The sequence below is a fragment of the Leucopleurus acutus genome, assembly GCF_964270905.1.
Source record: "Leucopleurus acutus genome assembly, chromosome: 17".
In the NCBI taxonomy this organism is placed as follows: Eukaryota; Metazoa; Chordata; class Mammalia; order Artiodactyla; family Delphinidae; genus Leucopleurus; species Leucopleurus acutus.
In genome coordinates, this window is record NC_139159.1 from 66,848,314 (window position 1) to 66,920,402 (window position 72,089).

Sequence of the window (72,089 nt, forward strand, 5' to 3'; positions counted from 1 at the left end):
CTGTCTAAATGGAGCTAGGGGGCACATTTTGGAAATAGTAATTTATCTGAAGCTTAAATAAAAACATTTCATGAACAAAAGCTTACCTTTTTTCCTATTATAAATGTGATATAAACTATTTGTAGAAAAATTAGATGATATAGGAAAAGTAAAAAAAGTTTTAAAATACATATTTTTCTGTTTTTTTCTATGTATTTTTTTGTTTTCTTATTTGCTTCACATAGATGAACTTGCTTATTTATTTTTAATAATATTTATTTATTTGTCATTACAAAAGCAACACATTGTAATTATAGTATTTTAGAGAATACAAAAAAAAACCCTAAGGGCAAGTAAATGTCAGCTACGTCTCCACGAGTCACCTGCAACCATGTATAAATTTATTTTTATGGAAAACCAACAAAGCTATAAAAATTAAGTAACAAATGAAAAATAATTGAGAATAACATTCTCAGTTTCATGTTTCTCTGGATCTAGCCTGTCTAAGGTACCCCTCGATGAGAAATACTTGGAACCTAATCTAAAAAGTGGCATCATACCACTTTTACCGTATTTTACTCATTAAAAGCAAATCACTAGGTTCAGCCCACATGCAAAGAGATTACACAAGACTATGAATACCAGGAAACAGGGATTAGAGGAAGTCATATCAGATGCTGTCTACAACATATGGTATGTGGTCTTTTATTCCTGAGTCCTTTTTCACTCAGCATTAATTATTTCAAGATACATCCATGTTGTTATCCTATCAATAGGGATATTTGCTTATATCCCCTCACCTCTTGATTGATTTGAATTGTTTACCATTTAGGGCTTGCTGTGGATGGAATATTTGTGTCCCCTTCCCCAAATTCCTATGTTGAAATCATAATCCTCAATGTGATGGTATTTGGAGAGAGGGCCTTTGGAAGGTAATTAGGTCATGAGGGTGAAGCCCTCATGAATGATGGAATTAGCACCTTTATACAAAGAGACAGAAAAAACTTGCCATTCTCTCTCTCTCTCTCTCTCTCTCTCTCTCTCTCTCTCTATATATATATATATATATATATATATATATATATATATATCCCCACTATGTGAAGACATAGCAAGAAGATAGCCATCTGCGAACCAGATCCTCGCCAAAACCCATCCATGCTGGCACCCTGAGCTTGGAATTCCCAGCCTCCAAAGCTGTGAGTAGATTTCTGTTGTTTAAACCACCCAGTCTACGATATTTTTGTATAGCCACCTGAACTGACTATGACTAAGCGATTATGAATAAAGCTGAAATGAACATTCATGTACAAGACTTAGTGTGGAAATATATCTTCATGTCTTTTGAGTAAATACTTAAGAGTAGTATTGCTGGGTCATATGGTAAATGTTCTTTTACTTTAAAAGAAATGTCAAAAGTTTTTCCACGGTTATTCTATCATTCAACATTCCCACCAGGTATCTTTTTGCTCTGAATTCCCATCAACACTTGCTGTTACCAGTCTTTTACATTTTAATTATTCTAAGTGTGAGTAGTATTATCTCATAATGTTTTTTGTTTGTTTTTGCGGTATGCGGGCCTCTCACTGTTGTGGCCTCGCCCGTTGCGGAGCACAGGCTCCAGACGCGCAGGCTCAGCGGCCATGGCGCACGGGCCCAGCAGCTCCACGGCATGTGGGATCTTCCCGGACCGGGGCACGAACCCGTGTCCCCTGCATCGGCAGGCGGACTCTCAACCACTGCGCCACCAGGGAAGCCCTCATAATGTTTTAATTAGCATTTCCTTGATGACTAATAATGTAGAGTTTATTTTGTGTCCTTATTGGCCATATATTTCTTTTGTGAAATGTCTATTCAAATCTTTTGTCCATTTGTTCACTGAATCTGTTTTTGTTTTTTTCATGTTATTGAGTTGTAACAGTACATTGTATATTCAGGTTAAATGTCCTTTATAAGATATAAGTATTGTGAATATTTTCTCCTAGCCAGTGCCTTAACTTTTCATTCTTAAGAGTATATTTTGGACAACAGAAAATTTTAATTTTGATGAAAATTTTATCAAATTTATCATTTTTAATTGTCTGTTCTCTTTGATGATCTAGGAAATATTTGCCTATCATCAGTTCACAAAGATGCCCTCTACTATTTTCTTCTAGAAGGCTTATAGATTTAACTTTAACATTTTTCTTTATGATTGATTTGGAACTAATTTTATATGATGTGAGGTAAGGATCATGGTTTAATTTTTCCACAGGGATATTCAGTTGTTCAAGCACCATTTGTTAAAATGTCTATTCTTTTCCTGTGGAATTACCTTGTCATTTTTGTCAACAGTCAATTGACCACATGAGTTTATATTTCTGGATTCTCTATTGTATTCCATTGATCTATTTATCTTTTCACCAATACTTTGCTACCTTGATTACTGTAGCCTTGTAATTTGTCTTGAACTCAAGTGACAAACTCATCCAACTTATTTCTTCCATTCAGCACCTTTGCATTTCCACAAAATTGAGGTATCAGTTTGTCTATTGTGGCAAAGAAAGAAAGAAAGAAAGAAGAAAGAAATAGAAAGAAAGAAAAGAAAGGAAGTAAGTTTGCTGTAATTTTTATTGGAATTGTGTTGAATTTATAGGTTAATTTGGAGAGAATTAGTGTCTTATCAATACAGAAGTTTCCAATCTATGCATATAGTGTCACTGTTTATTTTGGGCTTTTAAGATTTCTTTTAAGTGGGTCTTGCACATATTTTATTAAAATTATTCCTAAGTATTTCATGATTTCAAATTTTTCAAATTTTTCATTGCTAATATGTGTAAATACAGTTAATTTTTGTATATTGACCTTGTATTCTGGAACCTTTGCTGAATTTACTTGTTAGTTGTAGTAACAGTTTTGTAGATTCCTTAGGCTACACAATGATTTCATCTTCAGTAAAGACAGTCTTACTTATTTTCCTCAACTCAGGTTTTATAGACTGATACTATTTTTCTAATATTATTTTTATTTATTCTTTAAAATGTAAAATCTTGTTCAGGATATATATTTTATATATATATATATATATATATATGAAATTTTTTAAATTAGTTTCTCTCAGAATGTGATGATCTTTTTCAAACTGTTTATTCAGGTCTTTATCAGTGAAGGAAATGTTTTTCAGCTGCATCGTTGATTATCTCAACTCATCTAACATCATTCTATTACCCTCGTGTTAATAACTGTAATTCTTAGACTGGGTCTGTGTTCTTTGTCTTTTATGGCCATCATCTTCACTCATCATTTTCGTCATTTTTTTTCTTTCCCAAGATTTCTTATATTTGTACTTTTCTCATCACTGATCTATCCCGGTCAGAACCTCTCTACCAAATAAAACTTCCCGATTTTTGTTTTACTCTCTACTGTTTCTATTGTGAGTTTTAATGTAACTATCTTTATTTTAATTGAATATTTCACCTTGTTCCTTTATTATCTAAGTGTAGTGTCTTTTTTCTTTTTCTCAGATATTATCTCTGTAGAAATTTTGCTTCTATTTCATAAGGAATCTCTCACATCCTGTTGTAAGATGTTATTTTAAAATTTCTTTTTGCTTTCTATATCAAATATATTTTAGAGGTAGGTCTTTCTTCTGAACCTTGAGAAAAATGTATTTCCTCACTTTTCATGCATTTACTGGCCCCATGGTTTCTGATGTTGGGACTGGTTTTTGTTTTTTTATTTTCTTTTAAACTGATTTTGAAAGGAGAGCTCTATCCAGACATGATATTTGCCAACAAATCTCCGTGTGAATTGGCCTTGGCTTCTCTCAGTGCTCATTTGGTTGTTAGTTCAAACTTGTGTTCAGATTAATAGCTGGGGTGAGGAGGAGGGTAAGGGGGATCGTTTGATAGGCTTTATATTTGACCTCATTTCCAGGCATGAATTCCTCTGCTTTAACTCTGCTGACTTGAAATGAAGTTCTCTCTAATCCCTAGTGCCTGATTTTTTATCACTCTGCCTAAACTCCCCAGTATGTTATCTTCCCGAGATAGGGATCTTCCCATGTCTGCATTGCCCTGTTCCCGACTAGCTAACTTCCAAAATGGCTTTATTATAGAGACATAACTCCCAGGAGTCAATGTTCATGGCTTTCTATAAAAGGAAGATGAGGATGGTATATGTTTACAGTCTGGTAGTTTGGGGGTAAAGAGAAGCATAAAGAAAAACACTCTGACCCCCAAATATAGGACTGAACGTTAGAGAAGCAACTGCCTGGTTTTTTGTGGGGTTTTTTTTTCATAATAGTTTAAACAGAATTTGAAGTCAGGTCTGTTTGACTACAATGTTCAAGTTCAGTACAGTAGACACTGATTCTAAAAGCTGATTCATTTTCTTAAAAAAGTAGAAACAGAAATTTTTCCGCCCCATTTATACTACCAGATGCACAAAAGAAAAAAGACACATTCCTAGCCCTCAAATATACAAACATCCATATATAAAATAACAACACAACTTGTGTGGTAAATTCTAGAGTAGAGATAAGGTAAAAGATTACATTTTTTAATACAAGTATTAAACCACCCATTCCCATAGTACAGTAAACTCCTCTTTGTACAGTACACTGTAAAGAAATGGGTATTTGGGATAAACAAGAGTTGCAGTACATTAGGTGTGGTCTGATTCATGCCCAGACAGCAGGAGTATCACTCCCCTTGGTCTGGTCACTACAGTCCTGTTAATTCAGCCCCAGATCAAATTATCCTCTTGGCAGCCTCGACACACTGGTGACTCACGTTGGGCTGGCAGCCGACTCAAATCACTAATCCCTCTCACACGTGCAGCTGTTTAGTTACATCTCCCCCCATCCTGGCTTGGTGCTTCTCAGAGGCTGAATGCTGTGTTTTCATATTCCCTAAAATCGTCTCATTTAGAAGTATGGAAATTTCACACACTGCATAATCAGCATGACGTAGGGATGAAGCAAGCTGAAACTGTTATTAATTTGCTTTTTAAGGTGAAAGCACTAATTAGAGATGCAAAAAAAAAAATCAGGAATAATGTCAGTTTCCCCCAGCTTCTCATGTCTAATAAAATAACAGTTTTCTTCCGTCCTCCTCCTTGAATGAAAGGATTATGTAAATTTTCTGCATCCATATTTTCTCTGTAAAGCTTCCAGCTATGGAACCTTGAGGAATTCACAAACACAAGGCAGAGAGGTACTCTACTTCCTCTAGGTTGGTCACCTACTCCACCTCAAATATAATTTTAGATGCCCTCTTCTCCCCAAAAGACTGAGCTACACTAAGGGGGAACTAACACTTTCTGAGTATCTGCTCAATTTATTTGGGTTTAGGCACTTTATTTATATATGATATTTATATCATTGTCATGACAACCTTGTAAGATACACATGATTCTGTTTTATGGTGACACAATTAGAGGCACAAGGAGAATAAGGATATTGTCCTAAGTTACACAGAATATAAATGAAGGAGGCAGGATTTGACCATCAAATTATCTGGATTTAAGGCTTAGTTTATTCAACAAACCGTGGAGATATTCCCAGGCAATGCAAAGAAAGCAGCCAAGTCTAGGAGAAAAGCTCTAGGGTGAAAAAAGTGAAAGGACATTTACTCTGAAGGAAAGATTAATGAGGTAGTGTGCTTACTTTGGTCTTAGTTTCTAAACCAATGCCAAACTCATAATACATCCTCAGTAAATAATAGAAATTATAAGTTAGCCGGGAAATGGTCAGGTATTTTTAATTTTGCTTGTCAATCCAGTCACTTTCAATTAATTAGCAGAAATGCATAAAGTTCTTACTTTATATTCCATACCTCCTGGGGTATCATGGGGCATGGGGTAAAATAAGACAATAGGATTTTAGTGAAACCCAATACGTGTGACCAATATTCTCCAATTTAGTCAAGTAGCAAAATGTATAATACTGATGGTTGATGCTCTGGATATTTAGAGATAGAGCACTTGAAGGATTTTGGGGGGGAAGGTATCGTGGAACACACAGTGCTCACATGATGTGAGTTTTTGAAGGTTAGTGAATTTCATAAAAGGAAAACATCATGAGGAAGGAAGGCATAGGTGCAGAATGTCTTGGGAAAAGGAGAAGCAGAGACATAGGAGTGATAGGAAATGATTATAAGTTAGGGTAATGTTAACTGCTATAACAAACAAATGTATAATGCATGGAGGCTCTTACTGGAAGCTTCTTAGAACCAGACACATAAGTAGTGTTTAACATATTTCCCTTCACATTCCATTGACCAGAACTCAAACATGTGATCGCACGTAACAGCAACGGATTTGGGGGAATGTTGTCTATCTGTATACAGAAAAGTGTTCCGGTTAATAGCTAGCTAGTGTCTGCAGCAGAAATGAACTAATGAGCTAAATGAACTAATTTTAAACACACACACATACACACACACGCGCGCACATTGAGACCTGATCTCTTTGCTTCAGTTTTTTTAATTGTACCACGGAGCTAAAACTCTTGATAGCATGCTCATAGCTTGATTTTAGGAGGAGCAAATGAGAGAATTAATATAAAATTGCTTTGAAAACACCAATAATTTCTAAAAATTTTTCTGGTTTGGGGGTTGCTGTCTTCTCAGATGCCAGCAAATTGTTATGCTGTACATATTTCTTTGTAGCTACAAGAAGGAGATGGAGGACCTAGCAGTAAATTCAAGAATCAATTGTATCAAGGATCTCGCACTGGGAAAAGTAGGGAATTATCCTTTTAAGACTACTTCCCATAGATCCAAGAATTTGCCAGCCATATGTTGGGTACTAGTTAAATATTTGTTGAGTATATGAATACTGCCTTATTCTCTTAGAACCCAGAAAACCTATATCAATGTCATATGTATAGGAGAGAATTCTGTGAGTGAAGATGTAAGACGAAAGGAAGGAAGGGTGAGAGAGAGAGAAAAATAGAAAGAGGAAATGTAGAAGGATTGGCGAATGCTGCCTTGCTTTACCCCTGTAATTTTTGTATATATCATAGTATTTTACCTTGATTATTTCTAAAAAAATGTTGTACTGAGAACAGAATTTGAATGTAGAGATGAATAGAAAAATATCTATAATGACTCTCCAAAAGCCATCATCTAGATTTAACATCATGATATGAGAAAGAAACGTAGGGCAATGGGGCAATTGTCTAAATTAAAAATGACTTAGGGCTTCCCTGGTGGCGCAGTGGTTGAGAGTCCGCCTGCCGATGCAGGGGACACGGGTTCGTGCCCCGGTTTGGGAAGATCCCACATGCCGTGGAGCGGCTGGGCCCGTGAGCCGTGGCCGCTGAGCCTGTGCATCTGGGGCCTGTGCTCCACAGCGGGAGAGACCACAGCAGTGAGAGGCCCGCGTACCGCAAAAAAAAAAAAAAAAAAAAAAAATGACTTAAAAGACTGAACAATCAAATGCAATGAATGGAAACTTATTGGATCATAGTGTGAATAAAACATCCATGAAACGCATTCTGAGACAATGAGGAAAAGGTAAATATGAACTAGGATGGTGTTAGATGATATTGATAAAAGTATAGTAAGTTTTAATGGGTGAGATAATAATCTTCTCATTTAGGAAGAAAATGTCCTTACTTTTTCGAAATAAATACTAGGGTGTTTAATGGTAAAATATCATGATGTCTAATATTCCTTTTTAAAAATTCAGCAAAAAATAATGAAGTAAATATGAAAAAATATTACCAGTTGTTCATTGGCTTGCTGAAGGGGCTGGGGCAGTTGTCCTGAACATCTTGGTCTTCAAAGCATGGGATAAAGAGATAAAAACCAGGTAAATTACAAAGCAGAGCTTGGGACAAACTTTACCGGAAAAAGCGAAAATGAGAAAGTGAAAAAAGGTAGCAGTGAAAGTTCGACTAGTTCAATGTAATCTAATGGATATTTACTGACCAGTAAAGCATTTATTTTATACAAAGCACTGTTAATCATTCTGGAGAATTCAAGGGTTAGTAAAGAAGTCCCTTCTATCAAGCAGACAAATGATGTCCTGAAAAAGTTACAAAGTGGGAGTTCCCTGGCAGTCCAGTGGTTAGGACTCAGATCCCACAAGCCTCGCAGTGGGGGAAAAAAATAAATTTTGGAGAAAATATTTGCAAATCGCTTACCAGACAAAGAATTTATATCCAACTCTCAAAACTCAAAAATAAGAAAACACACCCCCCATCCCCAGAAAAAAAAAAGTTACAAAGTGCAGTAGGAAAGATCAGGAAAGGTCTTCTAGGACAGGGGAGTGGAGGGCGAGGAAGGGCATAGAGGTGGAGAGTTCACCTTAAGTAAACGTGTTCACTCATTCATTCATTCATTCACTGAATACTTGTTTAGCCCTGGGAATGCGAGATAAATAAATCAGGCCAATTAAAAAGATTCATAAGGTGTCATATAATCTGTAACCCAGGGCAGATTTTTCTTCTATCTGAAATTGAGTCAAGTTTTATTCTCAGAATGATCTCTGTATTCATATTACGCTAAGGCTGCTGTAACAATGTAGCAAAAGCTGAGTGACTTAAAACAACAGAAATGTATTCTCTCCCAGTTTTGGAGGCTAAAAGTCTGAAATCAAAGTCTTGGTAAGACCATGCTTTCTCTAATGCCTCTGGGGGAGAAAGCTTCATCCCTCTTTCTAGTGTCTCAGCTGGCTGGCCATTCTCAGGATTCTCTGACTTACAGATTTCAGTCTCTGCCTCTGCTCTCACATGGTCACCTCTTCCTGGGTCCCTCTCCTCTTCTTATGAGGACACCAGTTACATTGGATAAAGGACTCACTTGGCTCCAGAATGAACTCATCTTAATTACATTGGCAACGATCCTATTTCCAAATAAGGTTGCATTCTGAGGGTGAGGACTTCAATATATCTTTTGGGGAACAAAATTCGACCCATAAACACCTGTAATCCTAAAATCAATTACTTCTATAGAAGGTGTGCATTGGGTTTCACTCACTTAGAAGTACAACAGTTACTCCTCAGAAACAATTTTCTCAACCTATGGTGAACTACAAGTCTCTGGAGGGACTTGTCAGGCCATGACTCTGAGATGAGATGCACAGGAACTGTATGTAGTCCATGACTTTTTGTGGTCAGTGTGTTCTTCTCTTAATTTATATTATTTAAATATAAGAACACATTTTAGGGTGTGATGATGGGCCCAACTTATATAGTACCATACCTGAGTTGACACTTTAAAGAACCGTCCTTTAGAGCTTCATTTAACAACAAATTTGTGCATCTGTTTCATGAGAACTTATCACCACTCCCAGGTTTCTTGGCAACTGAGCTATTTTTACCTGCAGAGAACTAAAGAGGAGCTGGAGGGTATTTAAAACAACAAATTCCCAACTGTTTGGAAATTTGAGTCTGTGTCCTTGTGTAATATCTTCCTGGACAGCTGCCTCTGTTCTAACAGCTCTGGAACCCTGCCTTCAACTGACCAGACCCTTTCTGAAGCCTGCTGCAGAGTCTGTGGAAGTCATCAGGCAACTCAGGCCTCGTATCTACAAGAGGCTCATTATATGTTTGTCAGTGAGTGATGCAATGAAGAGACAGGGATGCTTTTTACCTTGGGGACTCTCTGCAGTTTACTTCAATTATTTTTCACACACAATTACTGATTATTGCCACAGCTGTGTTGCACCACAGGCCTGGATTAAACTCTGGCTCAGGGATTCTCTGCTTGTGGTACTCAGAAGCTTTCTTAGCCTCTTTAATGCTCAAATGTCTTCACTGGTAAAATTGTAAAATGATACCCATCCAGCAAATTTGCTGGGGGAATCACCTGGTATAGGGCCTGAGTATAAGTCATATCTGGGGAAGGGGAATAGAAAAGTTCTTGCTTTGACTCTTTTCCTTTTTCTCTCCTTCCCTTTCTTGTCACTGTCACTCAGTGACTGTGGAGCCACAAGTAGGGTTTTATTTTTAAAGAGGTGGGAGCTTTCTTCCACTTCCATCAGTTCAAGATGATGAGAAGCTCCACTTTCGTGCACACCTGTGCTCAAGAAGCTGACCTAGGCTTGGGAAGGATAGATGTATATTTTCTCAAACTGCATCATTATCACCATCATCACATTCTCATAACCCCCATATTGTCATCACCCTCATCAATAATTACAGCTAGGGCTTCCCTGGTGGCGCAGTGGTTGAGAGTCCGCCTGCTGATGCAGGGGACATGGGTTCGTGCCCCGGTCTGGGAAGATCCCACATGCCGCGGAGCGGCTAGGCCTGTGAGCCATGGCCGCTGAGCCTGCGCATCCGGAGCCTGTGCTCCGCAGCAGGAGAGGCCGCAGCGGTGAGAGGCCCGCGTACCAGAAAAAAAAAAAAAAAAATTACATCTAGCACTTATCAAGTGTTTTTACTATGGTCCAGGCCCTGTCCTAAAGCCTGCATCATTTATGTAGAGCTCACTTAAAGATCACCATACCCTTTTGAGTTAAGCACTATTCATTTCTACCAAAGTTGGAAAAGGAGTACAGCATAGTAATTGGGCCATTAGTCACTAGAGTTTTAAAGTACAGTCTGTATGCTGATAACTTCCAAATTTATGTTCCCAGCTTTGACTTGTTTTCCAAATGCCAGGTGCCTATAAGTACCTCTACTTGGATGCCTAATAGAAACCTCAAAATCAACATGCTTGATCTTCTCTCCAAAGTCAAATCTACCCCCAGTCTTCCCCATCTCCACTGATAACATTGCCATCCTTCTAGTTACTCCTAATCTCAGATGATCCTCGATTCCTCTCTTTCTCTCACAATCCTCATCCAGGATGCCTCATCCAGGATGTTGATTCTAACTTCAAAGTGTATTCAAAATCTTGTTTCCATGACTCCTATACAAACATCCCAGTCTGACATACATCACTTGTTAGGTGGATTCCTGCAACACTCTCCAAACTTGTTATCCTGCTTCCCTACTTGCACTTCTGTGGTCTATTCTCTAGAAAACAACCAGAGTGGTTCCCAGGGCTTAGGGAATTGGTGCGTGTGTGTATGAGATAGAAGAGTGTGGTTACAAAAGGTCAACACAAGGATTCTCGTCACAATGGAACTGTTCTGTATCTTGACTGGGGTGGTGGACACATGAACTCACATATGTGGTAGAATTCCGTAGAACTAGATACACACACACACACACATAAGTACAAGAAAAACTGGGGACATGTGAATAAGATAAATGGGTTGTACCAATGTCAATTTCCTTATTGTGTTGTACTATAGTTTTGCAAGTTGTTACCATTAGGAGATGAGGAAAACTGCATAAAGTGTATAGGATTTCTCTGTATTGTTTATTTTTTCTTTTTTATTTGAGAGAACATGACTAGGCAAGTTGTTTTTTCTTCCAGTTTTATTGAGATACAATTGGCGTACAGCACTGTATATGTTTGAGGTGTACAGCATAATGATTTGACTTACATACATCATTAAATGATTACCAAAGTAAGTTTAGTGAGCATCCATCATCTCATGTAGATACAAAAGAAAAGAAAAAAATTCCTTCTGATGAGAACACTTAAGACTCACTTTCTTAACGACTTTCAAATATAACATGCAGCAATGTTAGTTATACTAATCATGTTCTACATTACAACCCTAGTGCTTATTAATCTTATAACTGGGAGTTTGTATCTTTTGACCACCTTCATCTAATTCCCTCTCCTCACTATGACAACCACAAATCTAATCTCTTTTTCCATGAATTTGTTTGTTTGTGAAGTATAATTGACTTACAACATTATGTTAGTTCCTGATACACAACATAGTGATTTGATATTTTTAAACATTACAAAATGATCACCGTGAATAGTCTAGTTACCATCTGTCGTATACAAAGATATTACACTGTTATTGACTATATTCCCCATGCTGTACATTTCATCCCCATGACTCATACTTGTGACTTTGTAACTGGAAGTGTGTACCTCTTCATTTCTCTCAACTATTTCACTCATCCCCTTCTCCTCTCTGGCTACCACTTAATTGTTCTCTGTACCTGTGACTGTTTCTATCTTGTTACGTTTGTTCATTTGTTTTGTTTTGTAGATTACACAAATAAATGAGACTGTATGGTATTTTACTTTCTCTGTCTGACTTATTTCACTTAGCATAATACCCTCCAGGCCCTTTCATGTTATTGCAAATGGCAAGATTTAATTCTTTTTTATGTCTGAACAATATTCCATTGTATATAAATACTACATCTTTATCCGTTCACCTGTCAATGGACATTTAGATCGCCTCCATATTTATTGTAAATAATGCTACAATGACCATAGGGGTGCGTGTATCTTTTCAAATTAGTGTTTTTGTTTTCCTCAGGAAAATATCCAGAAGTAGAGTGGCTGGATGGTATGGTAGTTCTATTTTTAATTTTGTGAGGAACCTCCATACTCCATACTTTCTATAGTGGATGCACCAACTTACATTCCCATCAACAGTGTACAAAATTCCCTTTTCTCTACATCCTCACCAACACTTATTATTGATATTTGTTGTCTTTTTGATGATGGCCGTTTGGACAGGTGTGAGGTGATAACACAGGTTGAGGTTCTTAATTTGCATTTCTCTGATAATTAGTGATATTGAGCATCTTTTCACATGTCTGTTGGCCATCTGTATGTCTGCTTTAGAAAAATGTCTATTCAGGTCTCCTGCTCATTTTTTAATTGATTGTGTTTTTGAGGTTGAGTTGTCTATGAGTCTTTGTACATTTTGGATATTAACCTCTTATTAGATATATCATTTGCAAATATCTTTTCCCATTCAGTATTCTGTTGGGCCATTCCATTTCTAGAACCTCTGAGGGATAGGCTGAGGTTTTAGTTGAAACTGCATCTTAGCTCAGTTCTTTTCTCTGTCCATTCCTGCTTTCTTCACTGTCTTCCAGGTGGTTTTTCCTAAAAGCATTCCCCTAAAAACCATCTGCAAAAAAAAAAAAATCATCTCAAGGTCTGTTTGCTAAGGAACTGAATGTAAGTCATACTATAAATACTCAGCACTGTTCTAGGTGCTTATCTCTAGACTGTAGGAAAAATTTACAACAACAAAAGACCTCAGTCTTGGACTATGCTAAAACGTCCAAGAATCTTTTTTAATTTTCACGAGTTGCCACTTACACTCTTGGAGCAGCAGAGGATCAAGTGGCAAGGGCCCCTGTAAAGAGCATGCTCATTGTGCAAGGGACAGTAGAAATGGTGACCACAAGAAACGTCAGCAAGAGCAAAGCAATGGAAGTGACGTTAACATGACAGCTGCAACAGAGCAAGAGAACAGTTTCAGAGGTAGCCTGGGGGGTGTCTCCAGCTTTCAGAGCAGCATCATACCTCCTCATGGAAGAAAGGGACTTGGACAGGCACTGCAGAGACTAGGTGTGCAGTAAGAAGAGGAGTTAGTGAAAAATAGAGGGAGTTGGTATTCTAGCAGTCATGTTCATGAGGGGTCACCAAGGTACTCATTATTATTGACTTGTGGATTTACTGTTAGAGTCTGGGACAATGTGTGTGACTGACATTTGTGAAATAGTCTGCTCTACCTCTCTCACCTTATGTATTCTGCCCACCATAGTTACCATGCGGAGGAAGGTGACCCTGCTTCATAAGGTATATCTACTCAGATGAGGGGGATAATAAGCTGAGGTGAGCCAGCCACAATTTCTTCTTCAGTGTCTTTAAAATAAACTTCTTTTTAAGTTAAATTAGCTCTATGTTGTTTTCTCTAACTTGAATCCAAAGGAGTTCTGATAATGTGTTGGGTTAGGGATACAGAAGGAACGCAATATTCGTGGAGCATTACTGCGTGCCAGACATTCAAAAAACTAAATTTATCAGCTGATTATAGTCTAAGATAAAAGCAAGACATTTAACACTAAAAATATTCATATTTGGAAAATATGGTAAATGGACATTAATAAATCATTCCAGTTCAGATCAATTCAATTTGGTTACTAAGGAAGTGAACTTTCCAGATTGTCCTCTTCACCACTAGGTGCACTTCAAACCTTCAACAAAGCTCTTTACTGGGCTTTATTTGTGATCCAAATGAGTGATTGTAAATACCCACTCTTCAGACTTTTCAGAATTGAAATATATTTTTAGCTTTTTGTAATGTCAAACCTTAAGTCACAGTTTAGTAGTCACTCAGTACTGTTGAAGAGCTCTGTCCAAATTTGGCCAAAAGATGTTCATGTGACCTAATCTGGACCAGTCAGAATCTCCCTTGGGAGCATTTGAATTTTGAGTGCAGAGCACCACTGAGACAGAGACAGGGCTGATGCTCACTCCTTGGGGGAGGAGGGCCTGGGAAAGAGAAGGAATCAGGATGAGAATTCTCCTTTTATTATCCAGAGCTACTATGTCTCTACCCTTTCCTTTGCCTGGTTCTCTGGTTTTTCATCATGAGTAACTTCAGTACATTCCTATTCTGCTTTAATTAGCTGGTCTAGTTCTGTGTATTTGAGAAAAGGATTATTTAAAGATGAGGAAATCTTATAATTCATCTTATAATTCACATCTTTAGCCTCAAAGCTATGCTTTTCACTGTTCTAATCCTGGATGCATCAGTCTTTTATATTCTCTAAACTACATATTGTTAGTATATAGATGTTAGTATGTTAGGTATAGACATCTTCATAATCTGATAATCAAAGTAACATGAATGGATTCTATTATTTTAATACCTTGCAAAAATGTATGTATAGAGGTATGATTTCACTTAATGTTGTTAATATTTATACAAGAAAACAATTGTAAAGAGGTTATTAGAGATTGAAAAAGATTTGAAGAGAATCAATTTGTTTTGAACTCTGCCTTCATGTGCTAACGGACTTTGATGAAATTTCTTGTACTTCTGAGTCCCAATTCCCTCATCTATGAAATAGGGTTATTAATACATCATTTATAGACTTGTTTAAGGTTAAGTTAAATCATGTATTCAAACTGCTTGTTATTTGGTAGGGACTCAACCATAGTAACTTGTTACTTACTAACTGTAATAAATAACAAGATCAATTATTCGCTCACTTGATCAACAAATTCCTCAGGCAATAAGCATTGCATGTTGGTAAGATATGTTTACAAAGATGAGTAAGATATTGTCCTCTTCCTTGTGCAGATCACAGCCTATTAGAGAGAGGAAAAGATAGACTTTTAAATAGTTAATTTAGTATATAAGGGCATTATTACTGAAAAATATGTGTATTTTGGAAATAAAGGATTGAGTCACCAACTCACATTTTGTGACTGTAAGAAGGGCTTCTCAGAGGAGGTTGTGATTTCAGCTGGGGCTTGTGGGATGATGAGACAAAGTGAGTAAAGTTTAAAATTAACCAAGTGTTTTGTGAGATTAGGATTGACATATATACACTAATATGTATAAAAGAGATAACTAATAAGAAGCTGCTATATATAAAAAATAATAAATTAAATTAAAAAAATAATCAAGGACATGGATAGGAACTAGTTGAACTGAAGTGATTATCTAGTAATTTTTATTCCACTGTACCATTCACATCTGTCAACTTAGTTTAAACAAGAAAAAATTAGTAATAATTTTATCAGTAGGTTTAGAGCAAAAAAAGAAAAAAGTCCAAACGGTAGAAGAAAAGACAAGGTGAGGCTAAAACTGTAAGGACTCATATTTATTAGATTCCAAAAGTTCAGCTGGGTTAGAAAAACTCTAAAGAAAAATTTCCCTGTTTACATACGGATTCTCACCCAGTCATACATCTGTAGACTGCCTGTTATCTGGTCTATGAAGGAAATGACTTAAGCATGGGAAGGAAAGATAGATAATACCTATGGCATCATTGGATTTGTCTCTTGCCAAATAGTATCACTCCCATGTAGACTCTTTCTTAATTGGACTTTGTCCAGGTTGGGCTTCCATCCCTGCAGTGGGATATTAGCTCTGTATGCCAAGAAATAATGCTCTGAACAATTTGGAAGGTTGCCATCTAATGGGGTCACAGCAACATAAGAAGCTTCAGTCATGGTCCTGGAAGATCAATGCAAGCTTTCAGCCCTCTTTACACTCACTAATATCTAGCTATGTTTCTTCCTCCAAAAATTTCCTGAGGGAAGACTTACTATCCCCAAATCACCAACCATTGCCTAGATTCTTGGCTCTACTGGGTGAGACTACTCCTGGATGGGGCTAAAAATTAGGCAAGTAATAAACTATTAGGTCTCTTGGAGGAGGTGACCTAAATGACAGGAAGAAACCAATCATGCCAAGTTCATAGAGGAGAGTCCCTTAGGCAAAATAAAGAGCAACAGGTAATGATCCTGAAGTGGGAACAAGCTTGTCTTGGCTGAGAAACAAAGACTGCCAGTGTGTAGTGTTAAGGAAAAAAGAAGTTCAACAGGAAATCATGGAAACAGACAGAAGGCAGATCGTGTAGGACCTTATGGAGCAGGGCGTCCTGAGATAGAAGATATTTGAAGGCTTCTAAGCACATGAGTGACACGCTCTCACAGTGGCTGTTTCCTGGAGAAATACAGAGGGGCAATTGCGGAAGAAAGATAGATAGATAGGTGTCTCTGGCAATAGACACAGGATGATGGCAGCGTGGCTAGGGTGGAAGCAATGAGGATGAAGACAAGTGTCCACAATGACTCAGGCCCTAATCTGACCTGTGCCATGGGAAAATCTGAATGTCTCCTCCCAATGCTCAGAGCTAATAACGAGAACTCAAATCGGAAGAATTTCTCTGAATTTCTGACATCCTATGAGGTTTGTAGAGGGAAGTTCTTAGACTTTTATAAACAAAGAAATTGGGGTGTCCACTCACGGTCAACCAGAACACGGACAGTGGTGCCAGGACTCAAATCCATCGGATGACTATGCCAACTAGCCCACCGACCACACTTTAGATGTTCCGAAGCATTTATTTTGTCAGATGCAGAATTGTCTGTACTGAGTTCTTCTGGAGGTTGGAACTGACAGTTATAACAGTTGTCCCGTCTGTGTCTAAAGGAGAAGAAGGCCACCTGTTTCTAGAGAAAATCTTAAGGCTATAGCGAAGCCCCAAGTTGGGTGAATTAAAATGCATTTTTGAGAAGTAAAAGTCCTTGGTATTTAAGTAAATATTCCAGGTCTGGTCCAGTAGTGTGCTGAGTAAAGCGATTTTAGGATGGAAGTAAGGAACAAAGGAAGGGAAAAAGAAGGAACGTTAAGGAAGTTAGTTGTTTAAGAAGGAGGGGAGAAGAAAAGAAAACTTTATTAAACCCCTATTATGTGTCAAGTATTTTCCCTAGGTACTTTTCATATACTGTCTTGATTACACAATAACTCTGAGAGGTGAAAGTCATTAGGTCCAAACTTTTTCTGACTTCATGTTCTTTCAAAGCGGGTAATACGGCAACAATTCGTTTGGGGGGCAAGAATTTTAGAATATCTATTTTTGACATGTTATTATATCTTTTATTAGTGCTAAAAATTTCAGATACTGCGACGACTATTCAGGGTGACTTTTTGTTTAAAATCTAAATATCAAAAACTCATAAACCTGAGAGCTTATAATTTACAACTCCTTTTGGTGGGAATGGATTCAAGTATAGTCTCAATATGTCCAATTTAAGAGTAGAGTAGCTGCCTGGAAATTGCATATTTGAGGTTTTCTGCAGTATAAAGCGAGCCCCAAAACACCTGGGTAAAAGAGAACAAAAGGCTAGATCCAGGGTTTACTGTGAAGCCTTGACCGAGGTGCTAAAACCAACTGAATTGCAGTTTACTCCTTTGCGATAAGGATTCTGGACTCTCTCCACTCTCCTTCTTTTTTAATACCTTGCTTCAGTCCAGCAAAGATTTGAGGCAGCTGAGTTGTGCTAAATGAACTTGAAGTTTTCTTTCTACAGTAATTCTGCTAATAGCTTCCTAAAACTGGCCAACCAACTTTGATTCCAAAAGATCTTTCTTCCAGGATTTTTAACTCCTTAAAGCTTTCACCAATGTTTAGTTTTGCTTGTTTTGCTTTTTAATTAAAGAGACAGACATATCATGCGTTATCTGGAGAGACAGGGTGTCTAGTTGTATGACATACTGTTATTGCCTCTGTTCTTCTGAGAGCGAACATGTATACTATGATTTTATCCTGATTTAGTTAAATTTTATTGCATTTGATTTTATGACTCAACAATCAACTCAATCCAAGACAGAGGAGAAAATGCAATCTTTTCCCATCGTTTATACAGCAGTTGTGCCTCTTTTGAGTCATTGCTGTCATACATTGCCAAAGTTGTTTCAAAGATCAGGCTCACCCACTCACTGTACATTTTCCCAACATATCAGGATTAAACTCTTTGTTGCCCTGAATAGCAGAGCTAAAATAAGCCACTTAGGCTTGTCTTAGCTACAGTGTGGAGAGCTTTCTGACAGCAAATGGGTAAGCCAAACTCTTTTGAGAAGACCCTGTTTCTATAGCTCAGGGGGGAGACAAAAGATCCTGCGAGCTCCTCCCTCTTTCCCCGTGGTCTTCACATCTGGAGCTGATTACTCAAGGCATAAGCAGGTTAAGCTCTGAGTGTTGTTTTTTGATCATGAGTGATAACAAATCCAACTTGTGGTGTCAGACATGATATACCAGCATTGTCTAAACTCTGTACTGCAGGATGATAGTGTTAATCCAGATACTAACCAACATCCTTGTGGAAAGGATACCGTAGTTATCAAAATGTAAATATTTCTGTGTAAAAAGAGCCTGTCTTGCTGATTCATAAAACTCATCAGCACGCTGAAGGTTTGTGAGAATTTCTTCAGTGAAGAAACTTGATATCCTCAGTGTTTCCTAATCACGCCTAAGGATAACACCCTTTTATCTCATGGAAGATCTCTCATCATCTCAGGGCACTGGAAAAGCAAGCACTTACTCCATTAAGAGTTTTCCTTCTAAGCACGGAGGCTGGTATATAGTAAACTCCTAACAAATATTTGTAGAAAATCAAATAAGTACATGAATGAGTGAAATCCTATAAAGTGATGATATTTATGTATATGCTCACACTTGTGCTGTCAATAATTATTTTCTGATAGGAACACATTTAACATCACCTAACCCATGTTTATTGAGTTCCTGCTAAGTGGCTCTATGCTAGGAGCTGAGGGCTGCAGAATTTAGAACAACAATATCAAATGTAGACGAGAGATAGTCAGTATATGGTGCTATGGAATATAGGTGGCAGGGGTGCAGGGAAGATTTCAGGAGAAGGTGGTATCTGAGTTGGGTCATAAACAACAAATGAGAGTTAGCCATGGAAAGAGGTGACTCCACAAATATATCTGATGTGCATGTATAGGAAAGTCCTCACGTGTGCTGTATTTAAGTGACTATTAATCATATATTAATACACATATATATTTTGTGTTTTGAAGACAAAACTTATTATCAGAAATTTTTTTTTAATAGCAGGACTAGCTTTATATTCTAGAAAAACAGGTAACAGACGAACAAGTGTCAAAAATACTTATCCAAATTGTATCAAGGAAAACATGAAGCACAAACCAAAATAGGAAATGCAGCATTTAACATTTAATTTATTAAATTAAGAATATGATTTTTGTCTGCGTTTGTGAATCCTCATTATGGGAATTCTAGTGGACTGTCATGTCACCTTTCTCATGACTAAAAAGGAGCCTCCTACCATAAATATTCCTTTCCTTAAACTGATGCAACTCCACCATCTCTATCTCTCTTTCTGCCGTAAGTTATAACTCTATCCGGGGATAAAGGGATTCTTTATAAATGAAAAGCTTGGAGCTTGATTTTTTTTTAATAGAAATCAGACTGGCTCTTTCTTAAGCTGTACTGGGAGTTTCATTCCCTCACCCATTCATTCAGTCCACAAGTTTTTATTGAGTTCCTACCACATGACAAACTATCCTAACCTCAGAGTATGGGATGTTTATACAACCTCACACAGTTCCTTCTTCCATTGAGTTTATCCTATAATGAGAGAGACAGATATCAAGCAAGGAATCATAGAGGTGAAAATTAAAAATAAGCACGATGACTTTCAACAGGAGAATATACTAGAGAAACAATCATGGAGAGAGTGCGTGAGAAAATAATGACTAAAGTGAAGCTAAAGGATAGACTGAGTTAATCGGGAAAATTCCCTAGTGGTCCAGCAGTTAGGACTCCGTGCCACCACCGCAGGAGACCTGGATTGGACCCTGGTTGGGGAATTAGGATCCCACATGCCTCATGGCCAAAAACAAACAAACAATAAAAAGAGTTAATTAAACAAAGGTAATAGTGGGAAGGAAGTTTGATTGGGAAGAAGTTTTGGAAATGCCCACAGAAGGGTGGGAGCATGGCTTGATGGAGAAACTCAAAGAATTCCTTGAAGGCAGGCATAATCTCTTATTTTTAAAATCCCAGCAAAGCCTGGCACATAATCACACTCAAAATCTGTTTGCGGAATGAATGTCTTAACTTGGTAGACAATGACAAGGTAACTCTCTTTCTTGTGACAGAGGTATCAGCCCACTGCCCAAATCTAAAAGAAAGTTCAGCCTTCATATCACAAAGCTTTTTCTGTAAGCAAAGTATGAAAAATGCCACAGATTTTCCTTAAAGAAAATTCATTACTTGAGTCCATCTTCCTTCTTCTTTCAGGCATTCATCTGCTTATTCACCAAACTGTATTGAATACCTAACTCTACTGGTCACCATGGAGGATTCAAAAATGATGAAAATGTAGTGTCAGCTTCAAAAAGTTTTAGGGTACCAGGATATTATCATGTGCACTGATATTCATAACATAATACAGAAGAAAAAAACCAGAGCTGCAAGGCAGAGACAGAATGAATTATTATGAGAGTCAAGAGGAGAGAGAGATCACTTTAAGTTGAGGTATTTGGGGAAGAAAATGGTAGTAGAATTATGCCTTGAATGAAGGATATAGAAGAATTTTGACAAGTAGATATGGGGAGTGGGAGGGGAAAAGCCATTTCAGGTTGAGAACAAAATGGGTAGCGAAAAAGGACAAAGTGTGTGCAAGAGGAAGCAAAAAAAAAAAATCTAGTTTGTGTTTTTAACATAATTCTGCACAGCACCGCTACAGGGCAAGATGGGCCATGTCAAAAGTCAAACTGGAACATTGAAGCTCTGGATTAGCCAGGTTAAGTGCACCTGGTGCAACAATTTTTATGCGCCAGTTCTTGACATTAAACCTTGATATAAATTCTACGTTGTAAACATATTTATGTAGGCCAAGAGCAGGAGAGATGAAAAAATTATCTGTACAATTCAGAAAAAAAACTCCTCCCTAGAAAGTAAAAGAGGACAATTAGAGCTGAATCTGCCGATTTTTAATCTACATTCTTTATATTTATTATAATTTAGCCAACTCAACCATGTAAACCTCATACTAACCTGTAGAGTGAACTGGAAAGCTGAAAAAAAAAGGCAGGAAAAATACGTTCAATTCATAGACAGGATTAGGTAGATTCAGATCACAGAACAAAATGATGTACTGAATTGTATTTATCCAAATTATACAAATGAATTTTTTTCACTTTCCAGGTTACCTAGCTTGGGAAAACACTGCCAGAATCCCCCCAAATTATTCCTTTTTGATATTAATATGCCATCCAGTGCTGAATGCCTAGTGTTTTCTTTCAAGGACTAGCATTCCTCCTTTTTAATCTTATGAAAAAATTGTACTTTTCTACTCCCTGGCCTTGCTTCTCAATGATTTCTGTTTTGTACACAAAAATATGTATTCTACTCCCGAAGCATGACAGGCTTTTTGGCCTTTTCTAGAAGAAATGAAAAAAAGTTAAAATATTGAAAATTTAAGCAGTTTTTCAAAGAAATAAACTACAAATTTTTAAAAGGGAGAGAGAGAGGAAACATTTTATTCCTTCTATAATGAGCAGCAGCAGTTAATCAAGCTCCACATTCTGGGTAGGATTTTTAAGTATGATTTTTTTTCATAATGTATTTTAATTTTTAAAAAGGAAGCACAGGTGTATTTTGAGAGAGAAGTAAAATATAGAAAATGCAAAACTGGTTTTAACAATTGGTATACAATATTTTGAAGCAGTGTAATTATTTAAAAATACAGCGTAGCCAACAGCCTGTAAAATTTCTTTTGGCCTTTCATTTGGTAAAGTTAAGTAGGAAGTCTTTCTTAAATAAAAGCTAGCTGTCAACACAGTCCATAAGTTAGATTGTATATGTTTTTGTTTTTATAATTTTTATTTTATATTGGAGCGTAGTTGATTAACAATGTTGTGTCAGCTTCTGCTGTACAGCAAAGTGATTCATTTATACATACACATGTGTTTATTCTTTTTCAAATTCTTCTCCCATTTAGGTTGTTACAGAATATTGAGCAGCATTTCCTGTGCTATACAGTAGGTCCTTGTTGGTTAACTATTTTATTTTATTTTTGATATTGCTACTTTATAAAAGTTTATTTATTTTATTTTTTGTTGCATTGGGTATTTGTTGCAGCAAGCAGGGGCTACTCTTCGTTGTGGTGCGTGGGCTTCTCATTGTGGTAGCTTCTCTTGTTGTGAAGCGTGGGCTCTAGGCACGCGGGCTTCAGTAGTTGTGGCACGCAGGCTCAGTAGTTGTGGCTCGTGGGCTCTAGAGTGCAGGCTCAGTAGTTGTGGCACACGGGCTTAGTTGCTCTGCGACATGTGAGATCTTCTGGGACCAGGGATCGAACCTGTGTCCCCTGCATTGGCAGGTGGATTCTTAACCACTGCGCCTCCAGGGAAAGTCCATCTATTTTAAATATAGAGGTTGTATGTGTTGAAAGAACTTTTCCTTGAGTTTCCAAAATCCATTTCTTCCATGATGACCCACATAAAGCATGGCTAGTGAGGTATACAGGAGCAAAACACTGTTAGGTGGACGTGCTGTAGGAATAATTGCATAACCAAAATTCTTTTCACTTTTACAGAAATAACAGGGTAAATCTGAGCTTCCTCTTGTTGAGGAGGCATAATTTGGCGGAATCAAAATAAACCCATAGAAATGTCTTTGTAAAAGTCCCAGCAGCAGTGATATGTCTCCTTTGTTGCCATAATCTGACGCCACAGTTCTGTACAATCAGCACAGCTCCTAGAGGAAGAAGGCTTTGTGTATGTCTGCAAACCTCAGTGTAAGATTATATATCAAGCATCATGTCGTACTGTTGTTTCTTCTTCTGCCTGCCACATTTTTTGATAAAAACGACATACAGTGTCAAAACCACTACCCAACAGCATATATAGATGGATGATGAAATAGTTAGAACTTTCTTTTTGGATTCTGAGAATAACTTTTTAGATTCCTCATAAATGGTGAAAATCAAGCCACCCAGAAGGATTACAGACCAAACCAATACTGGAATGAGTCCCATGAAGTTAACAACAATGGTTTTCCTTCCAGATGTGCCCCATCAGGTTTGTTTATGGTTAAAATTGCAAACATCTTAACAGGAAGTAAACTTGACATGTATAACACTGAGTAGGAGAACATGAAGAGCATGACAATATTTCCTCTAAGGCAGGTAGCAGAGATGATTTTATGAGAGCTACTAACTTGATGGTTAACAAGAAGAGGAGGATGTTCCAAACGTTACCCCTGTAGAAGAACTGGATTACTGTGGCAATGAGAAAGAAAGGGAAGAACCCAGTGATGACTGCTTCATAGGTCATCCACAAGTGATGTTTATGAAACCACATGGCATTGTACAGCCACTCTCGGAAGTAGGACTTGCTCCAACGGGTCTGCTGGTTTAACCATCTGAGATATTCTATAGGTGTTTCAGTAAGGCACTTGGATCGAGCTGTGTATTTTGTTGCATAGCCCAGACTCAGCACTCGGTTCGTTAGATGCCTGTCATCTCCAAAACTACATTGGCTGCCCATAAATTCTTGATTGTACCAGTCTTCCACAAATTCATGCAATAAGGAGTTTCTGTACATTCCCGGAGGTCCACTAATGCACTGGACACATCCAAAATAAGACTGACAGGCCCTTTCTATGTTAAAAGCCATTCAGTACCTCACACTGCTGAGGAAAGAGATCCAGGAATCATACTTGTTTAAAATCTGCAAGAAAAATAGAAGTAACTAAAAATAATTAAATAAAGGTAAAACTCAGCTAAAAATTCCAAAAAAATCTGCACCATCTTGAGGTCATTACCTAGTGTTTTGTTATTTTATTTGCCCATTTTGGCTTTCTTCCTATTTTTGACATGGTCATAGTTTATTTTCTCTGATCCTGTAGTACTGGATTGTTTGATAAGTGGAGTGCATATATTGGGACTCATTGGTAATAAATATCTTTTTCTACTTCATCATCCTCTGTAATTTTTTGCTTTGACTTTTGTCCCTGTTCTTGTTGTTATGTTATAATATTGAGGGGTTTTTTAGGCTTAATTCTCAGCTCCTAAGCTCTCTGCCACTCTTTCTTACCATCTAATATTTGAAAATTTTTAAGTCCTATTCTCTCCCACTCTGGTTAATTTCCAACTCATGCAATTCTGCTAACTTTCCTTCTCCTTCCTCCCTACTTTTTTGCAATGCCAATGATAAAATGGTTTGCTCTGGCTTCTACCCAAAACTTGAATCCTGAAATAAGGCTCTATACAAAGGCTGTTGAAAATTATCAGTTTTTTCTTGGCAATATTTCATAATTATCTCCTCTGTCTCAACTTTGTTCAGTTTTCATCTGAATTTTGCATGCTTCTTTTTTATCACCAGGCTATTTCTGTGTCCATCTAGTGCGTTTTCTTTCCCTTCAGTATTACCATGCATATAAATATGGGTTATACAGCAATGCAATGCAATTTAAAACTTTAAATTTAAAGTTATATTTCCATATGCTTCTCATCTTTTGCTAAAAGCTAATTGCACTTTTGCAAAGGAGTCATTTTAAACCTCACATATTTTCACATATTTGTTTTCCCATCCCATACATTTCAATATTAATATTGAAAACGATTAATAACAATATTAATGTTTGTTTCACTAATTGTTTCCGCATTGATAGCAAATAATAGGAAGTAAATAATTGGAAAACCATGGGTTTTAAATACATAGGTATGAGATGTAGAATCCATTCCCTGCCATACTTCCATTTTTTAACCCTTGTATTAAATGAGTTCCAACATCATTTTATCAGAACATTAAGTTATGGCTCAAGAAGAGATGGTGGAAACCATACACACTTACATTATATTTCAGATGACTTATCAGCCACCACCTATGTGAGTTATAACCCAGGATTAAGCAAAGAAATCATAAATTATTTTAATTTAAACAAGAGAAGACACAGTGAAGTGTGTTCGAGGCACATTCTAATGTGTCTCCAGCACCAAAACCGATATGTGGCACAGAGTTTGGTGTGTAGTAAATGTATGTTCAAGGACTCAATGAGTGAGGGTGCTCCTAAAAGTGACTCATGCAAAAAGTGAAGCCATATGTACCTGGACGTCTCCCCGGACACCTCCAACCATGGGGTCTTCTTCTGAAACTTTAACCATCTCCACAGTTGAGGCAGGGTCAAGCATGGTGTCTGAGTCACAAACCTGCAAAGAAGAAGTAAGAAGTAAATTAAAGAAGAGAAGATGATGAGTGTACTCCATGTAGTCAAAAGTGGGCATATATATGATATCTTTCAATACTCTGGCATTAGCTTGGAAGGATAACTCAGTCACCCATCTCCCAAGACATTGCTAAGGGGGATAACCTTAACACTTCTGGGGAAATTGAAACTCAGTTACACAAGATCAGTGAGCAAAACACTTGGCTTAAAAAGATGACTCCTTTGATGAGGTCTTTTCTTGGACTTATTTGATTTTGATTGGTTTGGGTCTTGAGGACCATGGCTCTAAAGTGCTCTTCAGACATTGGGAATTATCCTGCTTATAATAGTCACCGTACTCTCCCTGGTGTGTTGTATTCTCTCAAAAGCTTTAAATACATGTTCACAGTCACTAAGTGCCAAGCAAATGTTCCTAAAAAATATCTCCTAATTTTTTTAAAGAACAGTTCCTTAAATTTTGATCACGTTTCTGTTGAGAGTCTGATCTAAATGTGGAAATTGTTAAAAAGAAACAACAGGCCCAAAATGGAGTCAGTTGTGCTTGGCCCCATGTCAGCAAACCAAGACTTAATATTGAACCTAATTATAATTTAAACCTCTGCAAGGAATGTGACTTTCAAGCAGTCAATATGGAATTACCTGGTCAGCACTAGTGAGGAAATCTGCCGGATAGAAGCCCCAGCTTCTCCCAAAAGAAGGTAACCTTGCCTGAAACAATCCGCTTTTTGCTGGAAACTTCCTTTTTCCAGCCCTTTCTGCCAGAAAACAAAACAAAACAAAGCAAACAAAAAAAACCAAAACCCTTCCATTATGTACAGCTTCTCAGAGCTCCTATCTGCTAAGATGGGATGCTGCCTGACTCATGAATCATTAAATAAAGCCAATTATTGGACCTTCAAATTTACTCAGTTGAATTGTGTTTTGTTTTTTAATATTATTCTTTTCTGGGAATGTAGCAAGGCCATGGTAGATATAAATTGATCAGAGCTAACATGTAATGAACCAGTTTCACATCCTATCCAAACAATAAATGGCACGGTTGGCAGATATGGACGTATTATCTGTAATTCCCATTATTTTGCCAACAAGTCTGGCAGCCCTAGATGGAATTTAATCAAGACTTAGCCTAATTATTTATATCACAAGCAATTATTTTTACAGTTTTTTACACTACTTTATAAAAATAGTTTTATACACTACTTTATAAAAATAGTAGGGATTTGATATACCAGTTTTGAAAAAAAAAAACTAAGAAAATAATTTGTAGAAGCATAAACTCTCACAGTTGAAGGAGAATTTATACATATGTAGCACGACCTGCTCACATAATAAGTTAAGGAATCCCAGCATTTTAAAAACTGCGTCTGTGTCAGTTTTACTAATTGGTGTTTTTTTCTGAAAAGATTATATACTAATAAAAATGTTGGTGAAAAGAGCAATTTAACTGCATTATTGGAACATATGACTTAAGAAGTATATAGGGTATCCGGTTATAAAAACTGAACTCATCACCTCTCTAGATTTAACTCATTATAGCAATTTTGGGTTAACTTCTGAATTTTTAATTTTATATTGCTTATTTAGAAGCATAATAAATATATTTTCTAAATAAAACCCGTTTATTGTTTTCTTGGCCTTCTATATTGGCCCAGCATGGTCTCACTTTTCTAGGGGAAACAATTTAGACAAAAACTAGGCATAAGTTTTTCATTGTAGAAAATAGGATTTTTCTAATACTTCAGTTTATACTCAAGGCTCCCAAGCCTCAGAAACCGAAGCAAATTCCTCCAATAGCAATATTTTGCTCTCTCATGCCTTGTCTGTCACTGTTTGGTATACGGCTATAAGCCTGGCAGGCCAGTAACTAGGGTAGTAGAAAGTGAAGGCATGATTTCAAAGCCACCTTTCCACCTCTCAGCATCCAGAGTTTATGGCCACACCCACCTGTATTGACTCAAGCTGGGAAAGGTAAAACCAGAAAGCTAAAATAAGACTAAAAACAACAGGAAGGGGGCAACCTAGAATTAATGTTCAAGTAACTCCGCCTGCTTGTAAGATAAGCAAGCCAAGGGAACTGCCTCTGTGAAATGACTAAACTTGAACCAAACTTCTGAGGTTCTGCATATCTAAATTGGCCCTGCCCCTCCCAGTTTCCAACAGCAAAGTGCCAGAAGTTCTCAGAGAGAGATTGTTCACATGGTGAGTTTAACTGTCAGAAGGGAAAGCTCTCAGAAATCTCCTGGGAGGGGTTTGTTATAGTGGGATCAAAGAGTTTTCTAAAGAAGTTCAATTTCTGGATGTTCTTTGGTGATAGAATGCCAACTAGAAAACCACCGTCGATGACAGTCTGTGAAAGCATGTATGTTCATAGATATAACAGTATTAATTTGTTTGTGTGTAAAGGGTATAACTCTAGCCCTTCTTAAAATCAGTCTAGTAAAAACAGGATTTCTAGCTGTCTCCTCACCAATTAATGAGAAGTGTGCGATTTCACGAATGTTGGCTGTTTAGCTCTGGGCTAGAAACTGTGGGAGAAATACACCAGTTCACAAGGAGCTTAACCTCACACTGGGAAAAACCACAGGACTGATTTGCACACAGGAAACAACTGGAGAACAAATCAAAATGTCTTTCTGTCCACGCTGAATGTATCACTGTAATTTGTTTAAACTACATGATCGCCAGTCATAAGATTTCTCACTAGGAGATATGGAAATGAGGCAAAGTCACCAAATTTTGACTAAAATGAGTGGAAAATGTCAAGACAAGAAGACGTTATTGGGAGGAACCAGCCACCTCAGTCTTAACCACAGAATCATCGGCTAAATTGCTTAAGACCATGGCTCCCCGTCCTTCACTGTTCTAGCCAAGAGACAGTGCCGCCGCTTTCTCCGTATCTAAAACAGGAGTTGGCGAACTAAGGTTTACGGACGAGTCTGCCTTCCCACCAATTTCTGTATGGCCTGGGGGTTAAAAATAGCTTTTACCTTTTTAAATAGCTGAAAAAAAATTGAAAAATAATTTTTGTGATACATGGAAATTATATGAAATTCATATTCCAGTGGCCATAAATAAAGTTTTATTGGAACCCAGTCATGCACATTCAGTTTCATATTATCTATGGCTGCTTTCACACTAAAACAGCAAAGTTGAATAGCTGCAACACAGACCATATAGCCCGCAAAGCTTAATGGTTTCTATCAGGCCTTTTACACACAAGTATGCCAACCCTGAGCCTAAAAGAATTGGTTGGGGAGCCGGGGGTGGGTCTCTTTCATAAAAAAACAAAGAACAAACTAAAAGAACAAGTTGAGATAAAGTATGTTCTAAGTCCCCATTTAACTCTACTAGAGGTTTTTACGATTGCCTCTATCTCCTATTCTTATAATAGGCCAAGATTTGACTATTATAACAAATCAAGAGGCTTACTACTTTTATGACCTTGAACAAACTGTTACCATCATCATGATACCAGAGTGACACACTGTATGTAAAAGTACTCGGTAAATTACAAAGGCTCACAGAAAAGTCATATATGCCATTAGTATAGGGTAATAATCTTTAATTGTTTATACTTGCTAAGTAAACCCACTTATTACCATGAACAGGTGACTCAGTAAAGAGAATCACCAAAAGGATCATGAGAATGGATTACATATCAAGAATATCTTATCACAATGAACAAGTTCCAATGTATCCAAAACACCTATAGATATATAAATTGCTATAAATGTGTTAAATAAGCTGTTAGACTGAAGTCCATTCCAATTTATCTCACTGATCTTAAAGTTAATCTACCTCACAACAATTTAAATAAAAATATCCTGTAGAAATATTGTTAGTTATTCTACCATATGTTTTTCAGCTTCTAAGACCCAAGTCTAAAATGCTGAGTATCCATGTTTCACCTTTTTTTAAACATATTTCCTTTCAGATTGACTGGTGGATTCTCCACCTCTGCCTGCCCCGCACCACTTCAGAGGGCTCTGAGAGCTACACAGCAACAGGAAGGCTTAACTATTCTGGCTGCCTTCGATGAGGAAACAGGCTGAAGATTAATCAAGACTCATTCTGTTGCTACTGCTTTCACCCTCTGCCTGCTTGTAAACCTCAATCCTTTCTTAATCTTGACTCTTCGTCTTAACCTGAACCCAGCGAGACTATTTCTTTCTACCACATTTTGAAACTACTCTTGATTGTGACCCAACTACCTAGTTTCCCTGCCACCACTTAACCACAAAATAAATGGAAAGTCCTCCTTACTCTTCCTTCCCCTGGGACATTTCTCTAGTGAAAAGGGGTCAGCCAGAACAACAACAACAACAAAAATTCACATATAGTTATTTACCAGCAAACACAATATGGTTTCAGCCCCCTGAAGTCCTAGGAGTACCAGACCAAAGTAAGCGCATTACTGAAAGGAAAAGAAAGCACTATGCAAAATCTTGGAATCAGACAGATCTGAGTCACAATCCACCATTGACCAGTTATATTCATTTGGACTAGCTTCTTAACCTTAGACTCCTCACCTCATCTCTCTAAGTCCCCATCTCTTGGGTGAAAAATATGGATAATTATATCCACATCATAGGTTTATTGTGATGGAGAATTAGGTAATGTATTTATAGCGCTTAAAAGGACTAGCTCATAGTAAATGCTCAATAAAAGGAAGGCATATATATATATACTAAGAAGTGATAAATCAAAACCAGAGGCACAAACTAAGGACACTAATCCAATGAGGAAAGGAGTTCTTATCATCGCTGTAAATAAAATATGACACAGAGAGCAAAAACTAATGCCTGATCCAATGTCCAACAAACATAAACAAGTCAGTGTACCTGAAAAGGCAATGTAAGAATCCTTAGATTGGGCCATCTACTAAGGAAAGAATTATATTAGAGAAGAGTTTACAGCTGATTATGATTCATTTATAGCATGAATTATATCCTTGGAGTACAATGTATGAAAGTTCCTGTAGTAAAGGCTGGACCCATGGAAATTTACAAAAGTATTTGTTGCATCTTGAGTCAGCATCTCTTCATTGACTTTGACCCTGCTGAATGTGATACTACTTAAAATGAAACATAATCTTTGGTTTTGGAAGTACATAAATATATATGACACAGTTTTATCTGTTTAATATAGGCCCTAAGAACTGCATTGTTTGATGAAAAAGAGTACATATGACTGGTAATTTGTGTGGGACCATATGCATGCAGAAGATGGGGGAAACCAAAGAACTGGGACAAAAAATAACCTTCATGGGGCTTCCCTGGTGGCGCAGTGGTTGGGAGTCCGCCTGCCGATGCAGGGGACGCGGGTTCATGCCCCAGTCTGGGAAGATCCCACATGCCGCGGAGCGGCTGGGCCCGTGAGCCATGGCCGCTGAGCCTGCGTGTCCAGAGTCTGGGCTCCGCAACAGGAGAGGAGCCCGCGGCCAGTGAGAGGCCCACATACAGAAAAAAAAAAAAAAAAAAAAAACTTTCACGAAAATAAAATATTGCACACAGTTGACCAAAAGCTCAATTAAAATTCACAGCTTATGGTCATTAATTATATTAAACAGACTTCTAGGACTTTATCAATATTACATGATATTTTCATTAAAAAAAATCATTTTCTATTTATTTGCATTCTGGATAAATGGAACTTACATGTAAGCATGCAGCTAAATTTACCAGCTTCAGATTAAGCAACAAATACATAATGGCGAATGATGGGAGTGGCAAATAAAAAATCATAAAATCTAAGAATTTTAGAGCTAAAAAGCCCATTTGAAATTAATGAGTAAAATAATTTCAGAAAAAAAAATGTCCTTACAGGAAATAAAAAGATAATCTTTCTTTTGGGAGAGAGATGGAGAATGGGGAGGACAATCCTCTCTTATAGTATTTGGTTTATGGTATAAGATCTCAAATCTAGCCAATGGAAAGCCTCTACTTCTGGACACCTATACAATTTGGCATTTCTTTATTACTCTTCTTGAAAGAGATTAGGAAGATATATTCCTTCTTTGGTAGGATGAATTACCCAAATTTTTATAAAATAATTCTGGTCTCTGCTCAACCTAGAATATCTTCAAAACATTGAATTTTTTAAAAAAGGAATCATTTGGTTATTCTCCTTTCCTTTTTAGGAAGGCTTAAATATAAGTGAAGTTTATAGAAGGTGTAAAGCAAAGGTGACAAGCCAGCTGGAAAAGTGAGAAACCAAATGTTGTCACCTCTAAGTCTTAAGCAATGAAACACCCTTATTCCAAATGTTTGGAATTCTTATTCTAAAAAAGGGAATCAGGAAATCCTATAATGGTGGCCCTTAAACACCAATCTAAACAACTAAGTTGAATCTAGATTCAGATTTTCCCTTTCCTAGTTCAATGTGCTCTTAATCTTATCCTATAAAATGAAGAATACAAAGAAACGTATTATATAACATTCTCAACATCGGCCCTCAGAATATTTAAATTACTCTTAGACTTCCTATATAGAACAGGAACCAATCAAATATTATATACATTCAATTCTCATTATTCACAGTAGCTATGTTCTACCAAGTTTCTATGAACAATGAATTAGCAAATATCAAAATTTGCTTCCAGCAGAAATATAGGGTTAGAGTCCTCCAAGACTCTGATCACAATATTTTTGTCTAGTGATTAATGTCTAAACTTTTTTTATTTGTGCTTCTGTTTTAAAACACACACACACACACACACACACACAATTCATTAACAGTGAACTCATGTCCAACTATAACTACACTATAACTCATGCCTGAGTAAAGCTCATCTAACAAACCTATTTTCTCCATAAAGCAATTATAGTCTTTGTGTGTTACGAACCCTGGATAGCACTTTGACGCTGCAGTTGGGGACCATTTTAAGCAAAAGTACGGTATTTGTTACCATAACAAATAACTAAAGATGTTATACGTTTACTATCTAAAAGCTGAGACAAGAAGGCAAACATAATCTTGTTCGACTTTAGCAGGGAACGTGCACATTGGGCAAATCAAATCTTTTGCCACTCTGCACGTGTCTGCAAATGACTACAAAAGCACTGCAACTGTTGATTTTGGGGTAGCGAATACAATTTAGTGAGTAGGTTAATTTACAAATACAGAATTCATAAATAATAAGAGTCAACTCTACTATTATGAATGATTCAGTCTTACTTTTCTCCTGCTCAGTGAATCTTGGATACCTAGGATGCTACCCGATTAAGTTAATAATAAAGTTGTCTCCTATATACTTTCCTTTTAGAAAATATTCGTATTTACAATAAGTCCCCTACCTATGAACGAGTTCTTTTCCAAGAGCGTGTTCAATAAGTCCAATTTGTTTGTTAAGTCCAACAAAGTTAGCCTAGGTACCCAACTAACACAATCGGCTATATAGTACTTTACTGTAGTAGGTTTATAATACTTTTCACACAAATAATACATAAAAAAACAAACAATCACAAAAAATAAAGAAAACATTTTTAATCTTACAATACATTACCTTGAAAAGTACAGCAGTAGCAGCTACATCACTGCTGCTTTTACGCTTGCTTCTGGACATCCTGGCCTTGAAATAAAGATACTGTTCTACTGTACTCTATACAGTACTGTACAGTAAAGTACACAAAAGCACAACCACTTGTAGAGGATGCACGCACATGACAAGGTATACCAGACACATGAACTAACTTATGTGATTGGACATGCGAACACATGTTCGCATCTTTGAAAGTTTGCAACTTGAAGGTTCGTATTTAGGGGACTTACTGTATTAACACAGTTGTCTCCTATATACTTTCTTTTTAGAAAATGTTCATATTTACAGTATTGTATATTTTCCACGTGGGAAATCCCTAATGCACACTTCCTGAGATAATTTTTCTCTTTCATCACACAGACTGATAGCCATTTACATTGTAAAATCCACATTCAGTGACAGGAGATATGTTAAAGCAATTAAATAATCTAGATGTCACAGGATACTTAAAGTCTTCTGATAGTGTAGATTTAAAAAATGATGCAAAAAGGCAAGTATAACATAATTTAAAATTTCTTCTTTTAAAGAGTTTTTTTGGTGTGGACCATTTTTAAAGTCTTTATTGAATTTGTTACAATATTGCTTCTGTTTTACTTTTTGGTTCTTTGGCCACAGGTGTGTGGGATCTTAGGGATCACCAACCAGGGATTGAACCCACATCCCCTACATTGGAAGGTGAAGTCTTAACCACCGGACTGCCAGGAAAGTCCCTCAAATTTTTTTTTAAAAAGAAGGGGACTGTTTTACCTTCCGGTTGTTGTTTCATCTATATTTTTATTTTTTCTAACATATCTGTTAGTTTTCTAATCTTATTTTATTTTTTACTCTTTGTTATTGTTCTACTCCTTTTTTTCTTCTTTTTTTTTTTTTTTTTTTGCCACCCTGTGCAGCTTGTGGGATCTTGGTTCACGAGCCAGGGGTCAGGCCTGAGCTTCTGCAGTGGGAGCTCTGAGTCCAAACAACTGGACTAACAGAGAACCTCAGACCCCAGGGAATATTCATCGGAGTGAGGTCTCCCAGAGGTCCTCATCTCAGCACCAAGACCCAGCTCTACCCAACAGCCTACAAACTCCAGTGCTGGAAGCTTCAGGCCAAACAACCAGTAAGACAGGAATGCAATCCCACCCATAAAGAAAAAAAAAAAAAATGAAGCAACAAAAATAGTCACAGATGAAGGAGCAAGGTAAAAACCTATAAGACCAAATAAATGAAGAGGAAATAGTACCATGTGTAAAATAGATAGTTAGTGGGAATCTGCTGTATAGCACAGGGAGTTCAGCTTAGTGCTCTGTGACGACCTAGATGGGTGGGAGTGGGGTGGGAGAGGGAGGCCCAAGAGGGAGGGGATACAAGTATACATATAGCTGATTCACTTCATTGTACAGCAGAAACTAACACAGCATTGTAAAGCAATTATATATCAATTAAAAAATAAATTTAAAAGATTAAATTAAATTTTAAAAAAAGAAGGGAAAGAAGAGAGATATATGCTAGAAAGTATTATATTTGACAATCTATGTTTGAGTCAAGTATTTTCTGCAGATGATTTTAATTTTGCTCATTGTGATTTTCTACATTTTTAAAAAACACACTGCCCTAATCATGTGTTATTTTGGCAAATAAAAAAGCTAACATAAATACTAATTTGAAAAGATATGAAAGACTTTTGCCCTACCTTGAGCCATATCTAGACAGAACAGAATCTGTCCATCTTTGAAAAAAAAAATACTTTGATTCAAAATTAAGAAAATCTTCCTCATCCTCTTTATTTCTCATTCTCCACGTCTTTGTTTTGTCATTTTGTTATTTTTCTTCTTCTGTTTTTCTATCTTCTCTGTCTCTGAAAGGAGCCACTAGCATCACAGATGAATTCTCTACCACACTGCATTTATCCTAGACTAAATCTTCCCTCAATATTCCAGGTCAGTATTAATTACTTGAGGGGCTATAAAACTGAGACAGTAGTCAGTAGAGAAGACTAGAAATGACAGCTGAGAAAGATAGAGGAAGAGGTGATAACTGATAAAGATTGGTCTGGAATAGACCAGAGGATGCCTACCCAGAGAGCCCAGGAGAGTAGACGGAAGGTTACCCTTGAGATAGGAAGGGTACCTTTGAAACTGTAAGCAGGAGAGAGTAAAGAAGATTTTGACAACCTTCAGAACACATATTTTTGATATTCTCTTTCATAGGAGGCAAGATCACAGGTAGTTAAGCAGGGAGGAGTTTGGGTAAGGCCTTGGCAAAGTGGTGAAAATATAAAATAAGAGACATGAGAACAATAAGCAAAACAATTACTCAAGGTCAAATCAAATGAAAAGAATGCTGACCAGTGCTGAGGATCCAGCTGCAACTGGAAACCAATCATTTTGGCCATCTCTCTGCACCGTTAAACAGTGTTCTCTAGCCAGATTAGCAACTATGAGCAGATGGTCCATTTCTTCCCCTACCCCCATTCTCTTTTGTGTATTAGCACCTGAACTTTGCTTCCTTCCATCCCGAACCAACTTGAACTCCACATTCAATCACTTGTAATCCTCAGGAGTCAATAACCTCAACTCCTCCCCCTTTGTCTTTCTGTGGTTCCTGCTCTGCAACTCTTGGACCTTGGGTCAGTCAGAATGGAAGATGAGAGTGCATTTTTTATTCAATATTTATTGAAGTATAGTTGATTTACAATGTTGTGTTAATTTCAGGTGTACAGCAAAGTAAGTCTGTTATACATATATTTAAATTTTAGAAATTTCCACTGCTATAGGGCAAGGATGGTTAAGTATCTGGGGATTTCATGAGGGATGACTGAATGGAATTTACTGGTCTCAGAATGCCAAAAGATTTTTTACCCTGTTTAGATGGTTGGAATGGGCTGAGAGTCTACAAAGGATTCAGGGCCCAGTTAACAGCTGCTGCTAGGGTCAGTCTATCTGGAGGCTTCACCCTGAAGGAAGGAAATTTCTCAAGCCTGGTTAGGTCTGTAGCAGGAAGGCTATTCTAACATTTCATACTTTATATTATTTTTTTCCTGGACAGGTACAATGTCAAATTGTCAAGAATACAAGCAAAATTCAAAACAAAAAAGATGGAAGATGTAGATTTGGGAAGAGCAGGTTTAAAAAAAAAAAAAGGAAACCCCACACGATGACTTCTTGATTAGAAATAACAAATGTAATGACGGTTTTAACCAGAATTAAAGGGAAAATATCAAAATAGATGTTCTCTCCTTTTAGGTTTCATTCTTCAAATCCTCTGCAAGTTTCCAAGTCATCCCTTCCTTTAAATATTTCATTTTATTTTCTCATCTGGGCCTGAAGTTGCAAAAGGCAAATATGTAAAAATGTCCTGAGTTAATTACAACTACCTAAATTGTGATAGTTCTAGAAATTAGAAGAACTTGGGAGTGAAACTCTATCAACTCCCTAGAAGAGTGATTAATATGCAGATGACATCAACTTAAGAAATGTTTCAAAACTCTTCAGAGATTAACTGAATTCACTGTGTGGTGGGCATTGACATGTACTATAGTTTTGAAGTAAGGACTAGGTGATCATATAAGAAAATAACAATAGTATTGTCAGCAAACTTTTTAATAATATTAACAATACCATTATTAACAACTTTTGTTAAGCCCCTTTGGATACATGATTTGAAATAATTATCTCAAACCCTTTATGAGATTAGTTTCTTGTATCCAGATAACCGAGGTTTGGGAGGTGGTCTTGCTCAAGGTCAACCACCTACTAACAACTGTGATTAGAATCTCAGTCAATTGACATTAAAGCCAGAGTCCATTTTTATCCCATTACACAAAGAGGTCCACTGGGCATGACTTCATGCCCATCAAGACCCCTAAAAAATATGATGCGTCCTCTGAAAACTAGAATTTTACTTTCAACAGAAGTCTAAGAGTGTCCAGTGGATTTTGTAAGCCAGAGACATTTCTCCCTTCTTGATTATTATGACCAAAATCTAGTAAAGCATCTGCAGAAAATTACAACTAGAAAACTCACAGGAGAGATCGGTTGAAGATGGTGGAGTAGAAGGATGTGTGCTCACTCCCTCTTGCAAGAGCACCAGAATCACAACTAACTGCTGAACAATCATCGAAAGGAAGACACTGGAACTCACCAAAAAAGATACCCCACATCCAAAGACAAAGGAGAAGCTGCAGTGAGATGGTAGGAGGGGTGCAATCACAATAAAGTCAGATCCCATAACTGCTGGTTGGGTGACCCACAAACTGGAGAACACTTATACCACAGAAGTCCACCCACTGGAGTGAAGGTTCTGAGGCTGACATCAGGCTTCCCAACCTGGGAGTCTGGCAACAGGAGGAGGAATTCCCAGAGAATAAGACTTTGAGGGCTAGCGGGATTTGACTTCAGGACTTTGACAGGACTGGGGGAAACAGAGACTCCACTCTTGGAGGGCACACACAAAGTAGTGTGTGCATCAGGACCCAGGGGGAAGGAGCAGTGAAAACATAGGAGACTGAACCAGACCTATCTGCTAGTGTTGGATGGTCTCCTGCAGATGCAGGGGGTGGCTGTGGCTCACTGAGGGGAAGGACACTGGCAGCAGAAGTTCTGGGAAGTACTTCTTGGCATGAGCCCTCCCAGAGTCTGCCATTAGCCCCACCAAAGGGCCTGTAGACTCCAGTGCTGGTTTGCTCCAGGCCACAAAAAATAGGGAGGGAACTCAGCTCCACCCATCAGCAGAAAAGCAGATTAAAGTTTTACTGAGCTCTGCCCACCAGAGCAACAACCAGCTCTAACCTCCATGAGTCCCTCCCATCAGGAAATGTGCACAAGCCTCTTAGATAGCCTCATCTCCCAGAGGGCAGACAGCAGAAGCAAGAAGAACTACATTCCTGCAGCCTGTGAAACGAAAACCACATTCACAGAAAGATAGACAAAGTGAAAAGGCAGAAGACTATCTACCAGATGAAGGAACAAATAAAACCCCAGAAAACCAACTAAATGAAGTGGAGATAGACAACCTTCCAGAAAAAGAATTCAGAATAATGATAGTGAAGATGATCCAGAACCTCGGAAAAAGAATGGAGGCAAAGATCAAGAAGATGCAAGAAATGTTTAACAAAGACCTAGAAGAATTAAAGAACAAACACCTACAAGAATTAAAGAACAAACAAACAGAGATGAACAATACAATAAGTGAAATGAAAAATGCACTAGAAGGAATCAATAGCAGAATATCTGAGGCAGAGGAACGGATAAGTGACCTGGAAGACAGGATGGTGGAATTCACTGCTCTGGAACAGAATAAAGAAAAAAGAATGAAAGGAAATGAAGACACCTAAGAGACCACTGGGACAACATTAAATGCACCAACATTTGTATTATGAGGGTCCCAGAAGGAGAAGAGAGAGAGAAAGGACCTGAGAAAATATTTGAAGATATTATAGTTGAAAACTTCCCTAACATGGGAAAGGAAATAGCTGCCACCCAAGTCCAAAAAGTGCAGATAGTCCCAGGCAGGATAAACCCAAGGTGAAACACGCCAAGACACATAGTAATCAAATTGACAAAAATTAAAGACAGAAAAATTATTAAAAGCAACAAGGGGAAAATGACAAATAACATACAAGGGAATTCCCATAAGGTTAACTGCTGATTTCTCAGCAGAAACTCTACAAGCCAGAGGGAGTGGCATGATATATTTAAAGTGATGAAAGGGAAGAATGTAAAACCAAGATTACTCTACCCAGCAAGGATCTCTTTCAGGTTCAACGGAGAAATCAAAAGCTTTCCAGACAAACAAAAGCTAAAAGAATTCAGCACCACCAAACCAGCTCTACAACAAATGCTAAAGGAACTTCTCTAAGTGGGAAACACAAGAGACGATAAGGACCTACAAAAACAAACCCAAAACAATTAAGAAAATGGTAATAGTAACATACATATCGATAATCACCATAAATGTGAATGGATTAAATGCCCCAACCAAAAGACAGAGGCTTGCTGGATGGATACAAAAACAAGACCCATATACATGCTGTCTACAAGAGACCCACTTTAGACCTAGAGATACATACAGACTGAAAGTGAGGGGATGGAAAAAGATATTCCATTCAAATGGAAATCAAAAGAAAGCTGGAGTAGCAATTCTCGTATCAGACAAAATAGACTTTAAAATAAAGAATGTTGTAAGAGACAAGGAAGGACACTATATATTGATCAAGGGGTCAATCCGAGAAAAAGATATAACAATTATAAATATTTATACACCCAACATAGGAGCACCTCAATACATAAGGAAAATGCTAACAGCTATAAAAGAGGAAATCGACAGTAATACAATAATAGTAGGGGACTTTAACAACTCACTTACACCAATGGACGGATCATCTACACAAATGGACAGATCATTCAGAGAGAAAATTAATAAGGAAATACAAGCTTTAAATGACACAGTAGACCTGATAGATTTAATTGATATTTATAGGACATTCCATCCAAAAACAGCAGACTACACTTTCTTCTCAAGTGCGCATGGAACAGTCTTCAGGATACATCACATCTTGGGTCACAAATCAAGTCTCGGTAAATTTAAGAAAATTGAAATCGTATCAAGCATCTTTTCTGACCACAACGCTATGAGGTTAGAAATCAGTTACAGGGAAAAAAACGTAAAAAACACAAACACATGGAGGCTAAAGAATATGTTACTAAATAACCAAGAGATTTGATCAGAAGAAATCAAAGAAGAAATAAAAAAAAATACCTAGAGACAAATGATGATGAAAACATGACGATCCAAAACCTATGGGATGCAGCAAAAGGTGGTCCAAGAGGGAAGTTTATAGCAATACAAGCCTACCTACCTCAAGAGAAAAGAAAAATCTCAAATAAACAATCTAACCTTACACCTAAAGGAACTAGAGAAAGAAGAAAAAACAAAACCCAAAGTTAGTAGAAGGAAAGAAATCATAAAGATCAGAGCAGAAATAAATGAAATAGAAAGAAAGAAAATAGCAAAGAACAATAAAACTAAAAGCTGGTTCTTTGAGAAAATAAACAAAATTGATAAACCTTTAGCCAGACTAATCAAGAAAAATGGGAAGAGGACTCAAATCAATAAAATTAGAAATGAAAAAGAAGTTACCATGGACACCACAGATATACAAAACTTCATAAGAGACTACTACAAGCAACTCTATGCCAATAAAATGGACAACCTGGAAGAAACGGACAAATTCTTAGAAAGATATAACCTTCCAACACTGAACCAAGAAGAAACAGAAAATATGAACAGACCAATCACAAGCACTGAAATTGAAGCTGTGATTAAAAACCTTCCAACAAACAAAAGTCCAGGACCAGATGGCTTCACAGGTGAATTCTATCAAACATTTAGAGAAGAGCTAACACTCATCCTTCTCAAACTCTTCCAAAAAATTGCAGAGGAAAGAACACTCCCAAACTCATTCTCTGAGGCCACCATCATCCTGATACCAAAACCAGACAAAGACACTTCAAAAAAAGAAAATTACAGACCAATATCACTGATGAATATAGATGAAAAATCCTCAACAAAATACTAGCAAACAGAATCCAACAGCACATTAAAAGGATCATACATCATGATCAAGTGGGATTTATCCCAGGGATGCAAGGATTCTTCAATATATGCAAATCAATCTATGTGATACACCATATTAACAAACGGAAGGATAAAAAACATATGATAGCCTCAATAGATGTAGAAAAAGCTTTTGACAAAATTCAACACCCATTTATGATTAAAACTTTCTATAAAGTGGGCATAGAGGGATCTTACCTCAACATAATAAAGGCCATATATGACAAACCCACAGCAAGCATCGGTCTCAATGGTGAAAAACTGAAAGCACTTCCTCTAAGATCATGAGGAAGACAAGGATGTCCACTCTCGCCACTATTATTCAACCAAGTTTTGGAAGTCCTAGCCTCGGCAATCAGAGAAGAAAAAGAAATAAAAGTAATACAGATTGGAAAAGGAGAAGTAAAATTGTCACTGTTTGCAGGTGAAGTGATACTATACATAGAAAATCCTAAAGATGCCACCAGAAAACTACTAGAGCTAATCAAAGAATTTGGTAAAATTTCAGGATACAAAATTAATGCACAGAAAACTCTTGCATTCCTATACACTAACAACAAAAGATCAGAAAGAGAAATTAAGGACACACTCCCATTTACCACTGCAACTAAAAGAATAAAATACCTAGGAATAAACTACCTAAGAAGACAAAAGACCTGTAAGCAGAAAACTATAAGACACTGATGAAAGAAATCAAAGATGACACAAACAGATGGGGGGATATACTATGTTCTTGGATTGAAGACCAAAATGTAAGGCCAGACTCTATAAAACTCTTAGAGGAAAACATAGGAAGAACACTCTATGACATAAATCACAGCAAGATCCTTTTTGACCCACTTCCTAGAGAAATGGAAATAAGAACAAAAATAAACAAATGGGACTTAAAGAAACTTAAAAGCTCTTGCACAGTAAAGGAAACCATAAACAAGACAAAAAGACAACCCCCAGAGTGGGAGAAAATATTTGCAACCAATCAGTGGACAAAGGATTAATCTCCAAAATATATAAACAGCTCATGCAGCTCAATATTAAAAAATCAAACAACCCAATCAAAAAATGGGCAGAAGGCCTAAATGGATATTTCTCCAAAGAAGACATACAGATGGCCTCTTGGCACATGAAAATATGCTCTACATCACTAATTATTAGAGAAATGCAAATCAAAACTACAATGAGGTATTACCTCACACTGGTTAGAATGGGCATCATCCGAAAATCTACAAACAACAAATGCTGGAGAGGGTGTGTAGAAAAAGGAACTCTCTTGCACCGTTGGTGGGAATGTAAATTGATACAGCCACTATGGAGAAGAGTATGGAGGTTCCTTAAAAAACTAAAAATCGAATTACCATATGACCCAGCAATCCCACTACGGGGCATATACCTGGAGAAAACCATAATTCAAAAAGACACATGCACCCCAATGTTCATTGCAGCACTATTTACAATAGCCAGGACATGGAAGCAACCTAAATGCCCATCGACAGACAAATGGATAAAGAAGATGTGGTACATATATACAATGGAATAGTACTAGGCTATAAAAAGGAGCAAAATTGGGTCATTTGTAGAGATGTGGGTGGACCTAGAGACTGTCATACCTAGTATAGTAAGTCAGAAAGGGAAAAACAAATGTCGTATATTAACGCATATATGTGGAATCTGGAAAAATCGTACAAGAGGGAAGAGATATGGGAACATATGTATATGTATAACTGATTCACTTTTTTATAAAGCAGAAGCTAACACACCATTGTAAAGCAATTATACTCCAATAAAGATGTTTAAAAAAAAGAAAAGAAAAAAAGAAAAATGGTACAGATGAACTGGTTTGCAAGGCAGAAATAGAGACACAGATGTAGAGAACAAATGTATGGAAACCAAGGGGGGAAAGCAGGGAGGGGGTGGTGGAATGAATTGGGAGATTGGGATTGACATATATACAGTAATATGTATAAAATAGATAACTAGTAAGAACCTGCTATGTAAAAAAATTAAATTAAATTAAATTTTTTTAAAAAAAGGAAGAAAACTCACAGGAGCCCTACTAACATTCTAAAAAAGAAAACCTCAATGACAGCTAGGAGAGGAGAAACCCAAGAGTGTGCAGGCAGGGAATTAATGAGAGACACAGCCTGTCTGATTTTCATGCAAGCAAACGACATCACAAATGTTTTCAAAGTTCAAGTTGCAGTGAATGAGGTAATGCTGTTTGGAAAGTGAAATAAACATGACTTAGGTTTTGCTCTGGAAAGTTGATCTCCCCCACCCTTTTTCATTTTCCTATTCTTTTTCTCTGTGTCTAAATTTTGAATTCCTTATCCTGTTAAATCAAAATTGTCTTCTCAGGCTTCCCTGGTGGCGCAGCGGTTGAGAGTCCACCTGCCAATGCAGGGGATACAGGTTCGTGCCCTGGTCCGGGAAGATCCCACATGCCGCAGAGTGGCTAGGCCCGTGAGCCATGGCCGCTGAGCCTGCGCGTCCGGAGCCTGTGCTCCGCAACGGGAGAGGCCACAACAGTGAGAGGCCCGCGTACCGCAAAAAAAAAAAAAAAAAAAAATTGTTTTCTCCATTCTCATTTTGCCTAGTCTCTGTGAAACACTTCCTTGGGCCTGCAGATTTTCTCAAGACACTTCTGCTGGGACAGACACTATTTCTTGGCAACGCTGGTGATTTTAAGATTGTGGAAAATAATAATGTTGGCACATCCAAGGTGGAAGAAAAGGTAAGATAGAGGAAGAGAAGGAAGGACGAGTCTCCTGTTCAAAATAATCTTGATTTCCAACCAATAACACTGTAGAAGTTAAGCATTTTCATTGTCTTAACCATTTCATAAGATTTTTTTTCTCTGTTTTGGAATGTGCTTTCAACAGTCATGCTGTTTTCAGATGAACTGAAAGGAGTACTGTGTCATAGGACAAGTCATAGCATATGACTGGAGAGATACAAAAGATGCTTTATTTAAACGTATGTTTGTCCTGGCAGATGTGGAAACCTATGTGTACAGAATCCACACTTCGCCCCAGTGCTCTGAAAGCCACGTACATGACTTCTCTTTTTCCACCCCATTTTTGCATGATGCAAAAATGTCTGTTGGACAAGACCAACTGTGTGACAAGTTGTGAGCTTTCTTTATGTGACCCATCTGTCTCACCAGGACCTTTCACGTGAAAGTTGTTTTTCCAGATATAAGTGGCTGATTTGTCCCTGCCCATGACTTTGCTGAAGATGTCCATCATGTAAAGGTCATCTTCCGAGTTTCCATCTATGACCATGACAACTTTAATTCCAGGGTAGGTTAGCCTTTTCACAGATTGCAAACATTTCCGTAAGTAGTCTGGATCTTCTTGATGCGCAGCAATGCAAAGAGCAACAGATTTGTTCAAGTTAACGGGAATATTTCAGTATTTTTTCATTTTTCAGTGCTCCAAAAAGGCAAACAGGTTTTGAATAAGGAAGTGTAAAGCTAAAAAGGCACCATATGGTCCAAAAGATAAATAGTAATCATCTGTATGGATAAATTGGTAGCCAACAATATAAGAAACGATCATTCCAGTGAGGAGAGAGGCTCCAAAGAGCGTGGTTCCAGATATTCTCAGGAAACTTAGAAACTTCTCACAATGCATCTGTAAAGTAATCACATGATGCACTTGGTTAGCCACTCTTGTCCCATGCTTGTTATATACATAGTATCACAGGGAGAGCATTGGACTAGAAGCATTCCAAGTGTTCTAACCCTGAGTTTCTTTCCTTTTTTTAAAAAAAAACTTTTTATTTTATATTGGAGTATAGCCAATGTTGTGATAGTTTCAGGCACACAGCAAAGTGACTCAGCCATACATATACATGTATCCATTCTCCCCCAAACTCCCCTCCCATCCAGGCTGCCACATAACATTAAGCAGAGTTCCCTGTGCTGTACAGTAGGTCCTTGTTGGTTATCAATTTTAAATATGGCAGTGTGTACATGTCGATCCCAAACTCCTTAATTATCCCTTCCACCCACCCTTCCCCCCTCATAACCATAAGTTTGTTCTCTAAGCCTGTGAGTCTGTTTCTGTTTTGTAAATAAGTTCATTTCTTTTTAGATTCTGCGTGTAAGGGATATCATACGATATTTCTCTTTGTCTGACTTACTTCACTCAGTATGACAATCTCTAGATGCATCTATGCTGCTGTAAATGGCATTATTTCTTTTAAAAGACTGAGTAAATTCCATTTTATATATGTACCTCATCTTCTTTATCCATTCCTCTGTCGATGGACATTTATAACCCTGAGTTTCTCACCTTAGTAGCTGTGGGACTTTCTACACCTCAATTTGCTTATCTGCAAAACAGGTATAAGGATGCCCTTTCAGCACGCCTCAGAGGACTCTTTCAAACATCAGATGAGATGATGGTGCAACATACCACTGAAAATCATAATGTGTTAAACAAATATACAGATGCAGTGTTTTTAGTGTATTAGATGATCTTTCTAAGGATGCACTCTATGTATGGGGTCATAGATAAGTGTATAACCTGAACTTCCTAACAAGCAAGACACTTTCTTCCCGTACCATGGTGTTCCCTCACCCCCAATACTGACCAATGAAAAATCCACAGGTTTTGCTGAATTTCCCATGTGTAATTCCATCTCACCTCTTATTCAAATCCCTCAGCTCACACTTTTTCCATGCACCCAGCTGAGGTTAAAGATCAGAATAACTGGATTCTCGGACTAGCTCTTCCATCAACTACCTGTATAACCTTAAGCCAGTCACTTTATCTCTCTGGGCCTCAGTTTTGTTTTGTTTTTTTTTATTTTAATTTGTTAAATGAGGGAGTTTAGCCTTGATTATTCCCAAAGGCTCTGTTGACATTAAAAATACTTTATGCCTAGATATCCTGCACAGACTTCTATCAAACCCCTGCGATTCTGAATTGCGTTTCTTTGTTTGATGGCTGTATCCCCCATCCCCCATCACTGACACCAGCTGGTTAGATTCTGGGGATCAGGAAACTTACTGGAACAGTAAGCACACAATGAATGTTAGTAGAAATAAATCATAAATGAAAGAAGAAATAGCACCATGCTTAATTCCAACAGGTGAGTTTCCCATCTTCTTAAAAGATTTAACACATTAGACCTGAAGCAATTTCAGTTCTTAATAATAGCCAGTTTTGTGCTCCTCCCTTCAGATTGTATGAATAAGGTTTTGAACAACTACTGTATAGAAGGATCATATTTTCTTTTTTAATTTATTTTTTATTAAAGTATAGTTGAATTACAATGTGTTAATTACTACTGTACAGCAAAGTGACTCAGTTATACATATATATACATTCTTTTTCATATTATTTTCCATTATGGTTTATCACAGTATATTGAATATAGTTCCCTGTGCTATACAGTAGGACCTTGTTGTTTATCCATTCTATATATACCAGTTTGCATCTGCTAATCCCAAACTCCCACCCTACCTTCTCCCACCACCACCCCCTTGGCAACCACCAGTCTATTCTCTATGTCCCTGATTTTGTTTCTGTTTCCTAGATAAGTTCATTTGTGTCATATTTCAATTCCAGGTATAAGTGATATCATATGGTGTCTTTCTCTTTCTGACTTACTTCACTTAGTATGATAATCTCTAGTTGCATACATGTTGCTGCAAATGGCATTATTTCGTTCTTTTTTATGGCTGAGTAGCATTCCATTGTGTATATGTACCACATAGAAGGATCATATTTTCTGTATTTCCCAAAGCATCTCCAATGCTGAGTATAGAAGAGGTGCCTAGTAGGTCTTTTTGATTTTGTCTTTCTTTTTGGTTTCCTGGGCCCAATTCTAATGAGTACAGCAGAGGGGGTTTTTCACATCTAACAAACAGTTCTCAGGACACCACCTTGGTGTCCTACAATTTAACTCAATTCTGACACTGTCTTCCCAGAGATAGTATCTGATTCCATAGGTTAAGTATTCAGTCCTACAAGACTTCCCTCCTAGCACTTCAGATGCCCATCCAAATCTCAGGTGGTTACCTGTACTTTTGAGCAACAGGCTATAAATCTGAGGTCTCCAAGACCCTCTTTTGTGTATGCGATGAATTTGCTAGATTGGCTTACATAACCAAACAAACACAAACCAAACAAACCCTTTTACTCACTACATTACTGGTTTATTGTAAAATAACTCAGTAACAACCACACGGAATAAATGCATAGCGCAAGGTGTGGGGAAAGTGCACAGGCCTTCCGTGTCCTCTCCGGGCACACCACTCTCCCCAAATCTCCACATGTTCACCAACCCAGAAGCTCTCTGAAGCTTCTTGTTTGAGTTTTTAATGGAGGCTTCATTACATAGGCAAGATGGATTACTTCATTGGCCATTGGCCATTATATTCAATCTCCAGCCCCTCTTCCCTCCCTAGAGGTCTGGGCATGAGAGTGTATATTCCAATCTGTAATCACATGGTTGGCTCCACTGGCAACCAGCCCCCATCCTTAGGTGCTTTCCAAAAGTCTCCTTATGAACATAACAAAGACACCTCCAATGTTCTTATCACTTAGGAAATTCCAAGGGTTTTAGGAACTCTGTACCAGAAATGTGACAAAAGCCAAATATATATTACCTATTATAAATCACAGTATTCCCATTTTTTTTCTCCCACTGAAGGTTATTTTCTTCCTCTTCAAAGAATGAACTTTTATGAGGAACATAATTGGTATAAATGCAGTGTCCCCATCTTCAATCATTCACACCAACTTCAGGGTTTTGTCATTTTTACATAGAATTAATATTTTCCTTTAGTTCAACTAGTTTTTGAAAGCTAAGTACATTTATTTTCAATGGTACCTTAGGCTAAACAATTGTTTCTGCAAAATCTCTTGCTGGATATGCTTCATATTTATATTTTCCTGGTCCACATTAAGACTTCAAATTGAATGTGGACATAACACTTACTAACATCTTTGTTGTTACTAGTTGTGTGGCCACATCACATCTATTAAAAAAGAAACAATATGCCCAAAATGGAGTCATCTGTGCTAAGCCCTTTGTCAGCAAACTGAGACTGAATAACTAACCTAATTGCAGTTTCAACCTCTCCCAGAAATGTGACTAGTCAGTCTGGAGTTACCTGGTCAGCACTAATGATGTAATCTGTGATAGATATCCTCCTTACCCCAAAGGAAAGTGACCTTGCTTTAAACAATCCATTCTTTGCTACAGACATTCTCTTCCCACCTCCTTCTGCCCATAAATGCCTTAGATTTTGTATAGCTCCTGGAATCTCTTTTCTACTTGTTAGGTAGGATGCTGCCTGATTAATGAATCATTGAATAAAGCCAATTAAATCTTCAAATTTGCTCAGTTTTTTTTTTTAATAACACATCACTCAGCTCCAAGAGGCATTATTTCACATTGTATTCCTTAGAGTAACTATAGTGTGGAAAAAACTCTTCCTTTCTTCCTTTCTAGGTTTTTGGTTGGTTAAACAATTAAAATGACATGAGACAGATTAACAAGAGAAAAACAAAATTAATTATGTACTTACAGGAGTCCGCAAAAGATCTGAAGGCTCAAGAGGTATCCAGGTAATTGAGGCTTATATAAGATCCTGAGCTAACGAAGAGGTAGGACTCTGAGTCAATAAAGGGGAGGAAGGCCATTTACAAGAAAGCATAGGAGATGTTTGGATCGTAGGTCCTAGAGAAGATGGGGTAGAAAATCTACATCACGAAAGCACAGAGAAAGTATCTAAGTTTTATCCAAGGAGCTTTGGGGTATATTTGGTATTGTCAGAAATCTAGAGTAATTATTTTTTGAAATTTTCCTTCTTTTTCTTAAGTGTAGGGCAATCATACTTCCAAGGTCCTGATTTTGACAACATCTGCAAATCTCTGCAGGAAATAGGAAACAATTGAAGTGTACTTTCAAGTTGCTCTCAGAGTTAGGCTTTTGTTTCTCTAAAGATTCAAGTTTCAAATAAATCTTTCTAACTCCTATCTAAAGTTGGTAGAATTTTCTGAAAGTGGAGGTAAAAGGGCTTTATAATTTAGATCTGCTGCTGTCCAGGGGACATGAATTATCTGCAGTGGGGGGTCCAGGATACATCTGCAAAGGACATTGCGTAGGAAAGCCTGGAGCTAACAGAGCCTGATTAAAGAGACCTGGAAAGTAGGAGTAGTTGTAAGGGGAAGCAAAATGAACCCTATCACCCATTTTGGGTGAGTCTGATAAATTTACTTTCTGGATGTTTTTGTATTTACATGAATAACCTGTACCTGGAGATCAGGCTGGAGGGCTCTCTGAAAATATTTTTAAAGAAAAGGAAATCAAAACAGGCTGCTGGGTATTTAAGAGATTTTTCTGGGGAGGTTGGAGAAGTTTTGGATTCTAAGGGAATTTGCTGAGGTAATGGGGCTGGATTTTAAGTAAGGGGGTTGTTCAGATCAGGGACCCAGAGACCCAAAAGATCTTCTGGAGGGTCAGGAGCAGGGAGTGGGAGAGAAGGGGAATTTACATTACATGTGGACTTTAAGTTTTGTTCTTAGTATAATTCTTGTTTTTTTAATCTTGTTAAGGAAGTCCGTAACCATTATACTCCTTTGCATACAGTTTTCAACATGGTCTTTCCATAAGTACCAATAAAACAATTGTTTAGGGTGAGAGGTCTCTCTATTTTTTTTCTTTTAAATATAGTCAATTCAAAGGATTGAATTGACCAGTTGGATCTACTAATCTCAATAACTACTCAAACCAATAAGCTTTTTTATGGCTTAACCATGGGTGCAACAGGCATCCCAGAGGAGAATACAAAAGATACAGTCCTCACAAGATCCAAAAATTTTACTCCCAGAGTTAACTTAAGAAAACAAAGACCTTCATTGTCATAGGCAGTAAGAAGGGTGTAGTGAAAACAGTCTCTTCTGTTTCCCATGAGAATGTGAGACACCTCCAGTCACAGATCTGCTAACCTGTCACACGAGGCAGGCACTGCTAGAATGGGATTTTCTAGCACTAACAAAGACAATGAAGGTTGACATGACAAAGGCCGCTTGTGGACTGGGACCCCTGATAAAAAATTCCCCTGAGAGCTGCCGTGATCAGACAAGATGCTGCTGCTTGTGAATTTATGTCCCAGAATCCCAGTCTACTCCACCGGCTGCCAAATGCACATCAGTATGTGCGCCTTCTGGCTGATAGAGATCAGAGGAAATTTTCTCATTGAGAACAAGAAACTCTCAGCATTCTCATTTCACCAAACCCTGCAGGCAGAGATCTAGAGACTGACATGGTAAGAATCTTTACCTTCTGTTGGCTCGTGTCAGAAGTCCCACTATCTCAACTATAGCAGCCCCAGAGAGAGCAATGGACAAGTTGAGGAACAAATTACAAGAAAGTAAAACTTCTTCTTTCTTCCCTTACAGGTTCTTTTGTTGGTTAAACAACTAAAATTATATAAGATAAATTAACAATAAATTAGTCACTTCCTTACAGCAGCCCCATAAAGATATGATGACTCAAAGGGCAGCCAGGTATTGGAGGCCTTATAACATTCTGAGCTAAGGAAATGAAACACATAGGAGTCTGGGGTTACAGGAAAGGAGGAGATGTTTGGAAAACAAAAGTTGCCCTGTTAAGGCAGATAAGTTTCTTACGCACAAAGGTATCTCTGGTAATAGCTCTCTTCCTGGTATAAGATCACTTTCCAGTGCAAATTTAGGCAATGGAAGGGGAAGTAATGAGCTTTTCCTGAATCTGCTGGGTTTTAATTGCCTTTAGCTCAATATAATCCTTATGCCAAAGAGACATATTTTGGGATGGCAAATTCTACTCCTCATCATACATTGAGGTGATGCTGAGTGGATACCCATTACACTTTGGGGAATCTTAGTGTGACTACTCACAAATTGTGTTTTCTCTTTTTCTTATCACAGACCGCTTGATGTGGCTATAACATTCCAGCCTTATGGAAATATGAGAAAGGTCACTTCCAATAGGGACTTTTAAAAGACAGAAGGTGGGCCTCGTGCAATCCCTCTTTTCCTTCCACAGAACAGAGCTTCTAGGGCATTCAACAAGCTTCTAGGGCATTTCAGAGTCCAAAGACAGAGGGAGCTTGGTCCTTAAATTTCCACACAGAAAGGGACAGCACTAATCAGGAATACTCACGGAACCCAGAAACCTATTTACTCACTAGATTGCTGGTTTATTATAAAAGGATATAACTCAGGAACAGCCAGATAGAAGAGATGCATAGGGCAAGGTATGGGAAAAGGGTGCAGAGCTTCTATGTTCCCTCTGACTGTACCCAAATCTCCACATGTTCACCAAACCAGAAGCTCTCTGAACCTTCTCCTTTTGGGTTTTTATGGAGGCCTCATTACAGAGGCATGATTGATCACATTGACCATCGGCAATCCAACTCAGTCTTGAGCCCCTCTCCTCCCCAGAGGTCTGAGTGTAGGACAGGAAGTTCTAACCATCTAACCACATGGTTGGCTCCACTGGCAACCAGCCCCATCATTAAGTGCACTCCAAAAGTCACCTCATGAACAAAACAAAAGACACGTCTAACATAATAGGAAATTCCAAGGGTTTTAGGAACCTGAGCCAGAAATAGGACAAAGAGCAAATACATATTTTTTATTATAATTAATCACAATATCATAGTTTTCCCCCCATGAAGTGTTTGTTTTCCTCTTCCAAGAATGAACTCTAATGTGGGACATAATTGGTAGAATGGCAGTATCCCCATCTTCGTTCACACCAACTTCAGGGGTTTTGTCATATTTACATGTAATTAATATTTAATCTTTTCCTTTAATTCAACTAGTTTTTGAAAGTTAGATAAATTTATTTTCAATGGTACTTTGGGCTAAGCAATTACCTCTGCAAAATCTCTTACTGGAAATGCTATTTATATTTTCCTATTCCACATTAAGACTTAAAATTGAAAGTGGACATAAAACCTATTAACATCTTGGTTTACTAGCTGTGTGGCCATCACATCCCTCAGCTCCAAGTGCCACCATTCACATTCTCGCCCCTGCGGTCATCACTGAGGTGGTCCTGAGCGGGTATGCATTACACTTTAGGGCTTACTGTGACTGTTCACCAACTGTGTTTCCACTCCTTCTGAGCAGACTGCTTGATGTGGCCATGGCATTCCCGCCTTTGTTAATCTGAGACGTGCCACTTCCAGTAGGGCTTTTAAGGGGGAGAATGGGCCTCCTGCAACATCTCTTTTCCCTCCACAGTCTTGATGTACATATCAACAGGTCCTAAGGGATTGCAGAGCCCAAAGATAGAGGGAGCTTGGTCCTTATCCCCCATATGGAAGGGAGCCAGTCATCGATCTGGAATACATGCCTTGGACTCTTAATGTTAATAAGAAATGATTTCTGAGTTTGTTTCTGTGCTCCTTATGCATTTTGGGTTTAGTTCACCTTAACTAATTACAACGTAAGTAATACAAAGCAGGCTGGAGGCCAGGATTCGAGCTCGTGGACACCATTTCTCTTTATTAAATGGAGATGATAATACTTGTCAATGAGCTTTCACAGGGCTACAGTGAGGAGCAAAATCAAAGTGTCTGTGAAAGTGTTTTTTAAAAAATCAGGAACACAATTCAGTTTAAAGTATCAGCTGACACGGAAGCCGAAAGATCAACAACAAAAACCAAATGTGCGTTCCACTTCTAGCACGTATATAGGATTTTCAAAGAATGCAACAAGTACCCTGAAAAAGGTAATCATGACACAAATGCAAAGTTCAAGCTGCTGGGCAATGGTGAAATGCTGAGTTTTCAGTGAAAGGCAAGAGAGCACAGCATCCCTTGTTAATTAAAACTTCTGATCGGATGCTGAAACTCCCAAAGTATACATTAACTAATGCCTAAAGGTTCTGGGAGCACCAGACTAGGAACTTGTCTTTTCCAAGACATGAGTCATTCTCCCAAGAGTGAAAAACTTCAAGGCGACTAAAACTCTGCCTGGGAGAAGCGGAAAAGTGCGTTCTGCTTGTGTTTCAAATCACCATAGCCAGCAAAAGAACCACCTGCCATTATTCACATTTTCCTTGCTTTTATCAGCACGTGTGGACACAGAGAGTGTTCGCATAGTTCGCTGGCCACTGCTGAAGTGGGAACACCCTCTTCTATCATAGGAGTCTACAGAATGTCCTTTTTCAGCCTGGGAAATTTGCTAGTAAACTGCAGCAAATTGACGAGAATCGAACCTTTCTATTTCTGCGAGGTGTTGTGTTGTTGCCTAGCATGACACGTGCAGCATCTCAGTACAGGGTCAGGTACATTTAGAGTCACTTTACTGAGGGAATAGCTTGATCTCAGGGACTGACACACAGGATGTATTTCTTTATAATTTCCCCTGAGTGATTTCAGAGATATGGGTACCATATATGTGAGAATTTCTGAGACAATCCCCAATTCAAATACTCTGTTTCATAAGCAAACTATCCTTGTCAGACATATGGCTTTATGGTTAAATTGAAAAATATGGTTAGTCCCATCCTTGATCATAAGAGCTTACTACTAGGTAGAATGATCACTTAGAAATCTACCTTCCATAAATATTTAAAATATAAAACTTGGATTTTTTTACACCCAGTATTAGACTTTAGACTTTTAATTGACATGATTTAAGTTGCTATTGGACATGATACCAATGATTCGCTAAGGACTAGTCTTCACAGAAATCTAGGCCAAACCAAGTGTTAAAGAGTAGCTTGGTGCACCATAATGTAAAAAGTCTCTCTCTCTCTCTCTCTCTCTCTCTCTCTCTCTCTCACTCTTTCTAACTCTCTCTCTCTCTCTCTCTCTCTCTCTATATATATATATATATATATGTGTGTGTGTGTGTGTGTGTGTGTGTGTATGTGTTTATTTTCACTGATGTGTCCCAAAGGCATAAAACATTGCCGGGCTCTGGTTGGTAGACAGGAAGTGAATGATGAATGTGTCTTCATTCCTAAATATCATCATTGGCATCATTGTTATGTCAGCTAACTTTTACTCATCATTTACTAGGCTCCAGGCATTGAAGCAAGTTTTGTTTACTTGAACAGCAAAATCCTATTTAATTTTAATAACTTTAGGGGATAAATATACTGTTAATCTCATGTTACAAATCACATATACATATGACAAGGCAACCAAGACTGAGTATTTAGGTAACTTACCCCAAATCACACAACCAGGAGCAGGGTTCACATGGTGGCATAATGCCAGGTGACTAGACTGTCCTCAGTAAATAAATGTTGGCTGAACAGATGTGAACCTTCATGACAAAATAGGCAACATCCTTTTGCTTCTGATTAATAAACATGTTGTGTAAGGAAAGATTAGAAAAGAACGTTGAAAACTGTTTTCCTGCTGTAATGGAAAAATGGATATCATGTACTCAGGTACAGATACAACACCAGCCTGTACTCAGAGAAGATTGCTGGGGTCCTATACCTTCCTATGTGCGTACAGTCAAAAGGGACCTGGAATGATGTTGTCCGAAAGGGAGCTGGCTGGTGGTTCCACCTACGTGGCAGCAGTGATGCTCTTAATGCCAACAGTCAAAATCCTGTTTAACCATAATAGAGGTGCTTCGGTTTCCATTGGTTCCACCTGTAGAGCAGATATAAGCCTTGCTGTTTGCTCGTATAACCCAAGTGGGACTCTATAGGTCATTGGGCATCAGAGCCTTTTCCTCCCCCTTCACCTTCCTTGTATTAACCAGACAGCAAATGGCAGATGAGAGAGAATACCAGCTGCTCTCACTGCCCTAGTGCAGTGGTGAGAACTGAGTTCTCTCAGCTTTTATTAAGGGGGCTTTCTGTTTTGGATCAGGGAGAAGCTAAAGTGAATTCAAATGAGTCAAATCGGGGCCTCCCTCCTGGCGCAGTAGTTGAGAATCTGCCTGCTAATGCAGGGAACACGGCTTCGAGCCCTGGTCTGGGAGGATCCCACATGCCGTGGAGCTCCACAGCATGGAGTTGTGGCCCGTGAGCCACAACTACTGAGCCTGCGTGTCTGGAGCCTGTGCTCTGCAACAGGAGAGGCCGCGATAGTGAGAGGCCCGTGCACAGCGATGAAGAGTGGCCCCCCACTTGCCACAACTAGAGAAAGCCCTCGCACAGAAATGAAGACCCAACACAGCCAAAATAAATAAATAAATAAACTCCTACCCCCAACATCTAAAAAAAAAAAAAATGAGTCAAGTCAGTATCTAGGAAAGGCTGCAGACATTAGGCCAAGTGATACCTCTTCTGAGAGGCCTTCCCTAGCTTACCACTCCTTCCAAAGTGTCTCCTCCAGCCTCCTTCACTTCCTGTCACTCTCTCCCCTGACCCTGCTTGATTTTCTAAGTAGCACTAAATACACTCTATGGCTCTAGGAACTTGTGTGTCTCAATCAACTGTGTATTCCTGTACCAAAAAACAGTGTCTCTCACATAGTAGGTACTCAATAAATACATTTTAATTAAGTGAATAAATTCATGTAGACTCAAACAGTCAGTGCAGACTGACAGAGCACAGGGCCCTCCTCTGTCTTTGCCGCAGGGGCAGGGAATACACTGAGCTCTTAAGGGTCTCCTTCATCCAGCAGTTGTTTTCTTTCTTTTCAAACCAGTTCTGCAATTTCTTCCCTAGCTATTTAAAGGTCATGGTTGTGGTGGTGATCAGACCAGCTCTAGAAGATTTTTGTAACAAAGTTAGAAAAGGAAAACTGAAGAAAACAAAAACACTAACTTGAAAACATACATTCACCCCCATGTTCATTGCAACATTACATACAATAGCCAGTATAGGAAACAGCTTAAGTGTCCAGTGACAAACGAATGAATAAATACACTGTAATGTACGTGTGTGATGGAATTTTACTCAGACAGAGAAGGACAGATGCCATTGATCTCTCTTACATGTGGATTATAAATAACTAAATAAATAATTAAATAAAACAGCTCAGAGATACAGAGAATGGATTGGTGGTTGCTGGAGGAAGGGGGTGGGGACTGGTAGAAATGGGTAAACTGCTTTGTTTTTTAGAATTTTTAAAAAGCATACCATCATAGTATAGGAATCGGAAATTATGTTTCTTTTCCATCTCTATTCTGAAGTAATAATAATCAATATTTATTGAACACTGTCTACCAGAGGCCTTGCTCAGCACTTCAATGCGTTTCCTTTAATCTTCACAGCAATCCTAGGAGGTCCTGTTGAACCCATTTCATAGATTAGGATTCTAAGGCTCAGAGAAAAATATACAACGGCTTAATGGTGGGGCTGGAATTCATACCAAGGCTTATTTGACTCTGGAGACTATGACCTTGTCCATCCCACCTTATTACATCTTTTAATTAAGATATTCTTATAAATGTGGGAGATGATGCCCGTTTACTGTTTTGAACAAAGATCATTGCCTCCAAGTTTCTGGGAAATGGGAAAACTGCTGGTTTCAGCCACCAGTAACACAGGTACCTAAATTATCTTTTAGAATTCTGTTTCCTATTGTAAGTTCCAAGTAATAAAAACACAATGAGAATTAAATCTTAACTTGTTGGATTATTTATTAGGCAATAAAAATGAGGTTAAACTTAATGACTCTTCCTTGAGACAGAGCAAATATCTACCTGACCTCAGCGTTTTGTTTTACAATTCAAAGGACGCTGGATACTGCTAGAAAACTACTACAACAATGTCTTCTGCCCACAGGGTGGCAAACGTGTATCCTTGGGGCAGTTATCAAGCTTCTGCAGTGCTAAGGTGAACAATTATAATTAAAGACCTAGATGGGTGGGATGGAGGGGTGGGAGAGGGAGGTCCACGAGGGAGGAGATATAGGCATACATTAGCTGATTCACTTTGCTGTACAGCAGAAACTAACACAACATTTACTCCAATTAAAAAAAAAAAAAAGAGGGCTTCCCTGGTGGCGCAGTGGTTGGGAGTCCGCCTGCCGATGCAGGGCACACGGGTTCGTGCCCCGGTCCGGGAAGATCCCACATGCCGCGGAGCGGCTGGGCCCGTCAGCCATGGCCGCTGAGCCTGCGCGTCCGGAGCCTGTGCTCCGCAACGGGAGAGGCCACGACAGTGAGAGGCCAGCGTACCGCAAAAAAAAAAAAAAAAGAAAAAAGAAAAAAAAAGAAAACACTATACCCTCAGATGTAAATTTCCCAAAATATTTTCCAAAACAGACATTTCTCAACCCTCCTTCACTATCTTATCAGAACATTGAGATTTTTTATCTTTTGCATGTTATTATTTTTGGTAAATTTTTTTCTGAGATAATTCAGCATGATCCTTCAGGACAGCCTTTTATTAAGCATCTGTTTTACATATATGCAGTATAAATAACGGCACTAAATCAATTTAAATAACCAGTCAGAATTTTTTTCCTAAAGGAAAAACAAAGTATTAAGTAAAACCATGTCTTTTTGATTTATTCATATCCAATTTTAAGTTCTAGGTATAAATAACTTAGAAAAAACAATGTTTACACTGTTTAGAAATCTCTACCTTTTAGTTGAATGCTAAGTAGTTCAGAAGAATAAAGGTTGGATTCAGGTTGGAGAAGGAGGAATGCTTAGTGCAGTTTGAGTCAGAGAGTAAAGGCTAAGATGCATTGGATTACTTATCTAAGAAAAATCAAAGCAAAAAATGATGTTATGCAGAACTCCTTCTTTCAAAGTAAACCCCACCTAAATCAGAGTCAGCACAGATTTGAAAAGTCTAGGAATCAGAATGCCCCGGTGACATGATAGAATAGAGCAGCTCAGCAATGACTTACGGAAGTAGTACACTCTGGTTTTCATGCTATGCATGGCAGCCCTCACTATGGGCATAATTCAGGCAGCTTCCTGGGATGCAACAGCTCTATGACATCCTTGTCCAGAGCAAATGTATCTCGTTTACTGCAGAGTGGTAAAGAAAATTGTGCTGCTGGTTGCAGTGGGTGTTGACAATTCTACAACAAAGAACCATAACCCTACACAAAGTCATAGTTTATCCACAACCGGAATTCTCACTGCAGTTCTGGTTGCTAGAACACCCAAGCTTAACAAACTTCAGCATCAGAGAAAAGCATTCTTAGTAAAGATCCCTGAAATCCGTGGGGGAGAGCTGAAGCTATGCCTCCCCTGTATGCTATCATATCACTTATTGGTATTATAATCACTCTTTCTCTCCCTGTCACACACATGGACACATGCGGTATATACTAGGGACTGTGCTTTAATCACCCCTGAAAAAAAAATAAAAGAAAGAAAGAAAAGAAAAGGTAAATGTCCCCCAAGAGCATTTCCAGAAATTGTAAGCTGCAATCCGAGCAATTTTATGAGTTTAGGAGTCACATTTGGGCCATGAGTGATAATGAGATCATTTTTATCAGTTTGATATCTAGTGGTCTTACAATACTTATTGTCCATTAACCCATTACAATATTTATTGTCCATTAATCTGCACACTGCTGTGTTTTGGTCCTAATGACTTGTGTGTGTGCGCAAATGAACATATATTGAACTTCGGAACCAGACTGAGTTGGGATAGAATCCTGGCTCCTCCTTTAAAGGTTGAGTGACCTTGAACAAGCTACATAATACTTGCCATTTTAAGTTTCTTCATCTATAAAATGCAGCTAATTATACTGACTTCACCTAATTATGAGAATAAAATATGGAACTCATTTAAATACCTAAAAGGAAATTATCAACAGTTAGAGCTCAGTGATGTCAGCTCTCTGCGGTTTACTATCCTGCCAGTACCTACCTAATCAGCCTGACTCTCCTCCCCTTTAAGCTGTTGTTTGTTAGTTAACAAGGGGTAACTCTGGCATAATGGAAAGAATAACAGGGCAGGGAAGAAATGGATTCAAGCCCAAGTTCTGCCTCATATTAACCATCCAACTTTAAACAAAGCACTTGAGGGGTCTATGAATGAGAGCCATGTGTCCTTGGACAATTAATATCCCTGACATCAAATATTTTGGGGTATAATTCAATTTGTTCATTTTAATGATTTTAACCAGGGCTGAGTGTCTAGAAGAAGGATGGATGCAGGCTGCACTGTGGGCAGTCTCATCATAGTCACCTGAACAAGGGTGAATGCAAAGAGCAAACTGATATTGGAATCTACTCTCTGAGCCTCACTTCCTCAACTGCAAAATGGGAATGATACCTTTTGCATGCTTACTGTAACCAGGTACTTGTGTGTGTGTGTGTGTGTGTGTGTGTGTATATATATATTTTTTATATATATATACATTATATATAATAAAATACACACACACACAAGTGATAGCCCATTGAAAGTGATACATGTAAGTTTCAATGGGATATTAATGGGTTCAATGTCTTAACATAAAGGAAAGTAACTTAAGTTATAAAGTGTACTTGTCTCTCTTCCTCATTATGTTCTAAAATCCAATGAAGACTGGACCAGTGTCTGTTTTACTTGTAGACAATATTTAAACACACAAAAGAACAAAGAACAATAAAGGATGTTGAAAGAATGTTTGTTTAGTGAATGCATTGCTCAAGATCACGTCTAATACATAGCAGAACTGGCTCCGGAACACAGGTTTTCTTTACAATAACCTAAACTCACGTTGGATGGGAGAAGGGGGGACGAGGCCTCAGATCATATGTAGAATGGAATGATTAAGAATATTAACTTAGGCAGGTGACACTAGCAAGGCATATGGAAATGTACTTTTTTGTAACAAGACATATACTGCTTGTGACCATTTGCCTGCTAATGGTGGATTAAAAAGTATGGTAAACAAAAGATTAAAAAGCAGTGATTCCCAAATGTTGATGTACATCCAAATCACTAGGGAATCTGTAAATATTACTGACGTGTGGCTCCTGAAACATTCCCAGTTAATTGGCATGGGGTGCTACAAAGGCATCAGGAGTTTTTAAATCTCCTTAAGTAATTCTAATTGTGACAAAGTTTGGCAATCACTGGCTTAAAGTCTATGAAAACTTTCATGATCTCATTTGCATTGTTATACATCCCTCAGATGTATTGCCTCTGCTACCATCCTCAACTAGAAATCCTAAGAGAAGTACCCAGATGAAATCTCCCAGCACTCTACACGTTAGAGCCCATGACCCTCCCCTTCTCCCTTTCTGACCTCCTCTCCCTCTCTGGCTTTGAAGCTGGCCTTTGTCTTTCCAGTCCCACTGCACTTACTCTAGCAGAGACCTGGACCAGAGCTTGCAGGGTTAGGCAATACACCTTTCGAAGACCTTGTCACCTGAGCTGTCTCTGGATCCAGAGCTTTACATTTCAGATTTCTCTTCATTTGCACCAGCTGTGTTGATCAATGACTTCCTAAAATGCGCATTCTCCCAAGTGCCCTATTGGCTCCTGAATTTTGCCATCCTAAACTTCATCCTAAAGTTCATTGTGGCAACGGGGGCATTACAGGAAGACTTGGCATAGAATCCTAGCTCTACATGGATCCTCCATCAGCTCTTGGACACTGTCGCTACACACCATTTCCTACGTAGCCATATTTACCACAGTGCCAAATCTCTACATGGAACCTTCCCTGATCTCTCTCAATCAGATGTGTTTTCTCCTCAATTTGAGGCTTCATAAAACTTGACTAACCCAGCTGCAGCATAGTCCAGCTCAAGGGTGTTATATTCAAGAATTCCTGTATTAAATTTCATCCACTCTCCTTATTGACACTGTGACTTTGAGTGGGTTACTTAAGCTTTCTGAGGCAAGATTCTTTTTTTTTTTATTTAATAAAGTTTTCTTTGTGTGTGGGGTGCAGTTAGGTATAATGTACGTCAAGTATCTAACTCAATGCCTGATACATATTAGATGTGTAATAAATAATAGCTATTATTTTACATTTTATGGGCCAGATCATATTTTTCCTTATACTATGGTTATTTAAGAACTTCTTTGAGAATGCTTTTTGTATTATGGATTCCACCAATACGTGAGTTGCATCTTACTCCTTTTTAAATAATCTGCGGTATAGACATATGCATTTAAGAAACATTCTTTTCTAAATATGTTCTTATTTAAATTGAAGAAATATTTAAGAATGTGACTTTGTTGTACTTATTTTGACTCATATATCAGTGACATTTTTCTAGATTGTGGGTAAGGCAGTATATATATGAGCTCCACATAGATGACACTCAAAATATTATTGAATAATTTAAGGTATATGCAGTGGGATGTTACTTAATCTATGCAGATTGCTGCTACAGAGGAAAGGATTAAAACCAAGCTGGGGTGATGGAAATGATTTTTCTGCAGAGAGCTGTCCCTCCCATTAAGCTGTCATACCACCTGCCACTGGTTCTGTCCTTACAGCCTCTCAGCGAAACAGCCTGGATGTGCATGGATCAAAAAAAGAACTCAGAAAGGGACAGCGGGGGTTATATTCTACTCTCCAATTATATTAACTGATAGCTCCCACATTATATAAAAGTCAAGAAGTTCATAATGTAACATGTTGCTTGTTCTTAAGATTAAAAATGTAACTGTGATATAGCTTTGCCAAAGGGGATCTCCACATTGATTCAGAGGTAAGGCTTTCCCAAAGTGCTAATAATAGAAAATAAATAAATCAGTGGAAAGTATGTGTTTAAAAATTCAAGATATATTGCTTTAAAAGAAAATTTACCTGGTAAGGAAACCAAGTATGAAAAAGTATTTATGAAACTTAATTTTGTGGGGCTATTCTATAGACTTTAAAAAATGATGTTTCAAAATGACTTACTTTCTAGTAAGTCTCTTATTCATTTGTTGCACAATTCCTGTTTTCCAAAGATAAATACCGTCTTTGCTTTAGGGAGAGTGACATTCAAATTTGATGCTAGTCACCGAGTTAAGACCTTGAAATTTTATAAGCACCATAATTTTCTCTGTTAGTATAAGGATTCAGATCTAGGTACAATACAAGCAACTCTGGTAATAAACACTTGTCAATACATCTACAATACACTTTTCTAATCACCCAACTCAGATATTATATAAATAAGAAAAAGAAAATAGGAGAAGTGATACCAGAATTACAATGCTATGGTCCAGAAATATCTACCTAGAATTCTGAATTTGTCCCAAATTCTCATGCATACACTACATAATATACGTACTAAAATAGGTAATTTAAAGAGTTAAACTTTTATTAAAAGTATAAAAGAATAGGCAAATACTAGGAAAACTCTTGATTTAGTGTGATAGTTATTTTAAAAAGAAAATAAAACACTATCTCAACTGTTTGAGTAATCTTATTTAGCCTCTAGAAAAATGTAGTAAAAACTAATGTAAAGAATGAGTGAATTTGCACACTGGAATGAAAGGGAAAATTTTATAAATTAAGAGTTCTTTTCAACACTATTCTGTAAAATTTTAAATTGTATCTACAAATAGTTTGATGGGTATAACTATGTGTTCTAGCTAGTTCTATATAAATACACATTTTAATTTTAATTCTTTCATCATTGGCATGTTTGAATGTGTGCTGACCCTTAAAAATTTTGTTAAAAATGACCTTTAAAAAATATCATCATCCTGTTTAAAATCTCCAAAGGTACATTATTATCATATGCCTTTGCTGCAATGAGAAATCTACAGGGAAAACGAACAAAAAAAGCCGAACAAATAACAACAAACAAAAACAACCTTGAAATCTACAAAGGGCAGTGAAGTTGTTCTGCCTCTTTTCAGTCACCTCCCTTCTTCGACTACCAGCCCCTTTGCTTTACTCTAAAGCTGAGCTGAAAGGCAACATATAGTCAGGCGTCCAGTTGGGGGGCAGCCCTCGGTGGCCCATCAGAATTTCCAGATCTATTGCATCACACTTCCTCCCTGGGTGTGACATCAAAGGCAATCCTGGTCCAGCCAAGTGGACTGGAGGAGTGTAGCCTTTCTGAGCAGCTGTGCGGGAGACACCCGGCAGCAAAGGTCTTCAAGGGTGGGCAATTAATTGGGCAAAGAGAGGCCCAAAGGGCTCCTACATGCACCTTCTGGGAGCAGGGCTGTAGCAGCTCTCGATCGGTGAGTCCAAGTACACTTAAGTCTGTGCAATACGACCCGGGTCTTGTAAACCCTCCTCCCCGGACACCACGTCTCCGCTCCCAGCCCCTCTTTCCAGCCCTAATTATCCTTTCAAAGCCATTTTCCCTTCGTTGTCCTTCTACAGCCAGAGGAAAAGCTTCTCTCGCCTCTCCATCCTCGCCCTCACACAGACCCTCCTTTTGGACACGCCCCCACCCACCCACCCCCGCCCCGTGCACACAGACCCACTCTGGAGCCCTTGCTCGCGCTGAGCAGGAAGCAGCAGACAAATTCCACCCGAGGTGTTGATTCAGTTCGTTCCAACCCAGACTCTGGCTCACCTACAATGGTGGGGGAAGGGACGCCGTGACTCTGAGATGAGGTGGAGAGGAACCGTTACCTACACCCTAACTTTACATGGTCAGTGTGGTCTTCTCTTAATTTATATTATTTAAATATAAAAACACATTTTAGGGTGATGTGATGGACCCATCTTATATTGGGCAACATGAGTTGAAACTTTAAAGAGCTGTCCTCTAGAGCTTCATTTAACAACAAATTTGTGCATCTGTTTCACAAGAACTTATCACCACTCCCAGGTTTCTTGACAACTGAGCTATTTTTACCTGCAGAGAACTAAAGAGGAGCTGGAGGGTATTTAAAACAACAAATTCCCAACTGTTTGGAAATTTGAGTCTGTGTCCTTGTGTAATATCTTCCTGGACAGCTGCCTCTGTTCTAACAGCTCTGGAACCCTGCTTTTGACTGACCAGACCCTTTCTGAAGCCTGCTGTGCAGGGTCTGTGGAAGTCATCAGGCAACTCAGGCCTCGTATCTACAAGATGCTCATTATATGTTTATCAGTGAGTGATGCTGCGAAGAGACAGGGATGCTTCTCACCTTGGGGACTCTCTGCAGTTTATTTCAATTATTTTTCACACACAATTACTGATTACCACAGTTGCATTGCACTACGGGCCTGGATTAAACTCTAGCTCAGGGATTCTCTGCTTGCAGTACTCAAAAGGTTTCTTAGTGTCTTTAATACTCAAATGTCTTCATTGGTAAAATCGTAAAATAATACCCAGCCAGCAAATTTGCTGGGGGAATCAGCTAGTACAGGGATTAGCTATACTAAGTCAAATCTGGGGAAGCAGTTCTTGCTTTGATTCTTTACTTTTTCTCTATCCCTTCTCTTTCACCGTCACCCGATGACTGTGGAGCCCTAAGTAGGGGGATATTTTTAAAGAGTTGAGAGCTGCATTCCATTTCCATCAATTCAAGGTAATGAGAAGCTCCACTGCCGTGCACACCTGTGCTCAAGAAGCTGACCTAGGCTCGGGAAGGATAGATGTATATTTTCTCAAACTGCATCATTATCGCCATCATCACATTCTCATAACCCCTATATTGTCATCACCCTCATCAATAATAATTATAGCTAGAACGTAATCAAGTGTTTACTATGGTCCAGGCCCTATCCTAACCTGTTTATGTAGAACTCATTTAAGCATCACCATACCCCTTTCAGTTAGGCACTACTCATTTCTATCAAAGTTGGAGAAGCAGGGGCTTCCCTGGTGGCGCAGTGGTTGAGAGTCCGCCTGCCGGTGCGGGGGACGCGGGTTCGTGCCCCGGCCCGGGAGGATCCCACATGCCGCGGAGCGGCTGGGCCCGTGAGCCATGGACGCTGAGCCTGAGCGTCCGGAGCCTGTGCTCTGCAAGGGGTGAGGCCACAGCAGTGAGAGGCCCGCGTACCGCAAAAAAAAAAAAAAAAAAAGTTGGAGAAGCAGTACAGCATAGTAACTGGGCCGTTAGTCACTAGAGTTAAACTTGCTGGGCTTAATCCTTGTACACTGAGTGCTAGGCTGTGACCTGGGACATGTTATTAATCACTCTGTGCTCTATTATTCTTAATAAAATGGGATGATGAATATGATGTGTACCCACTTCATAAGAATATTATAAAGATTACAAGAGTTGAAATCATATATAATGTTTTGAACATATTTCAGAGAATAAGAATTACACAAATGTTTACTATTTTTTACCTCTGTAGTTTAGATGCAGAAACAGACTTGGGGTTTAACTGACTAGACTAGGTTTATGCAATTTTTAAACACTGGTGCCAAGATTTGGCCATAGGCAATCTGATTCTGCAGCTTCCATTCAAAACTTCTATACTCCACATCTAAATAGAGTTTAATCACTAAACCTGTCAACCACTGGAGAACTGGCAAAATGTCATCTAAACCTAAGGGCCTGGGACTGGCACGTCCCCACAGGCTGGAGTAGAAATGAAATACAGCTTGGTTTGGAGATTTCCATGATACTCTCTAAACAGGATAGAGACACATTGATTTAAAACTCTTCAAATCCTGGAGATTGAATTGCAGAAAAGGTCAAGAGCAGGGATATGGGAATCTGTCATTGGCCTTTTGAAGCCTCAGCTCAGATGGAGATTGAAAGGACAGACAAAAATCCCTCCTTGCCTTCCCTCTCCCCTTGGGTTCAGTAGACAAAGACTCAGAACAGCCTGTTCTGAGTGTGTGTAGGGAGCAGAGGTTGGACACCCAGGGAGGCTTAAGTTACTAAACTGAACGTGGAATCTAGTCTCTATGTTGGAGATAGCCAATGGTCTGGCTGCCCTGCCTGGGTAATTAGCCTCGGTGATGAAATCAACAGCTTTGTCAAGCAGAGTTTCTCATAATCCCAAACTAAGCACTCACCTGGCAGCTCTTTTAGGATGCATTTAGCAACAGCTGTGATCGAGAAGTTTGGCTCCAAAGTTCTAACCCCATATTTTATAAGAACAAACACACACTTTTTTCCTCTTTGTTGTTTTTTTATTATGTCCTTTGAGCCAAGCTTTTCTGGACTTCAAGAGTATTTCTTGTGGTTGGTTTTTTTCCCTTTTTTTTTTCCTCAAATCTGGCACCCCAAGTATTGCATGGCAGAGTTGATTCAGAAGCAATCCCCAAGCCTTCTACTTGGGGGTCCAACCAGCCCTAAATGAAAACCGTCAGGGCCAGCACTGGGGGAGCCTAAAGTTGGAACACAAGATTTGTAACGGGGGCAGGTTGCCAGAGACCCTCTTCTTTGTTATAAAGAGCTCAGGGTACTCAATTAGGTATTCTAGAATGCCATGTTCTCTTCTGAGCCTCCAGAAAGCATAGTACAAGGCATATAGCTCCTTGATTTATTTTTTAATTTGGGACTTTGATTTTTTTCCAAAAATGAAGACAGAGTTAGGCATCATTAAGAAACCTTTTCACCTAAGCAGTAATCTGGGAACACATAAAAGTCCTGTCTGTAGGAGTTAAGTCAGGTAGTGTCAGTCCCTCCCTCAGAGCACGTCTCACTGTTTCACTGGCTCCCTTTCCACAGCTCGGAGGCTGAGACCAGACTGGCTGTGGCTCTTTATTTAGAGCATGGGCTTGTGCTGAGTTTTGTTCATTGCTTCTTGAGTTCTGACCTTTGATATACAACCCATCTTCAGGGTGCGCAAGCTGTGACCTGGGTTCAAAAAACATCCTGGCACACTTTCACTTTCTGAATTTCATGTACGAATAAAGGATTTCATACTTTACTCCATTCATTTGATTTTTTGTTCCCAAGATCTTCATAAAATTGATAAAGACCTATGATAGTAAAATATTCTTTGCAATACCTTTTCTCATCTAAGAACTAAATACACATAAAACACATACACATGAGTATAAAAAGAAACCTGTGGAAATCTGAATAAGATAAATGGGTTGTAACAATGTCAATTTCCTTTTTCTTCCCCCAAGTCTTTTATTGAATTTGTTACAATATTGCTTCCGTTTTATGTTTTGGTTTTTTGGCATGTGGGATCTTAGCTCCCCAACCAAGAGATCGAACGCACACCCCCTGTATTGTAAGGGGGAGTCTTAACTAATGGACCATCAGGGAAGTCCCCTGTACTATAGTTTTGCAAGTTGTTACCACTGAGGCATGAGGAATACTGGGTAAAAAGAATAAGATCTCTCTCTACTCTTTTCTTTTTCCTTTTTTAATTGGGTAAAAAAACCCTAACCAATCGAGTTTTGTTCTTTTACAGTCTTATTGAGATTATTTGACATACAGCACTATATAAGGTTAAGGTGTACAGCATAACAATTAAAATTACTTACATAACGAAATAATTAACACCTTAAGTTTAGTGAACATCCATCATTTCCTGCAGATGCAAAATAGAAGAAATTGAAAAAAATTTTTTTCCTTGTGAAGGGAACTCTTAAGATTCACTCTCTTAACAATTTTCATATATAACATACAGCAGTGTTCATTAGATTAACCACGTTCTACATAACATTCTCTTATACTTACTTATCTCATAACTGGAAGTCTGTACCTTTTGACCACCTTCATCCAATTCTTCCTCTGCCCACTCCCTGACTCCAGAACCACAAATACAATCTCTTTTTCTATGAGTTCTTGTTTGTTGGTTGGTTGAAGTATAATTGACCTACAACACTGTTAATTCTTGGTTCACAACATAGTGATCTGATATTTCTATATGTTAAAAAATGATCACCATGATTAGTCTAGTTAGACTTTGTCACCATACAAAGATATTACTTTATTATCTACTCTACTCCACGTGCTGTACAATTCATCCCCATGACTCATTCATTTTGTAACTAGATGTCTGTATCTCTTAATCTCCTTCATCTATTTGACTCATCCCCGAACCCCTCCCCTCTGGCAACCACCTGTTCGTTGTTTGTAACTATGACTCTGTTTCTGTTTTGTTATGTTTGTTTATTCGTTTTGTTTTTTAGATTCCACGTATAAGTGAAATCATGGTATGTGTCTTGCTCTGTCTGACTTATTTCATTTAGCGTAATACCCTCCAGTTTACTCCACATTGTCACAAATAGAATGATTTCACTCTTTATTATGGTTGAGTAATATTCCATTGTATATAAATACCACATATTCTTTATCCATTCATCTACCAATGAGCACTTAGGTAGCTTCCATTTTTTGACTGCTGTAAATAATGCTATGTTGAACGTAGGAGTGAATCTATCTTTATGAATTATTGTTTTTGTTTTTCTTGGGAAAATGCCCAGGAGTGGAATTGCTGGATCATATGGTAGTTCTTTTGTTAATTTTTTGAGGAACCCCCATATGGTTTTCCATAGTGGCTCCACCAATTTATACTCCCATCAAGAGTGGACAAGGCTTCCCTTTTCTTCACATCCTCATAAACACTAGTTATTTGTTGTCTTTTTGATAATAGCCATTCTGACAGGTGTGAGATGATATCTCATTGTGATTTTGATTTCCATTTCCCTGAGGATTAGTGATGCTGAGCATCTTTTCATGTGTCTATTGACCATCTGTGTGTCTTCTTTGGAAAAATGTCTATTCAGGTCTTCTACCCATTTTTAATTGTTTTTTTTTTGACATTGAGTTCTATGTGTTCTTTATATATTTTGGATATTAACCTCTTATCAGATATATCATTTGCAAATATCTTCTTCCATTGAGTAGGCAGCTTTTTAATTCTGTTAATAGTTTACTTCACTGTGCAAGTCTTTTTAGTTTGATGTAGTTCCATTTGTTTATTTTTGGTTTTGATTCCCTAGCCTGAGTAGCCAAAAAAAAAAAAAAAAAAAAAAATCACTAAGACTGATGTCAAAGATAACACTGCATGCGTTTTTTTTCTTGTAGTTTTATTGTTTCAGGTCTTACATTTAACTCTTTAATTCTTTTTGAGTTTTTGTATGTAGTGTGAGAAAGTAGCCTCCTTTGAGTCTTTTGCATGTAGATATGTAGTTTTTCCACAACCATTTATTGAAGAGACCATCCTTCCCCCATTGTATATTCTTGTCTCCTTTGTCATAGATTAATTGACCATATAAGTGTGGGTTCATTTCTGGGCTCTCTATTCTGTTCTATTGATATGTGTCTTTTTTGTGCCAGTGCCATACTGTTTTGATTACCTAGCTTTGTAGTATAGTTTGAAATCAGGGAGTGTGATACCTACAGCTTTGTTCTTTCTCAAGATTGTTTCAGCTGTTTGAGGTCTTTTGTGTTTCCCTACAAATTTTAGAATTATTTATTCTAGTTCTGTGAAAAGCACCATTGGTATTTTGATAGAGATTGCATTGAATCTGTAGATTTCCTTGGGTAGTATGGTCATTTTAACAATATTAATTCCTCCAATCCATTGGCATGGTATATCTTTCCATTTGTTTGTCATCTTCAGTCTTTCATCAGTGTCTTACAGTTTTCTGAGTAAAGTCTTTTACCTCTCTAGTTGGATTTATTCATAGATATTTTATTCTTTTTGATGCAGTTGTAAATGGGATTGTGTTCTTAATTTCTATTTTTGATAGTTCATTGTTAGTGTATAGACATGCAATTGATTTCTGTATATTAATTTTGTATCCTACAACATCCCTGAATTCATTTATTATTGATAGTTCTAATAGTTTTCTGGTGGCATCTTTAGGATTTTCTCTGTTTAGAATCATGTCATCTGCAAACAGTGACAGCTTTACTTCTTCCTTTCCAATGTGGATTCCTTTTATTTCTTTTAATTTTGTGACTGCTGTGGCTAGGACTTCCAATGCTATGTTAAATAAAAGTGGTGAGAGTGGACATCTTTGTCTTGTTTCTGATCTTAGAGGAAATGCTTTCAGCTTTTCATCGTGAGGATATTGATGGTAGGTTTGTCATACATGGCCTTTATTATGTGAGATATGTTCCCTCTATACCCACTTTGTTGAGAGTTTTTTATTTTATCATAAGTGGATGTTGAATTTAGTCAAAATCTTTTTCTGCATCCAATGAGATTACCATATGATTTCTGTTCTCTAATTATTTAAGGTAATATATCACACTGACTGATTTGGGGATATCCCTTGTATCCCTGGGATAAATCCCATTTGATCATGGTATATGATCCTTTTACTGTATTGTTGAACTTAGTTTGCTGATATTTTGTTGAGGATTTTTGCATCTATGTTCATCAGTGATGATCATCCTACAATTTTCTTTTTTGTGGTGTCCTTGTCTGGTTTTGGTATCAGGGTGATGCTGGCCTCATGAAATGAATTCTGAAGCTTCCCTTCCTCCTCAAGTTTTAAAAATATTTTTAGAAAGATTGTCTTTAATTCCTCTTGAAGCATTCTGTAGGATTAATATGTGAAGCTGTCTGGCCATGGACTTTTGTTTGTTGGGTTTCTTTTTTTAATTGCTGATTCAATTTCATTACTGGTGACTGGTCTGTTAATTTTTTTTTTTTTTTTTTTTTTTTTTACAGTACACGGGCCTCTCACTGTTGTGGCCTCTCCCGTTACAGAGCACAGGCTCCGGGTGCGCAGTCCCAGTGGCCATGGCTCACAGGCCCAGCCGCTCTGCAGCATGTGGGATCCTCCCGGACCAGGGCACGAACCTGCGTCCCCTGCATCGGCAGGCGGACTCTCAACCACTGCGCCACCAGGGAAGCCCTGGTCTGTTAATATTTTGTTTTTCTTCCTGATTCAGTCTTGGAAGATTGTACATTTCAAGAATTTATCCATTTCTCCTAAGTTTTCCCTTTTATTGGCATATAATTGTTTGTAGTAATCTTTTATGATCCTTTGTATTTCTGTGGTGTTGATTATAACTTTTCCTATTTTATCTCTGATTTTTTAATTTGGGCCCTCTCTATTTTTGTCTTGATGTGTCTGGCTAAAATTTTATCAATTTCGTTTAGCTTTTCAAAGAAGTAGCTCTTAGTTTCATTGATCATTTCTACTTTTTTAGCCTCTATTTCATTTATTTCCACTTGATGTTTATTATTTCTTTCCTTCTACTAGCTTTGGGTTTTGCTTGTTCTTCTTTTTCTAGTTTTGTTAAGTGTAAAGTTAGGTTGTTTATTTGAGATTTTTCTTGTTTCCTGAGGTAAACTTATAGGCTTCCATTTTAGAACTGCTTTTGCCATGTCCTAAAGACTTTGGATCATTGTGTTTTGTTTTCTTTTGTCTCCAGGAATTTTTTTGATTTCCTCTTGTTTTTCTTCAGTGACCCATTGGTTGTTTAGTCACATATGTTTAGCTTTTGTGTGTTTTACTGTTTTTTCTTATAGTTGATTTATAGGTCATAGCCTTGTGCTCAGAAAAGATGGTTGATATGATTTCAATCTTCTTAAATCTAGTGAGACTTGTTTTGTGGCCTAGTATGTTATCTATCCTGGATAATATTCTGTGTACAATTGAGAAGAATGAGCATTTTTTTTGTTTTGGAATGGCAGGTTTCACATATATCTATTAAGTTCATCTGATCTAATATGTCATTTAAAGCCAGTGTTTCCTTGTTGATTTTCTGTCTGAATGATTTGTCTATTGATGTAAGTGGGACATTACATTTTCCTACTATATTGTTGTGATACTGTCAATATCTCCCTTTATGTTTGTTAATATTTGCTTTATGTATTTGGTGCTCTTATGTTGGGTCCATATATATTTATAATTGTTATATCTTCCTGTGGGATCAATCTCTTTATCTTTATATAATGTCCTTCATCTCTTGTTACAGTCTTTGTTTTATAGTTTATTTTGTCTGATACAAATATAGCCACTCCAGCTTTCTTTTAGTTTTCATTTGCGTGGAGTGCCTTTTTCCCACCCCTCACTTTCAGTCTGTACATGTCTTTACATCTGAAGTAGATCTCTAGTAGGCAGCATATATATGGCTCTTGTTTTTGTATTCATTCAGCCACTCTTTTGATTGCAGCATTTAGTCCATTTACATGTAAAGTAATTGGTAGGAATGTACTTATTGCCATTGTGTTAATCATTTGGGGGTTGTTTTTGTTGTTCTTTTTTGTTCCTTTCTTCTTGCTTTGCACTCCTCCCTTATGATTTGATGATTATCTTTAGTGTTATATTTGGATTCTTTTTTCTTTTGTGTGTGTGTATTATTCTAGACTTTTGTTTTGTGTTTACCATGGGAGTTATATGCATGGCCTGCTGGTACAGTATTTGGAGCTCACCAGCCATTTGTGGGTTACCTACCCAGGGGTGTGGGTATATTAACTATCTTCTTACCTGTATCTTCATGGTTCCTTCTGTATATCTTTAGTTGTGGAATATCTTTTCTTCTAGTCTTCAAACTAGAAGACTAGAACTATCATTGTTCTCAATGATAGTTGCTCTGTAAATAGTTGTAACTTTGGTGTGTTTTGGGAGGAGGTGAGCTCAGGGTCTTCCCACTCTGCCATCTTGGCCACTCCTCTCTGTATTATTTCTAACAATGGTATTAAAATTACAATTATCTTAAAATGAACATTTTAATTTTTTAAAAAAATATGAGCTCCAAAAAGAAATGTTTTGTGGTTAACAGGTACAGGTCATTCTAGTCAAGCTC

The 72,089-nt window shown here is 37.9% G+C and overlaps 1 pseudogene across 1 annotated transcript; it reads right to left on the bottom strand.

The window, feature by feature from the left end:
• Window positions 1-15,024: 15,024 nt before the first annotated feature.
• On the bottom strand, window positions 15,025-44,302 carry LOC309974014 (hyaluronan synthase 2-like; annotated as a pseudogene). Its single transcript has 6 exons — window positions 43,682-44,302; window positions 25,416-25,517; window positions 23,322-24,036; window positions 21,362-21,381; window positions 16,778-16,956; window positions 15,025-15,107 (listed from the first exon to the last, which is right to left on the bottom strand). The product of its transcript is annotated as a hyaluronan synthase 2-like (transcript).
• Between the last annotated feature and the right edge of the window lie 27,787 nt (window positions 44,303-72,089).